General features: G+C 35.9%; 1 protein-coding gene and 1 long non-coding RNA gene across 2 annotated transcripts; both read left to right on the top strand.

Moving 5' to 3' along the window:
- The first annotated feature begins 36,510 nt into the window (after positions 1-36,510).
- LOC129266679 (uncharacterized) lies at positions 36,511-39,322 on the top strand. Its single transcript, XM_054904510.2, has 3 exons — positions 36,511-36,586; positions 37,047-37,309; positions 38,961-39,322. Exons 2-3 carry the CDS (start codon positions 37,066-37,068, stop codon positions 39,068-39,070), a joined length of 354 nt encoding a protein of 117 aa, XP_054760485.2. The 5' UTR covers positions 36,511-36,586; positions 37,047-37,065; the 3' UTR covers positions 39,071-39,322.
- Positions 39,323-41,653: 2,331 nt separating this feature from the next.
- Positions 41,654-50,752, top strand: LOC135154938 (uncharacterized). The gene is made up of 3 exons (XR_010294334.1): positions 41,654-41,941; positions 43,342-43,532; positions 48,312-50,752. It is a non-coding gene; the product is annotated as an uncharacterized LOC135154938 (long non-coding RNA).
- Positions 50,753-72,089: the final 21,337 nt, after the last annotated feature.

The following is a 72,089-nucleotide window of genomic DNA, read 5'->3' as shown; positions in this document are numbered from 1 at the left end:
TCGATCTCGTTTATTACCAATGAGCCATAATATCAGTCATTGTCCGTAAGATAACTCATTCATCAAAAGTCATTAATTTTACCCTATTTTCAACCACAATCACGTCCCGCAAATTCTGTGTGACTTAGGGCCTTTTCACACGTGAATCTTGAATCATCATTGTAATGGTGATTGCTATTGTAATCGTGACTGTGATTAGCGTTCGTGATTCTAATCATGTTCTAGATTGGTTTTACACGTGCTAAATATAATTATAGTCAGTTCTTGTATAGCGCATAACACATTATGAATAACGTCTCTATGCGTTTCCAAAGGACTTGGATATTATTACCCTGGCTGTAGCTCAAGCAGCTTTTACGCGCTCGGAATTTCAAGCAATAAATTCCTACCCATTCACCTCACCTGGGTTGTGTGCAGCACAATGTGGATTATTTTCTTGCTGAAGGAAACTACGCCATGGCTGGGATTTGAACCCACGACCCTCTGTTTCAAAGTCCGGAGACTAATCAACTGGGCCATAAAAGAACCACAAATATTCGCCATTAGCCTTATTTTTTTACAGGAATCATCATAATTCAAATTACGGTTTTTTTTACCATGTGAAAGGGCGGTTACCCACTCGCATCCAAATCATATGGCCTTTATGCCACTGCCAAACCAACGAAATCAACTAAAAAATGGACCAATGGTATGGAATTATAATCGTATGAAAATGGCAAACTCCCCAGGAGGAGTATTTTATTTTAATGATTATATATTCACGAAATCTTTCGAAACGGTTCAAGTTGTCCAAATCAGGGAAAAGATAATGATAAAAATAAACGAATTACCCCCTATTGGTTTACGACTCTCGTCTTTCAGTCAGAGGGACGTGGGTTCGAATCCCAGCCATGGCGTGCTTTCCTTCAGCAAGAAATTTACCCACATTGTGCTGCACTCGACCCAGGTGAGGTGAATGGGTACCCGGCAGGATTTATTCCGAATGCTTTAGCGCCTCTATGGCGGCTGCTTATTTTGCTTATTTCTCAGCAATTACGCATTTTCTTCCAGAGCTATTCTTCACACATTTTTTTTGTATACATACAAACACTTTGATAGTAATTTCATTGAATTCTGTTCGAACTCATTTTGAGATCGTTACCACAACAGGTATTTTTCTTTAACAAACGATTCGCGTTCACAACGGAATTACTAATCAGGACATCAAGATAACTTGTCCATTGGGCCTTGTAATAAATGAACCGATTGGGAACAATTATCTCAAAATAATGAGGAGAGTTTTTACCCATTACAACTAAAGAAACAATACGGGAAAGATTATATCTATAACTCGTGTCTCATCTGCTTTTAATTTTATCATATTCAATATGTTTCATGCATCTTTTTTATCATTTGTTTTCCCCATCTTGTTCCTCGTGTACCACTTGTTAATCTGATTGTACTTCAACTATATGTTTTTATTCTCCGCTATTTATTTATCATCTTTGTTATTCAATGGTTACCGTACATATATGTTTATATATTTATATATATATATTACATATACGTTAATATTATGGAGAGAGAAAATCAGAATGAAAATGACAAAAACAGACAAGAATACTAACTTTTGACAAAGTAAAATTGGATTACAACCCTTCAGTTAAGAATACTGTCCATGATTGTAATTGAAAAAAAAAGCAAATTGTTTACTTCAATTTATCTCTTCCAATTACTTGTCCCCAATTCCTCTATGTATAGTAATACAAGCTTGGGCAAAAAGTCAATGATACGACTTGAGAAAGATATGGATGTTGCCTCAACCCATACCATTCCCTCCCATAAAAAAGAGAGAAAAAAAATACAAAAATAATCTCAGAATAAATTCTGATCCTGAACAAAATGAATCATTCCAGGGTTCTCAATTTATTCCTTCTGTGATTGCTTTTAATCAGGATCAGAATTTATTCTGAGATTATTTTTGGTCTTTCTTTGCTTGTCAAATTCACTAAAAAATCGTTCCCAGGGCCCTATAAAAGGGACTAAATAGAAAAAAGCTTTCCATATTTGTCGTTTTGCTTGAATATGCATATTGATTTTTATTGCAATGTTAGCAATTGTGCTATAGAATAGATTTGTTTGCTGGAGGGATTTTTACAACCAAAGTCGCACCTTTCATTTATGTCTTATTATATCATTATTACGAAGTAATATGAGGAGTAATGATGGACAATTTATATATCGTGAGCAATACCTTGTCTAAGGTGCAAAATGAAAAACAAGTCTATGTTTTGTAAATGTTATGTTAAAAATATTGCTCTTTCTTCATGTTCTTAGAACAAAATATGTCGAAAAGATGTGTTTTACATGCAGAACTGAATTCATGTGAACTTCGTAAATGTTTTACCTAAATTGGAGAATGAATAAGACTTCTTACGTCTACGTGATGGGAAAATTTCCTGTGTAAAAGCCCGGTCGTATCTTAGCGTATGGGCAAATAGTCGACTATATTCGCAAATAGTCAAGTTTGATATGTTCTCAATAGTAAATGAGATCGGCAAAATATTCAAGGCAAGGAAGGTGGGAAATATTGTTTCTGGAGAATGCCTTAATTATAATGTGTTCATCAGAATGGTAAATAAAAATATTGAAAATAATCATGAAAATGATAATAAATAATATTTGTCGTAGTAATATTTTAATAAAGAAAATGCTTATCCTATTTTGATCATGCTGCTACCATGATACAAGTTTACTTGTTTTTGTTTTAATAGTGGCAGTACAAGGGGTAGATCTAGTAGTAGTAGTAGTAGAAGTAGTAGTAGTAGTAGTAGTAGTAGTAGTAGTAGTAGTAGTAGTAGTAGTAATAGTATTATTAGAAGTGGTAGCTGTAGTTACTGTATAGTAGTATTACTATTGGTAGTTTAGTAGTAGCAGCAGCAGTATTAGCATCAGTAGTAGTAGTAGTAGTAGTAGTAGTAGTAGTAATACTGGACATAGAGGATCTTTTTTCTGTTAAAACATATATGGGCAAGCTTCAGAAGGATATGTACTTTACCAGAAGTCACCTTCGTGCAAAAATATAAAACAGTTTCGAATCGTAACTATGATCAGATGAAATCCCTACTATCATGGTTGTATGGAACGTAAATATAGCCCTGAGACTACTACATTTAAAATGAAAGCAAGTTTTTAACAAATTGAAGAAGAGCTGCAGTTTGTAATTTAAGAGAAGCCTAAATTGATTCAGTCACACTGCCGAAACGGACGCCTGATCGACCGAAGCCTTTTACGTTGTTTCCAACGACACATCTTCTGTCGGCCTGGGGTGGTTTCTGTTGGTGTAACTAGACCATTAAATGCCTCCCACTGGCACTCGACGACGAATCAATCTAAATCCTTCCCGTATTTTTATGGAACGGGATTTAATCTAATGAGGGTAATACATAAGAGAGGCTTCTTGGATGCACAGGGATTTAATCAGGACAAACCCCAAAAACAAGAAAAAATAATTTTGTCTGAATAATTTGGACAATTACCAGAGTCCCGTGTCCCGGGGCCAGGTTTGATCGGGATAAGATGTGTTTCTTGGGAGAATACCTTTAGCTTGGGGAGTCATGATGGTTCGTGTATTTGACACTTCAAAATGATTATGGATTATTTTTTTTAAAGAAGAATAGGAAAGGAATTATCGGCGGAGGGAAGAGTAAAGTAAGTAATAGAAACAAAGTATCTATCATTTTTTTTAGTTATCTGGGTTATGGAATCAGATAGAGCGTACATGTAGGTCAAAGGATGTCCCATTTAAAAAAAAGTCCCACATGAATCAAAGATAGAAATAAGATGGAACAGGTAGAAAGTAAGCCAAAGATACATACATATGAATAGATAGATGAATACAAAAAGATAACTAAGACTGAGAGAGAGAGGGGGGCAAACAGAGCGAGGCATGAACAATTGGATCAATATTTGAAGAGCTCACTTGCAAAAGGTATTTAGTAGCTCTATAAGATGATACCAAAGAAAAGTTGAAATTCCTATTAAAAAGTGAATTAAAATGGCACAGAAAAATCCTTTTTTTTTTCAAAAGGGGTTAGGTCTATTTCAGTTCAGTTGCAAAAGGGGTTAGGTCCACACGGATTTTTTTTTGGAAAAGAATATCTAAAAAAATATGAAGACAGGTAGATTTCTCTTATAAATACCCAATTTTATGTTCTCATGGTAGGGTATCATGAAAATTCAGTTTCGCATGAGAATATTGCAATATGGGAGAATTAAAAAAATGATTTTCTTGGTGTGGACCTAACCCCTTTTGCAACTAAACTCTTCTGAAGAACTCATTTGTCAAAAGGGGTTAGGTCCATTTTTCATGAAATTTTATTGTTTTCTGTTGCTAAACCTCTAAGTTTTTAGTCACTCTGATGATACCAAAGATAATTTGAAATTCAAGTGAAAACGTGAATGAAAGTGGCAGAAAAAGTGAAAGTGAAAGAAAAATCACTTTTTTAATCAAAAGAGATTGTATTCATTTCAGTTTACTTGCCAAAGGGGTATGTTCCACAATGATATATTTTTTTAAATATATAGAAAAATTGAAGACAGGTAGATTTGTTTTATACCCAATTTTATGTTCATCATGACAATGGAGTTTCTCATGAGAATATTGCAATAAGTGAGAATAAAAAACATTTTTTTCTCGAAATGGTCCAAAGTAGACCTAACTCCTTTTGCAACTAAACTCTTCATTTGTGGATAGCTTGGGAAAGACAACTGGAGATGGAAGAGTAAAGTAGGTACTGGAAGCAGAATTCCTGTCAATTTATTTTAACCCACAAAAGTAGGGATCTTTCGTATTTTATCCTACACCATTTCCTAAAATACCAATGCTAATTTGCTTCGTGTTTTCCAGGGTTTTTAAGCCAGATAACACAGGGCAGCCAACCAAGACAAAATAAGAATCCAATTCCCCATGGATTAAAGACAGACACAAAGTTAGAGTGGGTGAAGAACATGAGAGGGGAGGAATGAATTGTACATAATAATGATAATAAGGCAACATTTATATCGCGCTTAATACAATTTTACTATTATGCATACTCTTATTCCGGCTTTCATCTAGCACGGCTACCCTGATCAGGCGCAACGAGAATTCAAGGAAATATCTTCCTAACGGGTACCCATTTACTACACCTGGGTGGAGAGTGACAAATGTAGATAATAGCGTGAAAGTGACAGGTGCCATAACTATGCAGTCGTTTCCTCGGATAGGCTCCATATTCTTACATGATATTTGCAGATGAGAATGATAGCCAGGTAACATCAGGTGATACATGCAACTGCTCAATCAGCTTTACAAGCATTGTGACGTCAACTTATCAATACAATTCCGCAATAGGGTGATTCCATACGTGCCGTAAGGGACATTTCGGCAACAATATCTTGCCTCTTAGCTGAATGCTTGAGCAATAGAATTGATTTTTTTTTCAATGATAAAGTAATAGTGGGTAGTCATGTGAAAAAAATGATAACCAATTGAAAATGATCGGTTATGGGTGAATTAAAGGTAAAAATGTTGTGTGTCGTACGGGACTCGGAATGTCCCGTTCGACTACACAACACTTTTACCTCTAATTCACCCATGGACGAAATATTTTTTGTTGGTTTTATTTTTATTACATTACTACCCAGTAGTACTCTATTATTTTTGCAAAACAAATTTAAGTTCCTCATTTGTTTTGACAGCAAGTGATGTTGCGAAAATGGCTGATTTTTTTTCCCGCATGGAATCGCCCAATATCGTAGTGTTCTGAACATACACAACACGGACTTGCGTCCTTCTTGCAATAATCGGCTCATGAAATTCCCCTTTACCCCAAACACACCCTCACACTCTCTCACCCACACCCTTCAATGAAGTAAACATAAGCACCATTATTTATTCACAAGCTCTATCTATCAACCAAACACAAACCTGAATTTAAAAGATATCTTGATTCCTCACATTATCCACCCCCCCCCCCATCCATCACAGATCAACACTAATTACATAGGCTACGTCTTTGGGCTTTGACATAATTGAGAAACATGACTTTGCATTGAATCTGAAGAAAATGTGGAGATACATCGAAAAACAATGAAAACGAAGAACTGTTATAGAGAAAGAAATTGATAAACATGATAAAAGAGAGAGAGAGAGAGAACAGACGACAAAGTATTTGGAGATTGAGAAAGACTTGTAAAGATGGAGAATAGAGAAACGAGTAATAAAACAGTAGAACAAAGCACATTGAGAGAGAAACGTTTAGGTGTGTTATTGAAAATAAATAATATGACTCTACACATACCCATGTTCCCACATACATAACCACATCAGCCCACCCCAGGCCTCCCATGAACACACTCCTTCATCCAAACACAGTTTATTTACCCTTGGTGCAACATTTTGATTTTTCAGTTGAAAATAATGATGATGATGATAATGATAATAATAATAATATTAATGATAATGATTATAATAATAATAATGATAATAATAATAATAATACTGATAATAATAATACTGATAATAATAATACTTATAATAATAATATTTGAATGCACACACATTCCTAAGAGGCTCATGTTGCCCTTTTACTTCTGAATATTTAAGATATTTTGAAATATAAAATCAAATATTCGCAATATGCATTAAACAATTCGTGAGTTTTTAATAATGTTCGAATTTTATACTAATTAGGAAATTTTAACCAATATCTACAAAATTTCTGATAAATTGTACTAGTATCAAGAATATATGATTATAAAAAAATATGATTACATTTTAAAAGGGGATTTATAAGAACAATAATACGGAAATTGTAATACAAGACAATAAAAACCAGTTGACATAATGTGAACCGGTACATATCATAAACTGAAGTGATATATATAAAGAAAAATATAATTTCTCATTAAAAAAAAACATGTAGGGGGTGTTCTTTTTCAAACATAAACAGGAGGAGGATATTTTTGGAAAGCTTTGGGGGTACTGTGACCGGCAATTTCATATATATGTTACATAAATTATTTACCATTATCCTTATTGTTTTCAATTATAATTTTTTTTTTTAATTATGAACAGCAATTTTTTTAATAAAAAATCAACATCATTTAAAAACAATGATGCGGCACTAAACAATTTTATTGTTTCTTCTTCAACATTCTTATATCAATACCATGAAATGTAAGGTCAATTTCCCAAACACGACGATTAATATTCTGAAATACATTAATTATTTCAGTTGCGTTTTTTCATCGTTGATTTTATCTTACACTGCAAAACTTCAAGTCATGAGAGTACGGCTTGAAAAACAAACGAGAATATACATGTAAACCACGGTAAAAGAGCGCAAGGCAGTTACCGAAAGTTTCATAGGTTTGATACAATTTTGGTGTTCACAAGCGCCTCTAAGTTGCATTGATTTTATAGCACAATGGTATAAAAACAATAGCTAAAATATGTATCACACTAAACTGCTAAAAGAAGATTTAAAAAAAAAGCATACTCACCTAAGGTTTTACGAAAAATATCCCCTGTTTATTCACTATAAGATGCGATATCAAGAAATTGCTTCGGTTAGATGCCCATCTACATCCACTTGTTCAACCGGCTCGTGGAATCACTGAAAGTGAACTTCCGAAGCATCCATCAGGCGGGACACGCCTTCTTTTGGCGGGTTAACGTAGTTGCGATTTTAGGATACGCCACGAGATGGAGTACGAGAGAATTTTCCGCCCCCGGCGCTAGTGATGTACTTGTCAATGAATGGGTGTTGAGGAAAACGGAAACGGAAATGAATTATTGAGATGGAGAAAGTGAGAGCCTAAATTGAATGTGAACCGTGACTCGTGTCAAGTCATGTCGATCATGTCGATGAATGCGCATGAAACAAGTATCGATATTAAACAGAGCGAGAGAACGGATGGAGACAGAAGAGTTGAGAAGAAGATAAAGATATAGATCATCATATTAATCAATACAGGTTTTTATATGAATAGAACATATACAAACGCCTACACATAGATAGATGGAAATTAAACTTCCATTAATATATTGATTTATTTATTTCATGTACTTTGTTAATGTATACTTTTGTTTGTGTTTTTTATACTCTTAGATACGTTGCATTTTCTATCTTCTATTTCTCTTCCTTTTTTGCATACACTCAATTACTCATGCTTTTAATGTTTAATTCTAATTGTTTAGGTAATAATGATATGAGTCTGATGTATTTCATTTATATTAATATTACCCATTGACAGCTCACTCTTTTTGTTGATTTTTGATGATATTTGCTTTGTGTTTATGTATTTCTGATTTGTATGTTGCAAATTGATTAAGAAATTAAATAAACTAATACATTAAAACTCATGTGTTCTAAAACCTTGGAATTTCTTTGTAATCCTTCCTTCATGGATTAACAAAATAATCTTCAATATTGTATGAGAGACAAGATAGATAAATAAAGACAAATAGTTAAAGAGAAAGGGGCATAATTATTGTTGATATGTGTGATTCGATAAAACGGGAAGACAGAGGAGACGGGGTGAGCAACAATTTGACGTTACCAAGAATTCCAATCAACTAGACTAGACTGTTTCGGAAGATGTACATTTCCCATAATAAAAACGCCCACACCTATCGCCCACACTCACACCCACACCCCAGGCAAGATCCCATAGCCAGGGGCGAATCAAAGGGGGAGCGAAGGAGCCTTGCCTCCCCCAACCCATTTTATTTTGGTATCAAATTTCTCTTGTACAGACGTTATCTTTGACTGACTCTTTGAGGGATTATAAAAGAAAATCTTTTGAATATGTTGCTGCCTTCTTATTAAATTCTCTCCTTTTGATATACAAAAATGCACGTCCCTCCATGCATAGAAAAAACACTGTAAATCAGTAAATTCTGACTCTCATGCATGTTATAACACTGAATAACTTGATGTTGATGTTATGATTCCATGATAATTGTTGATTTGACTCTATATGTATAATGTATTCTGTTTTTACTTTATGGTTTTTGTCACATATATTGAATTGCTATTGATGTAGAGTTGTTTGTTAAACTGCAGGGCGCCTTTAGAAAGCAGTTTTGCATAACCGAACAGGCCTACCCTGCAGTATAAAATAAAGGAAACCAATAAATAAATAAAAAAATAATTTGGCATAAAATGTTTGTACAACACTGCTCGGACAATCCTGGGTCCGCCCTTGCACATACGTACAAACATAACCGTATACTCACATTTACAGACTCATCCTAACACACACTAACACGAACCTTTGGACAACATCAACATTGCACGCACATATACACCCTCACACGTCCCGTCACGCACAACCTACACACGCTCACACCAGTGGCGTACCTAGTGTTTTTCACAGGGGGGGGGGGGGCAAAACCGTCCGCCAAAAAAATTGACAAGCAAAAAAAAAAGAAGGTCTTCAATCACAAATAAAGGATTTCGTAGCAGAAAAAAATTTTACAAGCAAAAAAAAATAAAAAGCTTCAAGCTCGTCAGGGGGGCAATAAAGGTCTTCAAGCTCGTCAGGGGGGGAGGGGGCAAATAAGGTCTTTCAAGCTCGTCAGGGGGCAGGGATACGTCCTTTGCATGGGTTGTGGCTCGTCAGGGGGGGCAGACTGCCCCCTCTGCCCCCCCCCCCCCCCCGTAGGTACGCTAGTGGCTCACACACACGCACACAGTCTGAATAATCATGATAATAGAAACTAGAAAGCTCAGGCATCAATATTTATTATAATAAACACCCTGACGCATTGAAATATTTGCAAACTTCGCATATTGTTCCCTCGGCGACAAAATGGCACGGTGGTTGTATTGTGTTTGGGTGGATTAATTCATTTCATTGTAATCTACATCTATAATGAAATAAAGGAGATTGAATTGAGAGAAAAAAGGAATTCATAATGGATATCTCACAGAACGTGCTCGCCATCACCGACAATTTTTCATTTCGCGATTGCATTATTGGTATCTATTGCAAGGACCCATGATTTGTATTCATAAATCGCACAATTCATATTTCTTTGAATATTCCCATCCCGATTAGTTACAATAACAATAACGTTTTATTTACCTAGGGTAGCCACTTCAATCAAAATACTGCTCTTCCAGCGGGCCCAGCATAACATGATATGTTATTATTTCCCGTTTCCAATCTAAATGCTGTGCGCCAAGCGAGAAGGCAGAAGGTCCCATTTTTTAAGTCTTGGGTATGACTCAGCCGGGGATCGAACTCACGACCTCCCGATAATGAGGCGGGCGCTTTCCACTGAGCCATCATGCCGGTAATCTATCGTACCGTATGTATTCACTTGTCTCTTATACGAGCTCTCTCATCAACTCCTTCTCCGTCTCCACCCCCCCCCTTCATTCCTCTATTTCCCCTCATTTTCTTTCATTAATTCTGCCTCTTTCTGACACTGCTTTTCTCTATCTCTCTCCCCATCTCTCTCTCTCTCTCTCTCTTTCTCTTCCCCTTTCTCTCTCAAGTAATATATATATATATATATTTCTATTTCTCTCCTTCTTTGTCATTCCTGTTCTTCAATTTTTTTCTACGTTTTCTCTTTAGCTATTTCAGTTTTCCTATAGTTGCCGTCGCTTATATGTTTGTGGCAATTAACTCCTTTTTTTTCTGATGAATTTGAATACATCATTTATTTGATATACGAATTTGAATTTGAAGTTGGATTTGGATTTAGAGTTGAAAGTCGAATTTGAAATGTAATTTGTATTCAGTTAGAATTTGTAATGAACTTGAATGTGACTTTGATTAGATTTAAATTTTAAAATTAATTTCATTTAATAATAATAATAATAATATAGGATTTGTATAGCGCACGTATCCACCTTGCTAGGTGCTCAAGGCGCTCCTATAAATCATTACCCCGGCTAAGCTAGTCTACCTATTCTGCCGCGCACAGCTATTTGAGGAATTACTTCTTGAAATTAAAAATTAAATTTGAAATTAAACGAGTTTGGATTGTCGATATGTTTGAATTTGGATATGAGTTTAAAATGAATTTCAATTTCTGAATTTTGAATAATCATTATCACGGTCAAGAAGACTGAATGAAACATCAGAATGTTTTGATCAGATCACAACGATGGTGTGGGCGACCACCTCTATTTGTAAATGCCGAAAACACCTTGTACAAGCGTATTACTTTATCATTCAATTACCTTAATGACTGTTCTAAAAATATAGGTGTTTGTGTGACACAATTTCAATTGTATAACTATGACATTTTCTTGCACTCCACCTTTCTCTCTCTCTCTCTCTCTCACTCGCTCATATTTTTCAGTCTAAATTCGACCTTTGGTGATCTTGTAGTATTAGGTACCGCTATCCATTTCAGTCATGACGTCACAAATAATAACGCGAATGACGCACAATTGTTATCCCCTAAATTTTGTTTTTTTGGAATGAATCTGATATTGAAAGCTAACTGAATCAAAGCCCCTTGTTTATAACCTCTACGTGTGGCTTACATGCCGCAACACAAATAACTGAAAAGAAAGACATAATGCAATGAATGTGTGAAATTTAAATCTAATCGAATTATTTGTGATCGGAACGCTGCTTACGTGAACCGCGTGAAGGATGAGTTCATCACCAGACGTCAATTCCAGCTCACATAATCGGTGAACATTTTTTTTATTAATTGACGCGATAAAGCATCCATTTCAGATTATTCAATTAATTTAATTTCCATTATAGTTGCTAAAGGCTAATGCTACACTATCTCATGGAATTCCAAAATAGGACAAAAATATTAATTGCTTGAATATTTAAAAGTTATTGGATTCATATTGGATGGTTAATCAAACTAAACTCGATTCTGGGATTAGAGTATCCATATAATATGTCAAGACCAAAAAAAGGTATACTCACGATTCAATTACATTTACAACAGTTAAATCGATTTTATGTTTGATCCAGCCTAATCAGACTAATTCATTAAAGTTCAATTTTGTAAGCAATAACTAAAGAATAGTTATATCCACATGTACGAATTCATTATAAAATAATGAAAATCTATGTATAAAATATCTGGGTATCGGAACGCAACATACAACTCATTAACGCAATTGCATTGACTCAAAAATATTTATCAATTAAAGTGGATTGGCTGTTTACAAAAATATATATATCAACCATATGTGCGATACATATTGAATCCCACAAAAAATATGAATACAATACCTGGGTTGCAGAAAGTAATATACAGTTCAGTAACTTAGAACTCCGTAACAGTAACTCAAAAGTATTTTCTTACATTGACTCATTTCTTTTTCAAAAATATCTTCCCTTCGATTATTTTTTGCCATATTTATTCTCGTTTGATAATGATTTTAATAATAATTTTATCAATAATAACAATCATTGCGTTTGAGGACCTGCCCATAGTCCAATAAGATCTGAGCAGTACAAAAATAAACTGTTCAACAGCTTGTTTCTTGTATTACTGAGAATCTGATGCAAACACCATTCTGATATGAATATCAATATAGTAGAACGAAGCACCACTGGGCAATTTCAAACTACTAATTTTAGTATGTCAAAAGTAGTCATATAATTTCGCTATACACCTCTGCTTGTTACCCATACCACTCCCCAATCTTTTTTAATCGCCCTATTTCTTTTTTTTTCTCTCTTTTTCTTTATTTCTCTCTCACTTTCTTCTTTCTTTAAATTCTTTCTATCTCTCTCTTCCAGTGCCCAACAGTCTAGCAAATGCCCGTTACTCTGTTATCGGTTGATATACTATCTATATACTTAATTACCCAAACCAGTCAGCTTGGAAATACCTGCTAAAACAATAATTTGATTAAGATCAGGATGCAAGAATTCTATTCATATAACATGCAAGGAGTATTTTTTGCTAATTGATGTACTTTCGATTGAAATATATTACTTACGTTTAATTACGTAATTTGCTAATTGCACAATATCAGATAAGACAATGTGTTGAAACAAGGAAAGCGCAGCTGCAGACAAGAATAGCGATAAATGGGTAGATAAGGCAGTATATAAACAAACAGGGGTCCCGACCTTGATAATTTAAGCAATCGACATTGGAAGAGTTCAGGGTTGGATTCACAACAGTCCTTGGAAGTATAAATATATTTTTTTATATTGGATCATACGAGAGATATTTCAAGGTATAGTTTTTTTTCCGTTATTGCTTATGCTACGGTCACATCGGCGAATTTGCCTTTAAACGATCACGTTATTACCTGTGAAAAAAATCAGTTTGTCGTAGGTTTCGTAGGTGTTACTGTAGCCATTCTTTTTTTCTTTGTGTTGTATTTTTGTACTGTATCTTTTTTTTCTACAGGCGTATCCCGCCACGAGCTTTTGCTTTCCTGCACTCTAAAAAATGAAGAGCTAACTTATCACTTACACTAGATTGTATTTGGTATAGTCTCCCTCTTAATATCCGTTCATGTTCTTCATTACGAGTATTCAAAAATAAGCTAAAGACATATCTGTTTTCACAATAATACACCTTTATAATATTTGTAAGCACTTGGAGAGCAGAATTTTGCTATTTTTGTCATATTGTTGTAAAAAGCACATTGAGCATGATAATGGAATGCGCTATATAAATATATAATGTATTTATGTATATATACTGTATATATAACGATATACTGTATATATATATATATATATATTTATATATATATATATATATATATATATATATATATATATATATAATGTGTGTATGTATGTATGTATGTAGGTATGAATAGTGACTACACCTCGGAGTGCTGATTTTCTACTTCAAATTTGAATTACTAAATCAGCGCTCCGAGGTGTTGTCACTATACAATATTCTTACATGTAGGTGCTAAATTAGCATTAGAGTGTGAGACTTACGCCATTTTCCATAAACATAACTTGTAAGTATTTATATTCTTTATGAAAAAGTTTTATTGTATAAATCTATGTTTACACAAATGAGGAAATTTGTGACATATTTTGAACAAAATAAATGTTTATATTATTAAGGAATTCATCTTAATGATATAAAAATAAAGTGTTCATTAAACTGTCAGGAATGAAATTAATCCGAGCTCAATTGAAATTGAAATTTAATCCGTTTTCATTGTGCAATTATTTTTAAAGGAAAAGAAAATCGAAATATGGAACGCGGATTTTAGAAAAAAAGTTTATACGTGACAACGTAATTTATAATTTTCGAAATATAGAAAATTAATTCCAATAATAAAAGTAGAAAATCTAACAATCATAACATAAAAAGCCATATTTCGGATATGACTCGGAATCTGTATAATCTTGAAATTCACTTCACCTTTCTTGTTCTCGCGTATTTTTTTTAAAGAATAATATAAAGATAAATATAAAAAGAAGTAATAAAATAATGGTTTGAATCTTCAGCATATTAAGGGAACGTCATAAATTATTATTGTAACTTATTGGTGATCCTTTGATCCCCTGAGATACTAAATCTATTGAAAAATATTTGAATTTTCAGGTAATAAAATACTAAAACAAAAAAGGTGTCAAAATTTTCCCCTTCATTAAGCTACGGTAGCATACCGTTTATCAGTGCATGTGTTCTGTGATTAACTGTTTTTGAAGCTGTACTACGACACGTCAACATCCGATCAGTTTGCAAAGGGAATAGATACTATAGTTGTTGTTCTATCTCAAATATATATAGCGCCCATGAAAGAGGCAACTTTAAATTGCCTTTTGATATTTTTGATTGAAACCAAAATAGTCCGTTTTCTGAACCAAAATAAATATTTGGCTAAGTCTGCTCATTCAAAAATGATTTTTTTTCTGTTATCATGGTTGTTTTATTAGTAAATTTTGTCATGATTAGATACAAAAGTAAAAAGCAATTAAAAACAAATGACCCAGGAGGTAATAATGTTAATTTGTTCTGCACTGTAAAAAACAAATATTGGGTAAAATTTTAACCAGCACAAGGGAGGGTAATTATGTGTCCAACCAACTTTGGGCAGTATTTTACCCGATGTGGGAAGCATATTGTCCAGTATGGTTAAAAAATAAGCAGCAATTACCTTAGAATGGGCATGATTTTCATCACACTCGAAAAATGCCCAAAAGAAACGCCCAATGTTGGTTGGACACATAATTACCCTCATGGAGCATTTTTACCACACATTTCTTTAGAGTGTATGAATCGATTCGGCTTTTGTTTCATATATGGCAATTAGATTGCTTTTTGTTTGTTTCTGGATTATACCGTAGGCTACGGTGTTCATTTCATGTTGTACTAATCTGGACTTATTTTTATAATCGTATCACTTTATATAAATGCAGGTGTTTTCCATTTAACAAAATGAAAAAAATAAAAAAAAGTGCATGAGAAATAATAAATAGAAATCAGTAAATGTGACACGAATCTCGAAAGAAGATATGTTATCTAACACTATTAGACTTAGAACTTCCGGCGGAGTTATCAATCATATTACCTGTCATGGGGGAGGATGGCAGCTAGTAGGATATGATGTCTGCTACAATTTTTTGTCTGTGATTTCATTATTTGTTTCTTGTTTATAATTATATGTTATTTATTTATGTATGTATTTATGTATTCATTAATTCATTCATTCATTCATTTAGTTTTAATTCAGCAGGGTATCCCCATCAGGGGCCCTGCATGACATAAAACACATAGAAGCACAAACATTTATATATACAAAATAAACAGATAATAGCAATAGTAAACTGAACAAAATCAATTGCAATCTCTGCTAGTCAAACCTACTAAGAAAATCATATATGAACAAAATTTTGAAAAACAAATCATTGCATCTAGAAAAGAACGTGTTAACACAAAGGATATGTCTGTGGTTGTGCTTTATACAAAAGCGAATAAAGAAGTCTAAGGCACAGTCTGAGTAAACCAGCTAGTCGTGCAAAATGTCCGGGGTAACTAAGCAACAACAAAAAACGGCCCACCAGGAAACGATGTACCCCTTCCGGCCAAAGCGGTAATTACACCGTCTTTGAGGGATCACTTTTCACCCTTTTCTACCCCCCCCCCCCCCATCCTATCTTCCCTCATCGTCACCAATGAATTCAAACCTTTATCTTGTTGCATCCCTTTTGGTGAAGTTATGCTCTTGGCATTTGATTGTTATATGGTATTAAACAAGATACAGGAGTTTTCATGCTCGCCGATTTCTAATAACTCAGTGTCGGCAAAGAGGTTGTTTTGGGCTGCTTAAAGACGTCGTCCTTCTGTCTCTCTATTTCTTTATCACTCCGTTTATCTGTGCCTTTCTCTCATATCTCTCTCTCTCTCTCTCTCTTTATCAATATAGTTATATATTTGTCTGTCCATACATCCCTCCATCCATCTATCTATCTGTCTATATATCCATTCATCCATCGATGTATCCATCTATTTATCTAGCTATCTATCCATTAATCCATCACTCTATCTATCTATCTATCTATATCTATATATCTATCTATATATAGGCCTATATGTATTTATGTATGTATGTATCTATCTTTCTATCTATCTATCCATCCATCCATCCATTAATCTATATACCACTATCTATCTATCTATCCATCTCTCTCTCTCTCTCTCTCTCTCTCTCTCTCTCTCCCTACATCTCTCTCCATCTATCTATTTATCGATCTCTCTCTATTTCTCTCCTTTTTCTCTCACCATAGATGGCGTCTAAGGTGGTGTGCTTACTGCTCACATTCAGTCTCTTCATCGCTGCCGTGGCTGCAGTTGGCTTTGACTACACCAAAGAAGATTTGGACGCTGTGCTCGCTTTTGCCGAAGAGGGCGACAATATTGAGATGGAGGAAGGACGTGTGAAGAGAGCTGGTCGAAGGAGGATCATCCGTGAGTATTTTTTTCCCCTGAAAAATGAGTTGGTTTTAATTTCATAAAAGGTAAAAATAAAGGCATATATGTTCAAACAGTAAAGTAGATGTATCTGAAATTAAACTGAAAAAAGTCAACTAATTCTGACCACCCCCGCAAATTATTATTTTTTTATTATTTCTAACATTATGCCAAACTTATTTTATTATAAAAAAAATAGATTTTCTTGGAATTTTCATTTTATGCAAAATAAGATTTATTACCCCCCCCCCCAAAAAAAGCATCATATCGGATCGAGTAATGCGCGCTGGGCCTTAGCGACCCATCCATATCCAACTTGCGCGTGGTATAAAATTTGCATCACCGTAATGGTCAAGTCATAATAAGAGGACACCCGCTACTGAGTATCAATTAATAAGATTGTGTGTTACATATAGTGCATAATATAATCAGCATTTAAGCATGGCTCTTAGGGGGTGTTGCAAGAAAACATTTGCAATCAATTTCAAATTTCTGCTGCTAATCTATGATTGATATTAATTGTAACTATCTACTTTACCACTAGTTTCAAGAAGTAGACCTGAAATCAATTTGCCTGTAATTGCCAGACTTGTGACTGATTTTGTGACCTAAATATGACTTTTAAGTTTCTTGCAACGCCCCATTAGTCACACTTTTGTCACTCTTTGTGAAACACCCTCTGTTCTTTTCCGTGCATGCAGGTTGCACCCACCATGAAAATGGAGCAGTTTGTGTATGTGACAGGCGGTTCAAGAGAAACTACAACAAATATTATCTCATGTGTGTTGGTAAGTTAATCGGACTGGTTACCATTTTTACAGATTAAAGCTAAATGAACGTAGCAGGGCCGTAGCTAGAGGGGGGGTATGGGGGGGGTGTGACACCCCCCCAACATTCATGGCAGTCGGCAAAATCATGTACCAGTTGGCAAAATGGAGGATAGGGGAGAAAAAGAAAGAGGGAAAGAAAGAAAAGAAAGAAGGAAGGAAGGAAGGAAGGAAGGAAGGAAGGAAGGAAAGAAAGAAAGATAGAAAGAAAGAAAGAAAGAAAGAAAGAGAGAAAGAAAGAAAGAAAGAAAAAAAAAGGAAAGAAAAATAGGGGTACTAACTTCGAAGAAGGTTACGACGTATAGAGTAAGGGCAACCAGTTAATTGGCAAATTCAAGTCCATGTAGCCAGGCTTAGAGCCCTACTAGTCAGCAAAATACAAAGGACAAAATAAATGGAGCTATAAACCTACAATAACACATAAAGTAAGCCCCTGGCCAGTGGCGTACCTAGGATTTTTCACAGGGGGGGGGGCAAAACCGTCCGCCAAAAAAATTGACAAGCAAAAAAAAAAAAAAAAAGGTCTTCAATCACAAATGAAGGATTTCGTACCAGAAAAAAATTTGACAAGCAAAAAAAAAAAAAAAGGTCTTTCAAGCTCGTCAGGGGGGCAGGGATACGTCCTTTGCATGGGTTGTGGCTCGTCAGGGGGGCAGACTGCCCCCTCTGCCCCCCGTAGGTACGCTAGTGCCCCTGGCCCTCCCCAAATATAAACAAGCTTGTGAGTTTGCAAATTATACCACAATTATTGACGATTTAACAAACATATTAGTTTTGTAAAATTAGAGGCAAGACTAGGTAAAGAAATATGGGGTGGGATGAATTTCCAAGGTTTAAGTTGAATAATCAAAGCCAAAGTATAGTTGGCAAATTATAAAGTGGGCCTATTAAAGTGGCAGAACACTAAACGCTCTACCAGCATGACCAGTCAGCAAAGTGATGTACAAGTACTGCGCCGTTTCAGATCTGAAAAGAACAGAACACAAGACTTAACTGGTAACTCTGCAGTTGGCAAATTCATGAAGAATTCATGAAGTCTACAACTTGTAGACTTGTTCCAAGTTATTTTTACTAAATTCTGTCACCGAAGATTTGACAATTCAAGAAGTCTATTCTTCCTCTCACTTGGAATGCTTGCAAGCTTCTCATGACAGCACCAATAAGTGTTTCAAAGGATGAACGCACCTTCAGCCATATGAAGTTTATGAAGAACTTTTATAGATCAACCAATGTAGTGACTGCCCCCTTTTAAGGCCTTAATATAAAACATTTCCAGTCTGTGCTTACGTTAGCATTAGTGTGGACCGATATAGATACCGGGCTGGTGTTAAATCAACACCAGCGTCTTTGCAGTGCACAAATTCCTAAAGACAGTCCTTAAAATTTTCTGATCTAATTATAACAAATTTTCAGCTCGCGCTTTGGGCTTGCATCACTTGATTAATGAAATAGTAAATTCCTACAAACAAGCCATAGAATGCCCCTCTTCAGGTCTGAATTTCAAAAATTGTCAACTCGCGCTTCTGGGCTGCAATATTTCATTAGTGAAATACGTATCATGTTTATGATTTCAATGACCACAAAAAGTGCTTCATGTGCTTAGGTGTAATTCTAACAAAATAAGCAAGCGCTTGGCGCTCGCATTAGATGACTATGATGAGATACGTACGCACTTCATGAATTCCAAAAGATAGTCCTTAAAATGTCCCTTTTTAGGGTCAAGTTATACAAAAAAATTCAGCTCGCGCTTCGCGCTCGCATTGTTTGTATTGTGAGACAGGTGTGTATCATGATTACAAAACTTTGCTTATGATGTCCCTTTTTAGGACTGAATATCAAACATTTTCAGCTCGCGCTTCGCGCTCGAATTATTTGATCACTAAGATACATATCCGTTTAATGGCACAGTCCTTAAAATGTCTCTATTAGGTCAGTATACCTGGCAATTGAGCGCGCTTCGCGCGCCCACAATGACTCAAAATGTTTGCTGGTGCCCCCCACCATTACTGTGACCCACGGTACGCCTCTGTTAGCACTAGCACTCTTGAAATTTTAGTTGAGACATCTTGCACAGAAGGTCAATTAAAAATTAACAAATCTTTGATTTTGATGTTATTAATGCATAGGGTATATCATTATACTGCAAGTTAGCAACTACGGCACACTAGCCTTTCTATTTTGATCCAAAATGTTTATTTTTACAGTGCAAATATCTTTGTATATCTTTGTATAATTTACCTTAAAGGAGAATGAAACCCTTGAAACTAGCTGAATCCATATCAAAGAGAAAAATCAAAGAAACATATTGTTGAAAGTTTGAGGAAGATTGAATGAATAATAAGAAAGTTATGAGCATTTGAATATTGAGATCACTAGTGCCATGTAGATCCTCCCATCGGCAATGCGACCAAGATCTGTGATATCACACACGTACAACTCCCTCATTACTTTAGTACTTATTTCACTTATATTCTCACTTTTATAGAGTCTATCACAAGGTTAGGTGTTTTCTTTATGAGATGACAAGTACAGAGGTTTCACAACATTATATCATTGATGAATCGTTTGTCATATGATTAGAATGAGCAAAAAGAGATGTTTTGGGGTATATTTTCAGTGTCCGAATGGGAGAGTTGTACGTGTGTGACATCACAGATCTTGGTCGCATTGCCAATGGGAGGATCTCCATAGCATTAGTGATCTCGACATTCAAATGCTCATTACTCTTTTATTGCTAGTCCTATTTTACTCAAAGTTTTGTTGATCTTATTCTTTGATTTTTCTGCTTTCACAAAAGCTAACTTGCTCCAAGAGTTTCATTCTCCTTTAAAGTATTCACCAAATGCCATTAATTCAATTCTAAAAATTCAAAATCTTTTAGCATGTGATTATTGGGGGGGGGGGGTCAAATCCCCCATCAGACTCCCCCTGTGCTCACGTTGGTGCGATCACGCCAAATTTAGTTGGCAAATTCAGCTGGTACACCCCCCCCCCCCCAACAAAATGCTTCTGGCTACGGCCCTGGAACGTAGTTGCAGTAAAAGACTGATTTCGTGAGAAAGTCTGTAAAACCAATGTAACGTATTTATATATCATCGTGGATCTAGATCTGGTACAGTTACATAAATTGAACTTTGTGAAATCATAATATCTAGCTAAAAAACTATCACACTGAAGATCGCCAACACAGATAGGCACACGTGGGACAGTTTATCACACACGTACAACTCCCTCATTACTTTAGTACTTATTTCACTTATATTCTCACTTTTATAGAGTCTATCACAAGGTTAGGTGTTTTCTTTATGAGATGACAAGTACAGAGGTTTCACAACATTATAACATTGATGAATCGTTTGTCATATGATTAGAATGAGCAAAAAGAGATGTTTTGGGGTATATTTTCAGTGTCCGAATGGGAGAGTTGTACGTGTGTGACATCACAGATCTTGGTCGCATTGCCAATAGGAGGATCTCCATAGCATTAGTGATCTCGACATTCAAATGCTCGTTACTCTTTTATTGCTAGTCCTATTTTACTCAAAGTTTTGTTGATCTTATTCTTTGATTTTTCTGCTTTCACAAAAGCTAACTTGCTCCAAGAGTTTCATTCTCCTTTAAAGTATTCACCAAATGCCATTAATTCAATTCTAAAAATTCAAAATCTTTTAGCATGTGATTATTGGGGGGGGGGGGTCAAATCCCCCATCAGACTCCCCCTGTGCTCACGTTGGTGCGATCACGCCAAATTTAGTTGGCAAATTCAGCTGGTACACCCCCCCCCAAAAAAAAAAAAAATGCTTCTGGCTACGGCCCTGGAACGTAGTTGCAGTAAAAGACTGATTTCGTGAGAAAGTCTGTAAAACCAATGTAACGTATTTATATATCATCGTGGATCTAGATCTGGTACAGTTACATAAATTGAACTTTGTGAAATCATAATATCTAGCTAAAAAACTATCACACTGAAGATCGCCAACACAGATAGGCACACGTGGGACAGTTTATTAGTATTGCTGGAATAAAGACCCGACGGAAGTGCCCGAATCCGTGCTTATTTTGCTTATTTCTCAGCAATTACACAATTTCTTCCTGAATCCTTTGGCACATATTTTTTATTCATACAAACAGACACTTGGGTGGTCATTATATTGGATTCTGTAAAAAGTCATTTTGAGATCGTTACCAAAACTGGCATTTACCTTTAAATGAAAATTTGTTCAGGGTCCCGCAACACGAAGGTTGGCGATTCATCGTACGCTTGATTTTCATGATTGTACACTGTAGTCTATGCAGTCAATCATATAAGAATGTTCTACGATCGTTGCTATTAGCTTTGTGTCACGGGCCCCAGTTATTCGAAAAGTATACATAACAACAGGGCTCCGTCTTACAAAGAGTTACGATTGATTCGATCGACCTCAAGTATAATATATGGAAATCCGTCATAATTCTTTTATTTCTACAGCAAATTTTCAAAATGTCCTTTGTAAAGAAAAAAGAAACACACGGATTTTTCATGAATTCGAACGTATGAGTCGACTAAACATCACATCTAGAAAATATTCTTAACATGCAGTATAGATGTTGACGTAGCTGGCTTTCCATAGTTGGGTTGTTCGGTTTATCGCAACTCTTTGTAAGAAGGGGCCCAGGAGTTGTGATTTCATCCAATTAAACATGTAGATCGACATAGCCGGTTACAGCCGGTTACATAAAATCGATCATATGTCCAAAATGGACGCTTCTGATTGGCCTGTTGCAGGAAGAGTTGCAATCGAGCAGGAGTACAGAAGTTAAGCATAGCTGGATATACAATTTTATCAGAAAGCGTGGATTTAAAATTTGTGCTTATGTTTTTCAAAGTCATGATACTTGTGTTCAAATGCACTTCTTTTTGCAACGAGCTCCAGATCTGTCCTGATGAAATATTGTAATAACCTTCTGATGTTTTAAATTCATGTATACTAGTCAATATATGAAAACGATATCATATATTTTTCTCGTTTTTTAATATTTGAATGTATGCAAGGAAGATTGAGTTACGTAATACGTTTTCGGGGGTTAATGAGAATCTTTTACCCTCCTTTTCCTTCACCAAAAAAAAGAAATAAGGAAAGTGCATAAATCCCTTGTATAAATTTGAAAATGATATCATATTTAGCTTACGGTCATTGAAAAGGCTTTCCATCCTTTGAAGGCTTTGAATGTATGGTAATGATAATGGTAGTAATGATAATAATGATAGCAATAACAATAATTGATAAATAAATAACTCACAGGACCTACATAATATAACATGTTATTATTACCCTTCTCCATTCTCATACATAGAGCGCCTGACAAGAAGGCAGAAGGTCCCATTTTAAGAGTCTTTGGCATGACTCGGCCGGGGTTCGTACCCACGACCTCCCGTTAATCATGAGGCGGATGCTCTACCACTGAGCCACTACGTCCACCATTAAAAAAAGAAGATAGAACTACTATACGGTTTCAGGTTTGGAGAGAGAATTTCTGAAACATTTTAACGTACCCGCCTTTTCCTTCTCAAAAGTTTGTGGGAAAGTACATCGATTAATTCCCTATATCTTCCTTCCATAATGAAATCTTGTGTCCACTCCTGTCGTTAGGTTAAGGGTATTCAGACAGAGATAACTGTCACTAATACACTGTTATCTTTATAGATTTGATTTTGTTTCCTTATTTTCATTTCGTGCACAGGCCAGGGAGCTGGAAATATCTAAACACCGACGCAGTCAGAATAATACCATGACGTCACCAAAGCGTAAACCAATCAGTGGGTTCGGTTTCAGATGCCAGTCTCGAATGGGCGGAAACATGACTTACATCAACACTTTACCCGTCTACATCACATGCGATGATAACATCACGTAGGAGGGGGGAGTTATCAAACACGTTTCGGTTTATATTCACATTTCTTGTGCCTTATATTTTTATTGTTTGGGGGGGGGGTAGCGCTAGTACAAAATAAAATTTTACCACAATTTGTGTATAATTATTTTTTATAAAATTATGTACTTCTTAAATTAGTATCATTATTTATGATTGTAAAGAAAGAATGTCAGTTCATTATATTAAAGACGATATGGTTCTACGGAAATATCTTGTGTGGCTTTGCTTTTTCTATTGTTACGGAGACCCTTTCTACTACTGTTCGCGTCGGCTTTAGGCCGATTGTTATCCTTATGATCATATTTATTTTATGTCATAATTAGTATTGCCATTTAATTTTGTTTTATCATTATTATTGTGATGGCTTTGATCAGTAAAGATATCCTTGTTAACGTAATTACCTTATCGAGCTTGTTATCATTAAAATCAACTCTACATTCATTGTCATTTCCCCCTATTTTTTTATATTAATATTCCGCATTTCATTCATAAGTACATCTCTGAACACTTTACTACACATTATCACCCCAGTCATAGGTTCCCTGCTCACCCACATACAATGTACATACTCTCTCCAGGTAAATTGCCAATTCGTCAACTGCCAACTCGTCCACTCACCACATGGTGTATATTCATTTAGTTTAATGCCATTCTGTCCAACAACATTTCGTCTATCAACCATTTGGTCCAATCATCAATTCGTCTAATCACCATTTCGTCTATTACCATTTCATCTCACAACCAAATGGTCTAATATCCATTTTATTTTCATTCTGCCCGATTAACACTTAATCAAATTAGACCAAATTGGGCTAAATGGCTTTTGGACCAAATGGTTATTAGACGAAATGGTGAGTGGACGAAATGGCAAGTAGACCATATGGATATTGGACGCACTGATGGTAGACCAGTTGGCAATTGGACGAATTTGCATAGGACCAAATGAAATAAACGCTTTCTCTACTCCATCGGAAGCATTCCAGTCCGAGTTATCAACATCAGCTGCTAGGATTATTAGGTCATGTACGTAGGCTTTCTCATCATTTTCAAAGTGGACCATGGTGGGATTCGAACACACGACCCTCTGATTAGATGGTGACAGTAGGAACCACTTCACCACGACCTACTACATATAATCGTCTCTTACAATATTATCTAAACTTGGTTTAAGAAATACAATTGAGTTTTATATCTCCATTGTTGTCGTCTCGAACACCACCCCGTATTTTCATTTTAATCTGCATTCTGTTATCACAATCTAGTTCTGGTTTTGTCATATCTACGCCGGAAATGTCTACCACAATGACTGAATTGTACTATTGGCAATTACTGTCATAAGACGATGATTGAGCGCATAGTACTCACTTTTTCCTATTTTCCTTATGGTTCCATCAACTAAATGGTCGTCCAACTCTCCCTTGGAGCTCATATCATTCTCGTCACGGCTTGTTATCGTCTTCCCGCATGAACGAGTCCGATGATGAGTGTTACGACAAAGACCACGCACGACCTCCAGACTCTCTCCTTCGATATCAATAACAACCACCCCGCGCAGAATCAGATACGGTCCACAGGCCACGCCCCCTCCTTGCACACGACACGGTGAACGCCTCACTGGCTACCGTTCACCGCACGGATCCATTACGACACGCCCTCCAGCGGCGTGTATCGAAGGATACGCTTCGTAAGACACGCCTATGAGGACAGGGGTATTATTGTTTACGGTTGGTGAATGACGCCTACAATAACGTTTCGAGATATATTTCCTTAAGAAAATCCATGTAGCAACCAACATTGCCTGAAGAATCGGAGCCATGACACTGCTCCCGGTGGTTCTATGTAGGTTACAAAGTTTAACAGGAAGTTAAAGATTTGTTTTAATTGCTAAAACGTATCATTCAATGTAAATGGTATTTCACGATTAACAGTCTGGCAGTGCAAAAGCCAAAGATAATACGATTCGCGTCAAAAAGAATAGCAAATAACTACCCATAAACACACACACAAAATACAATTTAAATGCAACACTGAGAGCTAGCTATGTGGTATATCGTGACACTGAGAAAAGCCTTCTGCACCTTTAAATGTGCATTAAACTACACTATGGTGCTAAGTTGAAGGAGTACCCTTTACAGACAGCGCTAATTTGCATCGTCTTGGAACACGAATTTATGAACCCTAGAGGCCATTGGTGCAAAGTTTGCACCGTTCAAGGTTAGAATCGGTATTTCCGGGTCAAACAGTATACGTAACTTTTTACCAATCGTACACGATTTCAACCCAAAATGGGTCTACCAGTGTTGACACATATTCTATTTTTTTTCTTTTCTTCTTAATGAAAAAATACACACACACACACACATATATATATTTATTTATATAGATATACCAACTCAAAAATCACATTGATCACATTTTTTTATTATATGTGACGGTCACCGATGAGCAGCTGCCCATATATCATGCGATATTGATAACATAATTGTCTAAATAATGAATTTAATGTTTTTCAATACAAGTCATGTCCATTTTCCCAATCATAAATGACAAAGAAAAGCAAACACACTCTGTAATAACGCATAAAAGCTGGAGCAACAATCACATGTGTGTAACATGAATCTGGAGACGTCTGTGTGTACGTTTGACAATCTACCGGCAATCGTGGACGTTAAAAATTGAAAAGACGTTAGGAGTGCAATCAAATATTACAGCTCAATCTAACATTCTATTTTCAGTCCTTTGAAATGTAAAAAAAGAGGAACGTTCACGTTTTACCTAACGTTTCGCTTGTCAGTCAAAGAGTACCGAAGCGATGCCGTCAGTTACCATTGTGTCATAGTGTCATGGCGGCCTGGTTCTAAACAAATGAACCCGGAGCGTATATTCCTCATAGGAGAAAATGGCTGCTGTCGGAATTTCATCGCTCGCAACCTCAGAATGATGGTAAATTTTGCAAATACAAATATAGACGATCATCAGCTGCGACTCTGTTTAGAACCAGCCGGTTCGTTGTCATGACAGTGACGTCACACTTCGGTACTCTATAGTATAGAGTTTTTGCACTGCGACGCAGAACGGATTAAAGGACATAGATTACGAATTGTCAAATGCCCTTCTTATAGACAGAGTAACCCATAAGTCTTTGTCGCGAATTGTTGATTCAAAACAGCACTTTCCTCATGGACTATGGACAAACAGTGTTTTTAGAGTGTACCCACCCCGAACACACACTGTATTATACACTTTTTTTTTTCTTTTCATTTAACCTCTTCGGGCTTCAGTTTACCATAATATACACAGTAAAAATGTTGTTTACACAACGCTATTTACTATATGAACCTTAAAGGAGTCGTTAAACAGTATTAAAATAATGTTCAATTTATTCGAAAAAAAAAAATTATTTTAAACATTTGTCTTAAGTGTTTAAATACTACTGGAAGGTTAAAATTGTTTTATTTTTAAAAATAGGAGTGTTTTACTGTGTAACCTTCCGACCTCTTAACATCCACTCCAAGGAAATCTGATAATAAACTCTGTCTAATTGAATTAAAAGGATTTATCAACTGCACATCGTTACATAAGATGATCAATTATCTATTTCAAAGATGACCAGACTTTTTTATCATAGTGAGAGAAACTCATAGGTATACTTTTTTACTAGTTGAATTTTACTGGCACCACTGGCTAGATATCGTATGCTTTGAGTTGATTGAACATAAATGACTTCATGAAAACTCGTTTTGAATCTTAAGAAGTAAAATTTGAACTTTCGTGTCATTTGCGAGAAACCCCTTTTTTTTGCTTCGTGTCAACATGAACATTCAATGAAATGGCAGAGTTTTTTATTTAATAATGGTATTTGTTTCAGGATTGTGTTGCACTATTTGCTGAATTGTACAAATGTTTTACAGTTAAAAAGTAGAAACACAACAAAACGTCATGTTGGTAAATTATGTTATAAAAATAACGAGCATGAGAACCAACATTAAATCGTTACAATTCACATGAAAACCATCGCCCATGAACACAGCACTTCAAACGATCATCGTGAATTTGGGCGGATTCTATGTAGACCTAATACATATTTTAAAAGAAGTAGGGATATTATATGATATAAACGATTTTGACTGGGATATAATGCAGCTATAGGTAATGATGTCACCCCCTCACATGTTTATTTTAGTATAAGAATTGTAATAATTATAACGGCTCGGTGTAAAAATGGCAGAGGTAAAAATAGCAAAGGTAAAAATGGCAGAGGTAAAAATGGCAAAGGTAAAAATGGCAGAGGTAAAAATGGCAATGGTAAAAATGGCAGAGGTAAACATGGCAGAGGTAAGAATGGCAGAGGTAAAAATGGCAATGGTAAAAATGGCAGAGGTAAAAATGGCAAAGGTAAAGATGGCAGAGGTAATAATGGCAGAGGTAAAAATGGCTGAGGTAAAAATGAATAACACTTAAGTTGGTATTTTTTTTTTTCCTGGACTTACATGCACGGCCTTCTCATGTCAAATCGCTCTTCTAATATTCAAATTTGAAGCACACTTTTGATCCCAAGTATTGGACAGGGGAAATTCACACTGACATAAAGTTTATTGTAGAAATAGCAGAAAATAATTAAAATGATATTGGTGAGGGTCTTAGGGAATCCATCAAAGATTTTAAAAGCTATTAGAATTTTAAATTTTAATGGGGACGTCATTTGCGAGCAGTTTTCCCCCATATATGGTGTAATAAAAAGTATCAATGAAATGTCATTAAAAAAAAAATGAAAATGGTTTTTATTGTACCTTAAGTATATCAACATACGAATAATTTAATATCCGCTCCTAAAAGATTTTTTTAGCATTCATGAACCACTGATTAAAAAATGAAAAGTATACATTTTGGTGCATAAAATACGGGGCAGTTGTTAGTATATGACGTTACAGATCAAAGACTCAAACTTGTAATTACTTTCTTAATCTTTGATAGGTTTTCCGCAAACCTTCACCAATATATTTTCTGCTATTTTTATTTGTCGGGGTGAATTTCCCCTTCAAAACAGGTCGATAGAATGGTACCTAAGAAACACCTATAAATTTAAATCCCTGATTCGCTACACATTTCAGAATTCATGCGGTAACCGTTACCATAGATACCAGTTTAGGAACCCGACATCCACTTGGACTAGCTGCAATTATGAGGTATTGCTCTGAAAAAATGAACACTGGTTGCTATTATTATATCATTTACATTAAACTTTATATCCTACATAGAGTAAATCCTGTATAGTGATTGGTTCAAGTAGCATCATGTGACCTAACATATTTCAACTATAATGTTGCGTGACGTCAGACCTCGATATATTTTTGGATATATCGGGGTCTGACGTCATTATTTCGCAAAACTGGATATCTAGCTAAACTCTCGGGCGCACCGGCCAGCGCGCTCTCTCTCCCGGCCAAGTCCAGCGATGCGTCGGCGCAGGCACTAATCTGCATTCCGCTGAGCGCGGTGGCTCGGAGAAAAGTAGGTATTTCAACTCAAGTAACCGGACTTTGCAAGCTCAACATATAGATTTTGGTTGTAAATTATCAAAAGTAGGATATAAAACAAATATACCAGGCGTTTCATTCGAAAGCATATTGGGAATTATTAATCCTCGGTGGACTGGCAAAACTACTATATTTCCCTCGGGGCTTCGCCCCTCGGGAAAAATGGTAATTGCCAGACCAACCTCGGATAAATAATTCCACTATACTTTCTCAAAGCCTGAAATATTTGTTCAATATATAGTTCACCGGCCAAACGTCAAAAAGGGCTCCTGGTAAGGATTCGACGGCAAAATTTGTTAATGCTTGGCATCCCAGCTAAAAGTCTTGCTAAAATACCAAGGAATAGCGTACGGCCGGATGCCAAGCGCAATTTTGCGTGAAAGTGTCATTTTAGCGTGAAAACTGAAAGAATGTCGAAAATCACGCATTTTTATATTTTGACGGAATAGGTTAAAATTTTGGATTACCTTTGATATGCGATCCTTTTTATTTGAATTTTCAAATTATAAGTCAGATAAATATACATTTCAAATTTGAATATTACACACACGTTTATGGCGCAGTGAAACATAAAAACGCGATTTCCTCAAAACAAAAGTTTGTGAAAACTATCAATAGTTTGACGTTTTTTACACAACTTAAATTCTTCGATTTAAATGCGTTTACCCATTGAATGTATAGTAAATGTCCTAATGTTACAAATATTACAAGAATTTTCAATTAAGATGGAACATATCCCATTTTATGTTATCCGAAAAGGGTTAATGTATATTTTACCAGGTGCGCATTTTGAATAAAAAATTAAACATACCGTTCATTATGTACATAATTACATGTATAAAGTACATACTAAAAGTTTGTATACTTTGGAAGTTTGGATAGCAAAATTTGTCATATCTTGGCATCCCAGCCTAAAGTCTTGCGGAAATACTGAGGAATAACGTACGGAGGGATGCTAAGTGCACTTTTGTGTGAAAGTATCATTTTCGCGTAAAATCTGAAAGAATGTCGAAAATCACGTATTTTGATATTTTGACGAAATATGTTAAAGTTTTTTATTACATTTTTTTTTTTTATATGCGATCCTTTTTATTTGAATTTTCAAATTAAAAGTCTAATAAATATACATTTCAAATGGGAATATTACACACACATATATATATGGAACACAAAATCGTGATTTACTCAAAATATAAATTTGTGAAAACTATTAATACTATAGAATGTTTGTGTTCCGCATCTCAAATTCGTCCATTTTAACGCGTTCATCGAATAAACACATAATAATTGTTGTCGTGTCACATATAGCGAAAAAAATGAAATAAGATGTAAGATATATCATTTTATGTGATCCAAAAGAAAACAATGTACATTTACCGGAAGCGCATGTTTTATAAAAACAAACGGCGCATAATACATCTATATTGCACATTATTATATACTATTTATATATACAGTATATAGATCAGTGCGATACCCGTCATGATTTGAGGGTTATGTTTACGTTTGTAGAGTTATGCTGCTATGTTTATTGAAGAAATAATATCTTTTTGTGAAAATATGAATAAGTATAATCAAAAATGTTTCTTGGTCTCTTGCATTGCAAATTTTTACTCAGTTCATTTTACATGTGTTACTTGATTATAACAAATCTATGTTTACCTTCAATTTTCGCATTTGCTGTTATCATAGGTCCATGCTCATATATCGTAGTCTGAGACAGATAATACTGTACGTGCACAGGTAAAATTATACATTCAATCTATATTACAATATCTGCGCTGGACTCTAGTTATTAGCCTTTAGATTTGTTTGTCATGATGTTCATACGACTGCATTTCGCAACATGACAATGCATGTGATGAAATGAGATTTGAAAAAAAAATGAGAATTTAAATGTGAACTCTAAGAGCCTACTCTTTGGGTATTTCAAACATCTTTCTCCACATTATGAAAACGTTTAGCTCATTCAAATGGTTATAGACCGATCTATTTATTATTTCTGGTCTAATGAACTCACTCTAAAAAAATATTGGGTACAAGTGCCACATGAGGGTAATTATGTGTCCAACCAACATTTAGATTTGTTTGTCATGATGTTCATACGACTGCATTTCGCAACATGACAATGCATGTGATGAAATGAGATTTGAAAAAAAAAGGAGAATTTAAATTTGAACTCTAAGAGCCTACTCTTTGGGTATTTCAAACATCTTTCTCCACATTATGAAAACGTTTAGCTCATTCAAATGGTTATAGACCGATCTATTTATTATTTCTGGTCTAATGAACTCACTCTAAAAAAATATTGGGTACAAGTGCCACATGAGGGTAATTATGTGTCCAACCAACATTGGGCATTGCTTTGGGGCATTTTTATTTATCCAGTGTAATGAAAATTGTGCCCATTCTAAAGTAATTGCAATATTTCCGTATTGGGTAAAATACTGCCCCAAATTGGTTGGACACATAATTATCCTCGTGGTTAAAATTTTACCCAATATTTTTTACAGTGCTGATCAATTAAAAGAGACCGTAGTTGCATGAAACAATGCCTTCTAGATTCTAAAATCAGAAAATTGGGCTATGGACACTGACGTAGGCCTTTTGATAAAGATGCATGGAAGTTAGGGGGAGGGGGGAAACTTGCCCCAAAAAGTTTCAAGAAAAAGCATAGAATAACAGAAGGAAAAGAATGGAGAGAGTTGGGGAGGGGGTCAGCGGATTGTCTCGCTTGTCGATTTTGCTTCTCCAGCCCTCTGTTGTTTATTTCGCTTAATGTCGACGACTCGCGTATTTTCTAAAATTTTCTATTGTATTTGAAACATTGATTTCTTATTGAACACAAATTCTGCCCTAAATTAATGCTTTTGTTTAAAAGACTCGGTCACTTAGTACGCTCACCAGCAGTGCAGCTAGGATTTTGTCAGCAGAGGAGTTTGATATTTTGCAGGGGGTACCAAAATAGATTTATTCATCAAGTATTTATTATCAAGTACGTATTAGCTTTATTCTCACAAACATGATTAGGTATCTGACAAGGCCTAATTAAATAATGAGAGCGCAAAGCGCAAGCAGATTTTTGTTGTATATGCCATGAAATTTGGAGCTGAAAATTAAACAATACGTAGGTGTAATTATGAACATGATTCGTTTCTTATTATCATATTGAAAACATTCAGAAATGTGTAATATTTTGACATGAAAACGGGGCATTTGATACATATTTTTTCAATAAGCGCAATCTGTTTTTTTTTTATTCCAATCTGTAAACTGAACAATTTAATGACGTTTTGAAATAAAGAACACTATGTATCTATTAAAAAAAAACAGTTCAAGCGCGAGCTGCTTTGTTTTGTTTTAATCAGAAAGGAAACATTCTAAGGCGCGATAGCTCAATCGGTAGAGAGGGGATTCCGGTGACCTGGCTTCGATTCCCACTTGGTGCGCTTGTGCCCTTTGGTAAGGCATTTCAATCCACATTAAAGAACACTCGGAGAGGACCTTAAGCCGTCGGTCCTCTGGTTGCTTGCTTACAAGCATTCATGCTTAAATGAGGTAAAAAATATCACCACCAAATCATGAACATTATCAGTATCTAATTAAACGATTGATGCGGGTCCGAACCGTGAGTTGAAAATTTCGAATTAAAAACGGAGCATTTTAAACATGTCTTTCATGGCAGAAAATGATATATATCTCACTAAACAAAAATGTCAGCGTGAAGCGCGAGCTAAAATTGGGAGAGACTGAGAGCTAAAAATTGGATATGCTATCACATTTGTTTAATAATTAACTTGATGCGTATTTACCTAAACAATGCGAGCGCGAGGGGCAAGCAAAAACTTTGCATTTTGTAACCTGACAATAGCATGTCTTTTAACAGATAGCAAGCTGTTTATCTCATTTGTAAAAGAAAAAATGCCAGAGTGAAGCTCAGGTTGAATATTTATTCGGCATCTTTTGTAATCCTGAGTAGGGTGCCTATCTCGCTAAACTAAAATAGAAAAAAACTCTAATATAGTACAGAATATCTTTGGAACATATTATTTTGAAAACGGGATATTTTCAGCCCCATGTAATCCTTTCGGGCACTACACATGACCTTAGTCAGCGAAGGGGGGGGGGACATGGTCCTGGGAAGCGGGGGTGCTGAAGCACCCCCGCGATTTTACTGGGGGTGCTGCGTGTATTATTCTTCATTTGCAGCACCCCCTGGGATTCTAATATAAATTAATAAATGCTAAACAAAAGTGCCCCCCTTTCTCGGGACCAAAGTGACCTTCATTTTTTTAGTGAATTTTTTTTTTTTGCTTGTCAAATTTACATCAGCACCCCCAGTTAAAATATCGTTCACAGGGCCCTGCCCAACCCCCGTCTATTTTTGTTTCTCTTGTTCTCTAATCCTATATAGGGGCTCTGAGGGCACAATCAGCACAATAGGCACCATCAGCTTAATGAAAGATTCTGAGCTCAATAACCAGAGACTTAATAGATATTACTATAAAAAAGCACACAAACAAATAATTCTTGTATGCTCATGATTGACAACACTCAAAATCTGAAGATCAGAAAGTGGTTGTAAACAAAGTCCTAGATCACGTTTTATAAATATTAAAAGTACAATGCACCCAAATTTCAAAAGATCATAGCGAAACATTATATCGTCACTATTTTCATTTATCTTCTGTACATCTGTTATTTTAATCTGCTTTTATTGTGTCTAACTTATATGTTAATGTTAAATGTTTTGGACCCAACGGAAGACCAGCGTGACTGTGCCAGTCACGCTGAATGTGGGCTATCCTCCGTATTTTATTGTATATAATTGTGCTTTTAATACAGAAATAAATACTACTACTACTACATATCATCATTGGTGTCTGAGCTTACAATCAGAGCAAAGAGTCCTGCAATTGTTCAGTTTTCCCTAGATTGATAATTGCAATTAAGTAATTTCAGTATACACGGTAGAGCAAGGCATTGATATTCCAACAAGTAAAGTCCAAGAAGCAATTCGGTAGTGTGCCTGTGACAAGATAAATTTTTGATGTTTGAGTTGAATCATATCAACGATAAAGTATAGACCAAATATGATGAAAAATTCAAATAATATTTAATCAGTTCATAATACTCATTTCGTCGATAGGAGTCCATTCAAGGTCAATAATTATGACTGATATTAACCGGAAAGGCTCTGTCTTTTCCTTGTTGATGTAGCATGTCATGATCTTTACCTCTGTCATTTTTGCCTCTGCCGTAATTACCTATGCCATTTTTACCTCTGCCATTTTTACCTCTGCCATTTTACCTCTGCCATTTTTACCACTGCCATTTTACCTCTGCCATTTTCACCTCTGCCATTATTACCTCTGCCATTTTTACCTCTGCCATTTTTACCTCTGCCATTTTTACCTCTGCCATTTTTACCACTGCCATTTTCACCTCTGCCATTATTACCTCTGCCATTTTTACCTCTGCCATTTTTACCTCTGCCATTTTTACCTCTGCCATTTTTACCTCTGCCATTTTTGCCTCTGCCGTAATTACCTATGCCATATTTACCTCCGCCATTTTTACCTCTGCCATTATTACCTCTGCCATTTTTACCTCTGCCATATTTACCTCCGCCATTTTTACCTCTGCCATTATTACCTCTGCCATTTTTACCTCTGCCATTTTTACCTCTGCCATTTTTACCTCTGCCATTTTTACCTCTGCCATTTTCACCTCTGCCATTATTACCTCTGCCATTTTTACCTCTGCCATTTTTACCTCTGCCATTTTTACCTCTGCCATTTTTTACCACTGCCATTTTTGCCTCTGCCATTATTACCTCTGCCATTTTTACCCGGCACCAATTATAACAATGCCTCCAAAATGTCAAACAAAATTGCCTTCTATATTGTTATTTACTCCTTAATAGAATTTTGAACATGGTGAATGTGGGAAAGAGGCAGTCAAGTTCCGTTTTGCAAAAATAAACTGTATAGAAATTATCATTTTTTTAATTCTCAGGTGGATCCTCGCCGTATATACTTTCATTAATATTTACGCATACGTCTCTGAACAAACTTGATGGAGTGGTAAATCTTCCTATTGCATTACATAGGTTACAATAATAATGATCTTACGTATTCCATGAGGAATTAGATTGATTTTGAGACATGTCAGATGAAAAAGAAAGAGATCTTTCACTTAACTAGAACAAATTTGAAATGAAAAGGTTCACCCGAGGCATCGCCTGCTGAGTGTTTTTTTTTATAAAGTTTAAGTCAATATAATATCTACACTGTAAAAACTGCGTTGATAAAACTGACACCAGTTGGTGTTAATAGAGGACCACACCCCGAGGTGTTAAAATAACACCCTAGAGATTAAAAATAACACCAAAGCGTGTAAATGTAACAACCAAAGATGTTGTAATGACACCTATAGGTGTAAAACTAGCACCACCAATTCAACACCGGTGTAAAATAACTTGTGTGGTCCTCTATGTATACCGGTTAACACCACAATTTTTGCTGTGTATCCATAAAATAAAACTCCTCTTTTACTTCAGATAAAGACTCCCTTTTCCGGTAACAAAGGGAACAAATAAATAAAATCGGCACATGTACTGATTATTGGGTTTAATAATTCAAAAAACTTCTAGGACAAATCATGACCAAATCAATTGATTAATAAACAAACTGCAAATTACTAAGTGCATTGATAAAATGACGGTTTAATTCAGTAGAAGGAAATCAGATTATCAAGCAATGAAAAAATGTTAAAGAAAGTAAAAATATTTTTTGATTTAATTGATGAGAAAAAATTGCTTAGCGATTTCTAACAATTTTTATTACATTCTCTTAGTCAATTGACAAATAATTCATATGATAATTGATTAATAAAATTTATATCAATAGAAATATTTATACTTCTATCAATTACTGAAAAAATATAGAATTGTTAATAAATCTAAACGAATAATTAAAACGAACTGAAAGTGCGGATATATTATTAAAGAGCATCCAAGCATTAAAAAATGATTATATCCGGAAGAATTATATTTATCTAAATTAATGAAATCAAGGTCTTACCTGACAAGATAGCACCTGTTCTAAAACACAATTAATTGTAATGTCCAGAAATATGACACAATTTCGAACTGACCATTAATCATTCAGAAACTTTATATCAAAATACTTCAGATCTTTGGCTTCACCACTCCATCATTATCACGATTATGGCAAAAGATGGATTAGGCGTGAAGTTGCCTGGTATGTATTTCTCAAATTGGAGAACGGTATATAAATCTTGGTAGAATTTGAATCCCTGACATTCAATAAGTGAATTGTAGCTGAGATCTTTTGGTTTTCTCCATCGATTTGATTAGGACTCTGGTGAGTTTCTATACTGAATATTTATTTTATCATGTTTATCTCATAAATATTCTAGATTTTTAAACAATGTGGTAAATGCCGTGGTCTCGTGGTTCCTGCTCTCGTCTCTCAATCAGAGGGTCGTGTGTTCGAATCCTAGGCATGGTGAGTTTTCCTTCATCAAAACAAAATTATCCACACTGTGCAAGCACTCAACCCAGACCAGGTGAGTAGATAGTATTTCCATGAAAGAATTTTATGATTGATTTATTAATCAGAAATTTAATAATCAATTAAAGAAACGAAAATTATACGTCAAGTGGATTTGATAGCATTTTCCAATATTTTTTAACATGTTGATGCGAAAATGATATTGCGATGTTTTTTCCTTAAAATAAAATATTTCTGATAACTGAACATTTATATCTAGGTTGCTTTCTTTTGTTTTGTTTACTACAATCAAATGAATACGCGGTTACAGAAACCTCCAACAGTTGAACATGGCGTCTAAACTTTTCTGGACCATCACGGTGTTCGCCTTTGTCGCGGCTCTCGCCGCCGCGTTGCCACTCGACGACGAGACAGATGACGAGGAGTTCGAAATGGCGCTAAATCTCCTTGAAAAACGGACTAACGAACTCGACTTCGAAGCAGATGACGATTTCCTGAACGAGGCGGGAGACGTGGAGAAAAGGGGTAGAGGGAAGGGAAAAGGAAAGGGACAGGGAAGAGGGCGTTTCGTGCGTGAGTATGCCTTTCTCAAATTTGGAGTCCGTTTCATTGACCTTGTTGTGATGATAAACAATTATAAGCTACTGAAATTAATTGATTTAATTGCCCAATAGTATACTTGCTTATAGAAATGTACTGTTGTCATTATTTCAAGTTTTTATGAATCAGTGCCCTGGTATATTAATTTGCATAGGCTATATAATACATATCCCCTTTCAACCACCACCTATCTCTCTCTCTCACTCTACCCCCCCCCCCCTCTCTCTCTCTCTAATCGATTGTATATTTATGTTTATGTTCTTTACACTTTATACAACATATTTTATACTTATCTGTACATACGGGGTTTTTTCGTATGATAATGGGGTATTGTAGATGGTTGTTGTGTCTTAATTGTTTATTTAAGTAATCTACCAATATCTTGCTATTTGGATGTCGTGCGGAAGCACCATTATTCCCTCAGACTTTTAAACATAAATCGCGCCGAATTCGTACAGATATCTACTTTTCCCGAAGTTTGAACACATTTTTTGAGTAATGGAAGAGGTATACCGTTGAAATATTTCATCCGTCGGCTAGAATTTAAAACAAAACAGAATTGTCTATTTTGGACAAAATTGATTCCGAAATGGCTAAAATTTGTTGATTACCAAAAATCGAGTCTTGGCCGCCTGTCTTTCAAAGCCACTTAATGAAAGGACGAGATTCATTTTCCTGCTCATGCGTATTATTATTATGCGAGAAAGTCTTACATGTTTGTAGCATTCCTTAGCTGTGTAAGTGGCAGAATGAAATTTGATTTATTGATTTTTTTTTGCCGGAAAGACATTGGAACCCCGTCTTACAAAGAGTTACGATCGATCCAATCAATGGTAACTCTATGGAAATCCATCCGTATCATATTTTTTTCTACAGCAAATTTGCAAAATGTCCTTTGTAAACCAAATTGTCAAGATATCAATAAATTTATGGATATGCATTTATATCTAGAAAAGTTTTTGAACAAACATGCATTCTATAATTATGTTGACTTTGCTGGCTTTCCATATTTGCGATTGATCGCATCAATCGCAACTCTTTGTAAGACGGGCCCCGGATCTCGAGAGTGGAATGTCAGACGTTTCTCATATAGATGTTTCACAGAATGAAAACAATATGAGACAACCTTTGATCAGTTGTATAATGCTTATTTGTATATACCTTTCCAGTGGAATAATGAGTGAGAATTATCGAGGTGGCCAGACCTGGCGTATGGGGTGAAATGTCCTAACAACTGCGAGCGAGCGAAACGAGTGAGCAAAAGCGTTGTCATATCGCTATACTGCATATATTTGTATATTCATTTATATCTTTGTAATGATTTATTTTACTGTTGAATTGACTTGAGTTGAAATGAAAATAAACCAAACTGAACCTGAAGCGGTAACCTTTTTAATATACAAAAACCTCATTTTGTGATATATTTTGATCTAACATTAAGAAATTATTATCAGATGTCACCCTTTTCCTTTCCATTTCTTTTTTTTTTTTTTTCCTTTTTGGTTCATGTTGGTACAATTTTTTATGAGGGGGGTCCATGGCCCCGAGCCCCCCCCCCCATCATCTGTATACCAGTGTACATTCCCCCATTCTTTTTTTTCATTCTGTCTATCATACCTTGCAGGTTGCATCCACCGGGTATCCGGCCATAGCTGCATCTGTGACATGAGAAAGAATAGGAATAATCCGAAGTTCTACAGGGTCTGTGGCGGGCAAAATCTAAATCAGATATAATCATCATTTGTAATTTTCTATATATATCTACAACGGGACGATGCCTTGAAGTATACCCAGGTGATGCTGCACCGAGAGCCTGGTTGTCATGGAAACACATTAATGAGTTTTCTTCTAATGAAATATTTCTAACAACTGAAATTCAATTTTAAGGAATGTCTGTTCAACACTTTTTGTTTGTAATAATTAAAATGTATCTGTCGATCGCCAGTCATGAAAGAAGAAAACATTAAAGTTCAATTTCATGGAAAAGGTGACCATTTGTGTTGTCTTTTGTCAAACAATTTATGTTAAGCTGAATAAAGGGTTCGTCAGACAGAGAGGAACTGGTCTGGAATGAATGCACCCTAAATACATTGCTCAGGTTCGTATTTTGTTTCGACATTGGCCGGTATTTTGGACTCTTGGTTTGACTTAAAAAGAATTGGGTATGATTCTGGTTAACAAAATTCTGCAAAAAAAAAACATTCTGATTTTGAAGCTAATTAAGAATTATTCAATATTTATCTTTAAAATTGTTGGGTGACATATTCACAAAAAAAAATTAATTGAAGCTCCAGGTGATATTTGAAATTGCACAGAGAGCCCCCCCCCCCCCCCCACACACACACCCTCGCCAAAAATAGAAGATGGAAAAGATAGGGAAGGAGAGAGGAAATGAGACGGGAATAGAGAAAGGGGGAGGAAGAAGACGAAGAAGAAGAGAGAGAGAGAGAGTGAGTGGGAAAAAGTTAAGAAACCGATGAACATGATGAACGTGAAGATTAAAAAATATAACATTGAAGAAGGTTTGCGAGTATACTCCCTCCACTTGATATTCCATGGGTCAAACCCCTGGTCAAACCAATACCATAGACAAAGAAAGTGTTGTTATGCGCTTATAATAATGAATGGGTCTTTATTTAAAATGTAATTACGACATCGCGCTCATCCAGTCTGACACGCCCTGATTGTATAATGAACAAAGTATCGAATGTCATGGGAAAGATGCTACACTTTATCCAGCAAAAATATCATTTCGAATTCAGCCTCCATTAATAATGTCCAGAGGCGGCACCGAGGTAATTTCATCGGGGGGGGGGGGGATAAAATGTAACGCCATTCTGTTTCTCTAGGGCAATTCCATAAAATATGTACGTCCGACCAAGGAGTTACCAGTGCTGGTAACTTGTTGGTCCGACCCCATATTTTTGAGACCTTCATGTAATTCTCTGTCTCTGATTTCTAGTTCTTATAACAGTTTCTGATTTTGTCAAGTGACCATGACTTGGTCAGTTTATGAAGTGAAGTGAAAATTTAGAAATATGGGGGTCGGACGTACAAAATAGTTGAATATTTTATGAAATTGCTCTCTATTTATGTTTATGAGGATAATTCTTTCTTCTCCTTTTTCCTCCTTTATCCTGTTATCACCGATCACTCTTAAATTTATCAGCTTGAAAACAATAAAGGCGGCAGACCCTGCCCCTTTGGAACCCCCCTCTGTTAATACGAATCATAATTACCCCGTGCGACGAACTAGTATTTTTATTACATTGCTCTTATGTATTTGGAATTAGCTCTGTATGACAATATTTTGATAGTACCGTCCTGGGGTACTATTTTTTTTATAGTGGCCGCGATACATTGTTTCTTCCTATCATTTTAAGTGGGGGTTGAGTCAAGAGTGGGAGCCTAAAAATCTCGATGAGGTGGTAATTTTCACGGATTTTTACACGTCAGTTATTTAAAAGATAAGGGGGAGATAAATCCCCCACTGCCCCCGTCCAACACAGCCCCTGAAAAACGCGGAATTATGTTTTCGTTCGCTATAAATGAGAGTTTCTTATTCATTCACAAAAATTGCATCATCTTATTTATGATTTTGCCTCTCCATGTATTAGCAATCAAGCGTGTAATAACTCTGATATTAGATTTCTTGACAAGGATAGCATGACGAGCTCGCCCATGAGGAAAACCTTCGTACCGGGATGGGAGTGAGAGGGAAAGAGAGAGAGAGAAAAAAGGAAGAAAGTAATAAGAATAGATAGAAGGGTACAAAGAATAACGAGAAATTGAAGGGGAGAAAGAGGTAGAGAAGGATAGAGAGATATAAAGAGAGAAAGAGGGAGAGAGTGAATATGGGTCCTTGAGTGGAAACATAGATAAGAGAAAAGGAGAGAGAATGTGGGGGTGTGTGCGTGTGTGGGTGAGGGTGTGTACGTATGTGTGTGCCGTGGCCGAGTGGTCTAAGGTGCCCTACAGCGTGAAAGTGCGGGGTAATTCGACTCCCGGCACGGCCCTTGACCAAAGCATTTTAATATTCATTTTCATATACATCTTGCATCAAATGAATGAAAATGCTCTATACATCATTGAAACCAACGTGTACACACACACATATATATATATATATATATATATATATATATATATATAATGTGTGTGGGTGAGAGAGAGAGAGAGGGGGGAGAGATGAAGAGAGAAGGGCAGACAGATAGAAGAACAGACAGAGGCGAGGAGGGGGAGGGGGCAGATATTTTGCAAAATGGAACATTTTGTAGGATAATCGGTTTTGATGTTCATAATTGTTTCGGACGCGCTAGATTGGCTTTGACGTTATAATGGAAGGAGCCCCGTCAGTAGGGATAAGTTTAGAAACCATCCGAGAATAGCTCCCAGTCACACATCATTACTTGTACATGGATGGCCCTTTGTTTGAAACGCAGTTGTAAGATGCTAAAATTAAGGTGCTGACGGATGATGACTATATAAAACGGTTTGAAGATGGTGTAATGTTTTCAGTTGTTAACGATCTTAAGCGGCAGCGCCTACCAGAAAGGATTCTTTATTTTCAAACTATAAGTCACAGGAACTTTAACTAAACGAAAGGTAAGGACACTATATATTTAACCATCTATTTTTCACATGATGGAATGATTTTTGGAAAGATTTTGCTAATTACGTCATAATTACAGTCACATCAACGAACCGACTCTAAATCGGCCGATGTTACGTCATTCTAATTAACATGAAAGCTCAAGGTCCCATAACACTAAGGTTAGCGACTAATTGCATTTGATTTGTAGGATTGATTGAACATTGTAGTCAATGCAATCAATCGTATATATAAACAAAAAATGTTCGACGATGCTTGTTAAGCTTTGTGTTATAATGACCCTGGTCTGTTCCGCGTGTGGCTGTAAGATAATAGAAATGAGTTCATTGCTGGGACGAGTGATCTAAAAGTAGAAATGATTATGTTTATATTCGTTTTACACTATTATTTATCGAGATTCTTAAATAATGGCTAAGTAACGTTGGTAACAAAGGATGCACTTGAATGGATTAGCTATATGTTCATTGGAATCATACCACACTATGATACATCATTATTAATATTATTATTAGTATTATTATTATTATCAGTAGGAGTAGTAGTAGTAGTAGTAGTAGTTGATCGCCATCATCATCATCATCACCACCACCACAATCATCATTATTAATATTATTATTATTAGTATTATTATCATTATCAGTAGGAGTAGCTAGTAGTAGTAGTAGAAGTAGTAGTAGTAGTAGTAGTAGTAGTAGTAACAGCTATAGTAGAGATAGAAGTAGTAGGGTGAGCAAGGGTAGTTGGAGTAGCAGGAGTAGTTGCAATTGTAGTTGTAGTAGTAGAAGTAGTAGTAGTAGTAGTAGTAGTAGTAGTAATAGTAGTAGTAGTAGAAGTAGTAGTAGTAGTAGTAGTAGTAGTAGTAGTAGTAGTAGTAGTAGTAGTAGTAGTAGTAGTGGTAGTAGTAGTGGTGGTATTAGTAGTAGTAGTAGTAGTAGTAGTAGTAGTAGTAGTAGTAACAGCAATAGTAGAGATAGAAGTAGTAGGATGAGCAAGGGTAGTTGCAGTAGCAGGAGTAGTTGCAATTGTAGGCGTAGTAGTAGAAGTAGTAGTAGTAGTAATAGTAGTAGTAGTAGTAGTAGTAGTAGTAGTAGTAGTGGTGGTAGTAGTAGTAGTAGTAGTAGCAGCAGCAGCAGCAGTAGTAGTAGCAGCAACAGCACTGTGATAGATGAAACGTAATGATGGTATTTTTTATTTTTACAAGGCTGAGTAATTTATACGATCTTGCAGTACTGACTGAAAATATACTCACCGTAAAATGGAGCAAATTCGGTCTAGGAATGGCTAAAATATTGGATAAATAATATTGATGTGCTCCCCCCTGAAAAAAACATTGCGTTTTCACTGGCATCGTCATTATCTATCTTGTTCCATTTTGTTCTTATAATGTTTACAGGAAAATGTCACTTAACACCTTCATCCTGGCCCTTTTCCTGACCGTCGTCATTCTCGGTGCGTCGACGACGTCAGCGATCACCGACCCCGAGAGGGACGCTGACTGGGGCTGGTATAATCGCGGAATGGGAGTGAGGTTCATTGACGATCTCGCAAAGCGGGGCAACGGACTAGGCAGTGGACGATACGTTAGTAAGTGTGGATGTCAATATGGGTCATCACGGTGGAAGAGGGGGGGGGGGGGAGGCTAGACACGGTTGGTAGGAGAGACTGTGCAAGCAATCTATCTTTCAGTCTCGGGTGATTGGTCGAAAAAGGACGCCATCTACGATTAGAATTTGGAAGGCATAGATTTCTAAAGCAAGGTTTCCACTTTGGCGAGTTGGAGTTGCGAGTCGTACTCGAGCTGCGCGAGCTCTAACTCGCCTTAACTCGCACAAGCTCGCGTGAAATTTACATTTTTTTCTGGAATTTGCATGAGTGACAAAAGACTCAACATCGAGTTCACTACGCTCGCTGTACGAGTGAACCGAGCACGAAACGAGTCAGACCGAGCTTAGTATGAGTTGCAGTGACCTTTATACGACTTAAAGCGAGCTATGAACAAGTTATCAAGATTATGTTACGAGTGATAAGAGTTTCATACGACCAAGGGGCGGGATATGCACATTTTTGGCACTCAAAGATGGATGCCGGCGGCGGCGTCAACACCAAATCTTAACCGAAGGTTAAGTTTTTTAAATGGCATCATAACTTATAAACTATATGGACCTAGTTCATGAAACTTGACCATAAGGTTTATCAAGCATTATTAAACATCCTTCTTGAGTTTCAGGTCACAAGACAAAGGTCAGAGGTCATTTATGGTCAATGAACTTAGACCATGTTTAGGGAATCAACATAAAAATCTTAACCTACGGTTAAGTTTTTGAAATGTCATCATAACTTAGAAAATATATGAACCTAGTTCATGAAACGTGGACATAATGTTATTAAAGTATATAAACATCCTGCTTGAGTTTCAAGTCACATGACTAAGGTCAAAGGTCAATTAGGGTCAATGGACTTTGGCCAATTGGGGTATTTGTTAAATTAACATTTTAACTTTGAAAGTTTATGAATCTGATTCATGAAACTTGAACATAATAGTAATCAGGTATCACTAAACATCCTGTGCGAATTTCAGGTCACATGTCCAAGGTCAAAGGTCAATGCACTTTACTGATGTTCGGGTGATCTGTTGAATTACCATCATAACTTTGAAAGTTTATAGATCTGATTCATGAAACTTGGATATAAGAGTAATCAAGTATTACTGAACTGCTGAACATCCTGTGCGAGTTTCAGGTCACATGAGGAAGGTCAAAGGTCATTTAAGGTCAATGAACTTTGGTCATGTTATGGGTATTTGTTGAATTACCATCATAACTTTGAAAGCTTATGGATATGAATCATCAACTTGGATATTAGAGTAGTCAAGTATCACCGAAAATCTCATGCCAGTTTCAGGTCACATGACCAAAGTCAAAGGTCATTTAAGGTTATTGAACTTTGGCCATTTTGGAGATTAATACTATATTGCTGTCATAACTTTCAAAGTTTAGATACAGTTTGTAAAATGTGGATATAGGGGTAATCAAGTATCACTGACAAGTCTTAGGTCACATGATCAAGGTCAATGTAATTTATTGTCAATGAATGTAGTATTGTATCATTGTATGAATGGTGTTTTTGTGAATAATTATTTTATAGTAGTTTTCAAAGTCAGCACTGCTACTATATTGGATAGCGTGATGCAGGTTAGACTGCCAGAGGCGCTCCACTTGGACCTTGTCTAGTTTGATGTCTTGTTCTTTTACCTTGGCTCTGCTCGTCATTGACTTCCTCTTCCGTTTCAATTGTCTCTTCCTGCACTTCTTCTACCCTTGTTTGAATGTCATCTTCTTTCGCTGTTTCCCTACCTGAATGGCCACAACTCTTGGATTTTTTGGATCGAGGCATATTTCTCTCCTTATTTATTGAAAGTAATCGTAATAATGCAGTGGCAACAGCCTTCTTTAAAAGTACGTGTACATTGCGTGGGTCAGTTAAAATGTGCTCTCACTTTAAAATAAACTCCTCAAAAAAGTTTGGAAATCCGATTTTAATCAAAACTCCCTCCTCGGTTTTAGTAAATATAAATTGTTATTAATATCAATGAATAGATCATTCAATTTTCTTTAAAATGATACCCTACATGATATGCACTAGCGTACCTACGGGGGGGGGGGGCAGGGGGGCCACTCTGCCCCCCCCCTGACGAGCCACAACCCATACAAAATACATATCCCTGCCCCCCCCCCCCCCCCTGACGAGCTTGAAAGACCTTTTATGCCCCCCCTGACGAGCTTGAAGACCTTTATTGCCCCCCTGACGAGCTTGAAGACCTTTTTTTTTTTTTTTTTTTTTTTTGCTTGTCAAATTTTTTGGCGGCCGATTTTGCCCCCCCCTGTGGAAAATCCTAGGTACGCCACTGATGATATGATTATGGTTCACATGGAGGTGCAGTGCCTTGAAATGTGGGGCAAGGTCAACATTCAAAATTAAGTTGCAAAGTGACACAATATTGAAAGTCACTGTTCCTTTTTCCGTGGTGATGAGTGAGTTTTTTAAGCGGTTTCTTTTGAGTTTGAGGCGGTAATCCCGCCTCGGTTTTAATAAATATCAATGTTGAATTAATATCAATGAATATATCATTTAATTTTCTTTAAAATTATACTTTCCATGATACGATTTTGGCTCACATGGAGGTGCAGTGCCTTGAAATGTGGGGCAAGGTCAAAATTCAAAATTTGCAAAATGACACAATATTGAAAGTCACTGTTCTTTTCTTCCATGATGATGAGTGAGATTCTCAGCAATCGTTTTCATGCACCTTAACATCAACATTCAAATGGAATCAAACACACCTCTGCACAAGCAAACACACAACAAACAAACATAAACCACAACAAAACATTATGAAATGAAAAAGCAGGGGTTTGATTTGAATGGATTTTCATCTTTATTCATTCACCCTTCATGATTATTTCTGCTCGTTTTGCAGCTTTTTACTTCAGACCTCATCCAACACTTTTCAATTTTGCTCTTTTTTTGATGGCATGATCATAACAAGCATGGAATCATTTTAAAGAGAATCAAATGATCTTTTGAAAGATATCAAATATGCATTGTGTAAAATTTGGAGTCGGGAGAAATTAATGGCCAAACTCTGATTTCCAAACTTTTTTGCTCGTTTTGCAGCTTTTCAATTCAGACTTCATCCAACACTTTTGAATCCTGCTTTTTTCGTGATGGCATGATCATAACAAGCATGGTATCATTGTAAAGAGAATTGGATGACCTTTTAAATGATGTCAAATATGCAATGTATAAATTTTGGAGTTGGGAGAAATTAATGGCCAAACTCAGATTTCCAAACTTTTTTGAGGGGTTTATATGTGGGGAAAATATAGATCACTGGACATTTATCATTCAGCTGACATGCCTCTGAGCACTTGCATCGCACTCGGAATAAACTCATACGAAACTCGCTGTAACTCGGGGTGCTCGATCTAAAGTCGCGCTAATCTCGTGGGCACCTCCAGTTGACTCGTAAAACGATCGCAATGCTCGTATCTCGCTCTTGAAAAGTCGGAACGCACTCGCGTATACTCAGATGTGGCGAGTTATTACGAGTTAGTGTGAGTTTATCTCGAGCTTATTACGAGTTATTGCGAGTACTGCGAGTATATAACGAGTTTAGGTGAGTTCAGCACGAGTTACAGCGAGTTAGCAAAATTTTTGAACATGTTCAAAATTTTTGAAACTGCTCACGATTTCAAGGAGAGTTGTCCCGAGCTTGAACGAGCTTCGCCGAGCCATGCCGAGTTGTCGCGAGTTATCCCGAGTTTCATGGTGAGCTTTATGCGAGTTATCGCGAGTGCCTCATTTTGGCAACTCGCTATAACTCGCCATAACTCGCGATGTTAACTCGCCAAAGTGGAAACCTTGCTGCCTAATTTACTTTATTCATTGGCTAAATAAGAAACAAAAATGTCGAAACTACAAGAAGGGTTATACGCTTGTGGGTGAGAAATAATCATGTGTTATTCTTGGGTAGAATAACACCAAGCCCTCTTACTGGATGAATTTTGGTATAAGCAACATTGCATAGGGGTATATTCTTCTGACACATTGTTAAATTGCGCAATTATTCGAACTGCTCAATTGTAAAACAATATATGTATATATTTTTCTTTAAAAATAAAGCGGAGATAAAGTAAAACTGTGTCATTTTAACATCTTTTGGAGGTTTTAGTGTATACATACAAGAACTGGAAAGAAATTTTGATACGCATGAGAGGTGAATTGAACATTCGGAATTCATAGGGACACAGTTATATCACAGTCATTTTAACGAAAAAGACTCCATGCCGGCAAAAGGTAATAATGATTATGATTATGATGATGGTGATGATGATGTTGATGATGATGAAAATAATGATAATAATAATAATAATAATAATAATAATAACAATAATAAGAATAATAATAGTGATGTCTAACTGAGCACAAACACCGTCCACATGGTCCAGAGACGCTCATAGCGCTAGCACAGCAACAGTTCCTTTGGGTATTTATATACAACAAAAAAATATAAAATGTAAATTAAGTCAACAAAGAGATCTTAAATTACTACAAGTACAGTTTTGCATCACCCACTGGACTCCCAGCTACATCCTGGTGGGGCCCGGTGCCCTCCTGCTTGCTGCTCCGTTCATCGCCAATTTAAGGAGCAAAGGAGCATAATACCCTTTTTCGGTTTGAAGTTTATTCTCTTGGTGTATCTGTACCATACATGTAAATTAGCCTGACCAAAATCAAAACTATGAAGCTTTTTATTTCTTACACTTGGTCTTTTTTTTTTCTTGTTATTCTTGTCTTTTTTAGGATGTATCAAGAAGGGCACTGATCAACGTTGTTTTTGTGATATGGTGAGGAGTCCGAGAGATCCGGGATATTACGTTGCCTGCTCTAAATTCTCTCTAGATCCAGAGGAAGAGTGATTCTCAATTTTACCGCAGTAATAAATCGCTAATAAATCCATAAAAACATTGTTTGGATTGTTACGAAATGGTCCGAGATGGACATGAACGTTGGTGGCGCTTTTCATCAAAATTCTCCCACGGAAAAAAAAGAAGTTGCGACACGCCTTGGGACGAATTGACGGTCGAATGGATGATGTTTGGACGAGCAAGAATGCGTTGTATTGTGGTTTGTTTTATATTTGTTTGTCTGTTTTGTTTTTTGTTATTTCTTGTATGGTATTTGTCTTGTGACCAAGCGTTATTTCAGAAAAAAAAAGCTCGAGGTTTCGTTTGATAACGCTGATAATACTTGAGTTTGCGGCTTTTTATAAATTATTGTTGAGTGCGCTTTACAAGATCCCACTTTCCATGGTAAAACAATCACACCACAACTCATATTCATTGGAATTACTTATTTGGTACATTTTTTCTAACTATTTATGAAATGTTCTAGTTCCTCTAAGTGAGTATAAATGACAAATATGTATCTTGGTTGACGGTCGATTGGAGGATGTTTAGACAAGCAAGCATGCGTTGTTTTGTGGTTTGTTTTATAATTTTGTGTTTGCCTGCTTCATGTTTGAAAATTTCTTGTATGGTACTTGTCTTGTGACCAAGCGTTATTTCTGAAAAAAAAGCTCGAGGTTTCTTTTGATAGAACTGATAATACTTGAATTTGCGATTTATTTACATTGTTCGTTTTTTGTGGTCTAACAATAACACCATAACTAAAATTTACTCAAAATATTAGTTAGGCCATTTTGTGATTCCGCTAAGTAAGTGGAAAATGGGCATGTGACTAAAATAACTATTTAATGTATAGACATGATATAGGAAAAGAAAACTTATATACATGCAAAGGTCCGTGATTCGAATCAAGGTCGAACAAGACAGGTGTGATGTTGAATGATTTTGATGATAGTAAAGGTTGATTCTCAAACCATTATTTGTTACATTCTGTTTATAACGTTGCAGATATGACCACTCAGCGTTGAGCCAACAATTAATCGTTGAGCAATATTACTATATATATTCAATCAAAATGTTCATTTCGACTTCAAGGAGCAAAGTGGTTATACAATAGAATGTAGTCAATTGTTGTGTTTTTTTTGCTATTTGGCGTAGATATAAAAGACTTATTTTAATCATCGCTCATTAATTACTGTGTTAAAAAGATTGTTTACATCGCACTTGCTATTCATTGTTTGTGTTTCAATGATCAAACTCATTTAGTTATAATTATTATTTGTCTTCAATTACTTAACGAAACTGTTAAAGTGTGTTTTTATTTCGTCTTTTTTCAAATACTATCATATCATTTTTGTCTTTCATACGTACATGTTTATTGATTTATTTTGTTCTATTTAATATTGTTGCGAGATAATTGTTATTGTTTTTTTTACGTGATGCTATTGATAAGTTTTAGTTTAAAAACTCTACAATCATTATTTTTATTTGATATTGGCGAATATTTTAATGGAAATGTTCAAGCTTATCAGTTTATTGGCCTGTGTATCTGTTAATAATTTTTCATGTTTGTGAACTTTTATTGATTTTGATTTACTTTATTTTACTGCTTTATTTTGTGTATTTTATCTATATATTTATATATTTCCTTAATAGAATTCTTGCTCATTCTACACTAATGGTTTTGATCATTGAGATATAATAAATTCAAGAAATTTTAAGCATTAGTTCAAACAGAATCAATCGAATAACGGTTTGTGGAAAATACGAACTTTTAACTTTGCACTTAATAAAAGGAATTCTTTGTTTTTCAAATATTCTTTAATCCATCAACATTATTGGGATTCATGCAGGGTAGGGGGTCGCGGGGGGGGGGCAGCGGAGAGTAGCAGCCCCATATGATCTTTGTAGTCGTCAAAAAAGGAAAAGGGTTAAATCGGGAAGAAAATATACGAGACAGAAGAGTGTCAAAAAGAGGTGTCCCTCCTGTCATTAAAAAAAAAACTGACTGGCTTCCCCTATTGATAAACCATGATGCCGTTACTGGATCCATTTTAAGGTTTCATGTACTCGCCCTTTATGTGAAAGCTTCGCATTTCATCGTTAGATTATTACTAGTATGAATTGTATTTCAATATCAGGCTTGTTCTTCTTAGCATATTATATATTTATTTAAAACAATACATAATTGTAATGGAATTAAGTGTATAAATTATTTTTGTAACTTTGATAACGATTTCATGATTTTTTTGTTTGTTTGGTGGTATTTCCCCAGGATTTGAGGTGTACGTCTAATGTTATGTTGTTTTTAATATTAAAAATGATGTTCCAAATTGATGTGTGTTTCTAATGAACTTGTCCCCTATTTATCGCACTGTGCCTTGAAATATGTATAAAAAAAAAAAAAAAAAAAAAAAAAACATAATGTAAGGTTATGAGATTTCGTTTGAAAAGATGTGTGGTCTGAAGGTATGCGAGAGTGTATGAATACACTGCGCCCATTTGTGGGTGTGCGTTATCTGTCCTTCATGTATTTTTTAATGAAGACTGAATGAGATTCTTCCTATTTATTAAATGATAAGTTACCCTTAAGGGGATTTTCGTTAATAATGTCAGTATCATTAAATTTTATCCTACTAGAAATGATGACGACCATTTAAAAGAACGATTAATGCATGTATATTAATAGGCCTTATAACGTAACATTATAATAAAAAGGTTATATATATATGGGTACCGGTAGGAAGTAATTCCTTAAAAAGCTGTGTGCGCTATGAACGCCTAGCTTAGCCGGGTAATATAGGGGTGACCCGACAATTGCTCCGCCGACATCTGCTCCGCCGACAATTGCTACGCAAAATACGACAACTGCTCCGCCGACAATTGCTCCGGACAGTTGCTCCGCCGACAGTTGCTCCGTCGACACTTGCTCCGCCGATATTTCCTCCGTCGACACTTGCTCCGCCGATATTTGCTCCACCGATATTTGCTCCGCCGATATTTGCTCCGTCGACACTTGCTCCGCCGAAAATTGCTCCAACGATAATTGCTCCGCCGATAATTGCTCCGCCGACATCTGCTCCGATTATACGACAATTGCTCCGCGACAATATTGCTCCGCCGATATTTGCTCCACCGACATCTGCTCCGATTATACGACAATTGCTCCGCGACAATTGCTCCGCCGATATTTGCTCCACCGACATCTGCACCGATTATACGACAATTGCTCCGCGACAATTGCTCCGCCGATAGTTGCTCCGCCGACATCTGCTCCGCCAAAAATTGCTCCGCCGATATCTGCTCCGCCGACATCTGCTCCGTCAATATTTGCTCCGCCGACAACTGCTCCGCCGAAAATGGCTCCGCCCTAAATTGCTCCGATAATGCGACAATTATTTTGTACTTTCATGCGCATAACAATTGTAGCACAGGCTGAAGGCGTCAATTTACAAATTTGTATATTATAATATATTGCAAAGTAAAATTAAACTATGCTTGCATGATATATTACATGACATACACAGGGGCCGCGGAACGGTTTTCAAAGCGGGGAACTGACCATGCTAAAAATCACAATCATATGGTCATTTTTACGTTTTTGTACACGGTTTTGGAAAAAGGTGATACATGCATAACATATAGAGAAATAGAAAAAAAGGGGTAAGCACAAAGGAGGGATAGATATTGATATTCTTAATTCTTATTCATGGTGAGGGGGGGGGGGGCAGCGGCGTAAAAGGGGTCGGTGGCCAGGGGGGGGGGGAGCAAGAGCCAAAAATTTCCCGGTCATATCATGGTATGAACAGGCGTAATGGTGTCATGAGGCGACGATTTTGAGAGGACCAGATATTGCGTATCGGGTAGAATTTATCTTTAAAAAAAAAAGTTGCGAGCGAGCAAATATTTTGACATTTTTAATAAAAAAAACAAATTTTTTGATGGATTTTGACATGATATCCAGAGAATCATATTTCACTCTTCTCTATTTCCATTCTTTTTTTGTGGTCTGTACGCCACTGTGAACAGGATTCTTTGCGGCAGTAGCGTGAAGAGTAAAAAAAAAAAACGAGGGGCATGGTATGGCGCATGTGCTAAAAAGTTGCTTAATATAAGTCCCGAGGGAGCGAAGCGAGCGAGAAAAAAAAATCACCTTTTCATGAGAATCTAACTCTGGGATATTTTTTGACATTATATTCAGTAAATAAAATCATATCCTACACTTTTTCTTTGCTTTTCTTTCCTCCATTTTTTGTCTTGGTTGTAGAACTTTTTGGGGCCATGGCCTAACCCTTCCATACTCATATACGGCATTGCTATTTCGTTGGGGTCCGGAGCGGAGCCCCCGGAACTTGATACCAAGCCATTTAAACCTCGCACATTGCCGCTATTTTTAATCAAATCACGGGTATAAACAGAATATAGCTTTTACACAACACATTTATTCAACCCATTTGCGTAATGAACCAAACATTTTAGGGGGCAAAACATAGCAATGTGGGAAAATTTGTAAAAAGTCGCCAGCGAGCAAAACGAGCTGGAAAAAAATTGCCTATTGAAATTAAATCCTAATTATGTGATAGGTTTTTACATTATATTGAACAAACAACACATTTCATATAATTTGTTTCCATTTAGTTCATTATACGTTTTCTCCTATAATTTATTTTATTTCCTCTTTGGTGTGGAACCAAGACCCCCGCGCGCCTGTACGCCAGTGATTGAACGTAAAGCTTAATGTAGGAAGGGTCCCTACAGGGGGGCGTTATAGAACCATTTGAAGGTTATAGATGAAGAGCCCCACTGCGTGGGGTCTGGGGCAAAGCCCCGGTAGCTTATTTGCATAAAATTTAGCAAGTTTAGGCCCTATAGCACAATGTTGTATGCAGTCCATCTTTCTTCCCGCTCTTTATTTTCAATCCTCGGCAGCCCGGTCGTGTTAAGTTGTTTTTTTTCTGGTCCCTTTTCTTTGTTTTCCAATTCAGCTTTTGACTAATTCCATTTTACCCTAATTTCTCGCTATTGTTTGCCATTTTGTCATCTTTTAATTTATTTCCCATCATGCTATTGCATTACTTAGGCCTATTTTGGAATGATTTGATCTTTCTCAAATGTTCTTCTTTTGTTCCTTTTTCCGCTTTCCTTCCTTTTCCATTAAAAAAAAATTTTCGTCTTCTTTTCCCTTTCCCTTTCCTTTTCCTCCTCTCCTTTTCCCCTTTCCTTTCCCTTTCCCTTTCTTTCTCCCTCCCTTTTCTATTTTCCCGGTGAAATCCGCCAGGGGGGCAGCCTGCCCCCCGCCTGTTACGCCACTGATATTATTATCGTCATCATTATCAACATCATTATCATCTTCATGACTGTGGATGTGGTAGTGTTGTTGTTGTTTTGTTTTCTTTAAACATCATACATTACCTCTGCCGTTGCACATCTCGGGTTGCCATTGCCAAGGACCAAATGTTTGCCCTTACATCATCCGTTGCACCGAGTAAATGGTTTCCGATCAGCTGCGTGGTAGGGCCAGAGTTTATATCTTGCGCCGCCCTTTTCAGCCCCTGCCTTTATGGACAACACGCCCCTGAGGGTTGCCATAAGCTGGTGGTCCATCTGTTGTTATTGCCCCACTACAATGGGAACTCCGCTGAAATTCGCACTGCTAGCGAATTTGTCCTGTTTGTCAGCTTCTTTTTTTTTACATAAAGAAACCCTTCATGTCCGAGTTTGACCCCCCCCCCCGATGTTTTCGATTATTTCCATGGTGTATGCACTGTACCAACCCCTTGTCTTCACGTAAGACGTACACGCTGTGTAATGAAAATGACCCCCTCCCCGGCAACGCGGTCTAACACGCATGCCTACATCCCCTCATACGTTCCTCGACGCTCCTAGAGAAAAAAATCGCAGTGGGGCGCCCCAAGTTCCATGGAATATCATGGGCGTCCACTGGTGAGATGGGGGCGGCTTGGGGGGCCATGTGCCCCCAAATTTTTCACGACCAAGAAAAAAAGAGAACAAGAAAGAAAATGAAATGGAAAGGGAGAAATGGTATATTATTTTCTGAATAGTATGTCAATTTCTTTAAAAAAAAAAATAGATTTCTGTATTAAAAATGTCAACAATTTTGCTCGCTTGCTTTGCTCGCTCGCATCCTTTTTAGAACTGTTGTTCCATCAGCCATTTTTGGCGCATTATGCCACTGTGATCGTCATACCAGTAGGCCTATAAATGATCCCAGCTCGCATATTGCGCTATTTAGTAAGATACGGAACATCATCATGTTTTTTTTTTTAATATTCCGTTTTCATAACCTATGAAAAAAAGTTTCAGCTTAGCTCCCCCATAATTTAATTGGCGAGATACGTATCCTTTTGATTAATTTCTGGAACGGATATCAAAATATTTTGAAATATTTTTAAAAGATGAAATGAAGGAGAATGAAATATAATACAAATAATACTACTACTACTTATAACAATAATGATAATAGTAATTATGATGAAAATAGTAATAATACTAGATTTTAATTCGTCATGCGGACGAATTAGGTGGTCTGTCGTATAGATAGATAAACAGGAAAAAATATTCAAACATATATTAGATTGAAAAATAGATAGACAAACAGATTTACATAATCAAACAGATACATACAAGAAAGATAATTATATTAGATGGATGGAGTGATGGATGGAGAGATAAATTATAGGTGATTATATTAATAAAACATAGACATATGGATAGAGATAGAGAGACAGACATATAGATAGAGAGACAGACATATATATAGATAGAGAGACAAACTTATAGATAGAGAGATAGATTGATAGATATATAGATAGATAGATAGATAGATAGATGATTGGTGGTTATATTAATAAAACATAGATAAACATATAGATAGAAAGAGAGACAGACAGATAGATAGATAGACAGACATATATATAGATAGAGAGACAGACATATCATGAAGCTATTACGAGCTATCTCGTAATAGCTTCATGCGTGGTCCTATCGCGTTATGTAAGCGGGCTCTAACTTTCGCCTGGCGGCTCGCCAATTGATGTTAGATATCGTTCCTTCGCCCGAAGGAAGCGATAACAAAGGATTAAGAGAGAAATTGGAAGATGGTTCTCCTTCTCGTGATAGCTTCATGGATAGATAGACAGACATATAGATAGACAAACATATAGATAGACAGAGAGACAGAAATATAGATAGATAGAGAGACAGACATATAGATAGATATATAGATAGATAGATAGATAGATAGATAGATAGACATATAGATAGATACAGAGACAGACATATAGATTGATAGAGAGACAGAGATAGATAGAGAGACAGACATATAGATGAATAGAGAGACAGACATATAGATATATAGATAGACAGATAGATAGATAGATAGAGAGACAGACAGACAGATAGATAGATAGATAGATAGATAGATAGAGACAGGCAGATGGATGGATAGATAGATAGACATATCTAAACAGATAGATACATATATATTAGACAGAGAGAGAGAGAGAGAGATAAACAGACAGATAGATATACAATGTAGGTAGATAGACAGACAGACATATGGATAGATAGAGAGAGAGGGACATATTCAAACAGATAGATATATATTAGACAGAGAGATAGATATGTCATGTAGGTAGATAGACAGACAGATAAATAGATATGATATAAAAAAGTAATTATAATCTGTTTTATTTTGCAATATTTTAGCTATTATTTGTTAGAATTCTTATAATTGATCGTGGGCAAGATAGCTATAAAAAAAAAATCATGTTCACCCGCGGACTCGAACCCCTGCCCGCATGATGGAATGAGAAGCAAGTCTGACGCCTAACCGATTGAGCTAGAATATTTCCCATAGACTTTACACGTAAGCAAAACACGAGAATCTCAAATCCAATCTTGCAAGTGAAATACGGGCATGATCCCGGCATCTGATCGAAAAATAAAGGAACACAACCAAAAGCTTAGAATCTCAGCTACTACATACTAAAAGCTCAGGGATAACTGGCAACAAAAATTGGAGATATGGCTTACGAAATAGAAGAATGTAGAATCTAGTTTTGAGAAAAAGTCATGTCCCATAGAGATTACACGCAAAATGAGTAAAAATGACATGCCTTTATTATTTGCAATTTTTGAGGATGATCTGTTTATCAAAATGAAAAAAAGGCAATAATTCAGAAAGAGTAAGACCTAAGCTACAACATATCAAAAATTGGGTGAAAATTGACCAATATTCACGGAGTTAGAGCCAGATTTGCACAATTATAATGACGTCATAATACGCAAAATGGATATTTTGACTTCCGACGCCATTTTGATGACGTCATAATATAATTGAGGGTCAAATGAGACATGAAATTATAACTCTAGTTCATACTCTATCAAAATATGAAAAAAAAATTGGGGGTCCCCATGCGTTCTGAAGGGCTACAGCGGATTTTCTATAGGCATGTTTTTGCCCATATATGGCCTACAGTGAGAGCTCGCGCGCACACGTGCTGCAAACTTTAACGGGTGTTAATTTCCTTATTAATGGTCGTAGAAGGTTGATCAAGGCATCAAATTGCTCAAAATTATATTATCAATGCAATGATATAAAAAAACGGTGTTTCTGAGTTGCATTGAGGCGTTACGCGCGGAAACGCGCGCGCATACGTTTGCGCGCGCAATTTTTTGAAATGCTTAAAATGACCTAAAACGTACTCTGTTTTGGTCAAAAAGTGATTTTGAGCATTTTAAAATTTTGACGCGCGCGTACGTGCGCGTCGTGACCTTCAGGTGACCTTTGATGACATGGCATGATGACCCTTAATCTGAAGTTTATGTCATGTGAATTTGATTGATTTTTGATAATTGATAATGGAGATATGATTGATAATGTGATTTTACAAAATGGCGTCTAGATGACGTCATCATGACTTGATGACCTTGAAAAGCTTATTTTGGCGTTTCCGTGACAGACCCTATAGATGCCTTGAAATTCAATTAAATCGACACATACATATTCGAGATATCTTGGCGACAAATATAGCCATTAAAAATAAATAATAAAAATAAAGAAAAATCTGACGAAATTAAGAGGTGATCTGTCATAGACAGACCACCTAAATAATAATGAAAATAATAATGACAATAACAATCATCTGGTTATCTATAATGCGCATAAGACATTGTAATATGTATCTAAGCGCTTACATATTTATCACCCCGGTCATCATTTTAATCAGCTATTCCCGCACACAACGTATGCACATCCTCCACTCGATCCCTGGGGGAGTGGGGAGTATCCCAGCCTGTCACCTGCGATGAGGCGCACACAATGCAGGACATGCAGGACAAGCTACAGTAACTTTCACATCTTACAATTTAGCACCAGGGTTGAGAATGGCAAAGTGTTGATTAACGACTTGCCAAAGGATGCTACATCAAGGTGGGATTCGAAAACACGACCGTTTAAGTACAAGCCAAGAGTCAGAACTGCTACACCACACCACGACGGTTCAACTTTAAACTTTAGTCTTTAGTTAGGACTAACCCTTAAAAAAAATAATAAAACTCCGCTTTTAGCGGCTGATCGGCGAAAATAAGGATGAAAATGTTTTTTCCACCCCCCCCCCCCCAACCCTAGTGGCGAAAGCTTGGTCCACTCCTTGAATATGTCTCAAGTTCACGATCTCAAAATGTCCCTTTTCTGGTAAATAAACTCAAAAATATTAAATTAGCGCATCGCGCTCTCATTTCTTTTACGAGATATCCCCCCGAGATATATGCTTCATGTTTACAATTGAAAAAAAAACGTATAAATGTCCCCTTTCCAAGTCAATAACAGCTCGCGCTTCGTGCTCGCATTATAAATTCAGTTAGATGCGTATTGGGTTTCATGAATTTGTAACTATATTATTACTGGTATATATATATTATTGTCTTTTAGAAATAACATTATTTGTTTAGACGTAATGAGGGAGATACATATTCAGTTATTAAAATATATTTATATTGTCGCTATTGCACAGAATAGAACAAAAATACAACCGAAGTCTAGTTTTATAGTAATAATAATAATAATGATAATAAACAGTTCTTGTATAGCGCATATCACATTATGAATAATGTCTCTATGCGCTTCCAAAGGACTTGGATATTATTACCCCAGCTGTAGCTTGGCAACCGTAATTACTATTAGAGATTACAGCGCACACGCATTTCAAGGAATCAATTCCTGCCAGGTACCCATTCACCTCACCTGGGTTGAGTGCAGCACAATGTGGATGAATTTCTTGCTGAAGGAAATTACGCCACGGCTGGGATTCGAACCCACGACCCTCTGTTTCAAAGTCAGAAGACTAATCCACTGGGCCCGTATTCCATAAACGAGATAAGCATGCTTAAGTCAAAAATCTAAGCATTTTGTCTTAGTTTTCTGTCTAAGACAAAATTCTTAGCCAAAACGCGTATTCCATAAAGAATTGGCTAAGAATTTTGTCTAGGAATTTGGCTAAGAATTTTTGCGCGACTAAGACAGATTTAGGATGAATGGCTAAGTAACTTTTCTTAAATATGCAGAGTCTGTATTTCATAAATTCTACATGGCTAAGAATTTTGCCCTAACTTTAAGACAGTTGTGAGTTGTCTTAATTGCTTTAAGACAACGTTTAAATCCAACAAATCATGGCCAATTTTTTTAAAGAATTTATACCTATATTGCATTTCGAGCTACTTCCTCAGTTTTTAACCAATTTTCATGAAATTTGGAACACATATTGGTCTTAAGGTAAGGAGGTATAAGAATTTTTTTTTTGCTTTTTCAGAAATTGTGTTGCCATGGTAACAGTATATTATGGCCAAAATTTAAAATTCAAATTACTTCATCGGTTTTCTACCAATTCTCATGAAAGTTGGCTCACACATTGGATTTGAGGAAAAGATGTGCAAGACACAATTTTGCATGTGTCGGAAATTGTGTTGCCATGGTAACAGTATATTATGGCAAAAATTATGTATAAATCTTGCTATTCCAACTACTTCCTCAGTTTTTAACCAATTCTCATGAAATGTGGCACAAACATTAGTCTTGATGTGAAGATGTGCAAAACATATTTTATGCCTATATACAAAAATTGCGTTGCCATGGTAACAACATACTAAATAACGAAAATTAGGTGAAAAATTTGTGGTTTTAACAAGTTTACACTATTTCAACCACTTCTCATGATGTTTGCCACAGACATAAGTCTTGAGGTAAAGATGTGCAAGACACATTTTCGCATGTGTCGGAAATTGTGTTGCCATGGTAACGGTATATTAGGGCAAAAATTATGTAAAAATCTTGCAGTTCCAACGACTTCTTCAGTTTTTAATCAATTCTCATGAAATGTGGCACAAACGTTAGTCTTGATGTGAAGATGTGCAAAGTATATTTTATGCCTTTATAAAAAATTGCGTTGCCATGGCAACAAATAAAATAACAAAAACTAGATGAAAATCTTGTAATTTGAATTACTTTATCAGTTTTCAACTGGTCAATTCTCCTAAAATGTTGGCGCACACAATAGTCTTGAGTTGAAGATGTCTAAGATATACTTTTGCCTGTATCAGAATTCGTGTTGCTATGGTAACAACATATTATATAAAGAAATTAGGTGAAAATCTTGTGGTTTGAATCCCTTTATTAGTTTTACCAATTCTTATAAAAGTTGGCTCACACATTGATTTTGAGGTGTAGATCTGCAAGATATATATTTGAAAATTTGTTGCCATGGTAACAGCATATCAGATCAATAAATGTGTAAACAGCATGATGTGTATTGAACTACTTCTTCATTTTATGACATTGGCCTATATGTCCATGAAATGTAGGTTTTGAGCTAAAATAATCTGCAAGACACATTTTCTCATTCATCAAAATATGTGTTTGTATGATAACTACATGTATACGCCAAAAAAGATTAAGACAATGGTCAATGCTAACTTTTGTTTGGCTACATAGAGAACTACATGTAGCTGAGGGCTTAGTTCTATTTTTTTTTTTTTTTTTTTTGGGGGGGGGGGGCTAGACCTCAAGATTTCGAACTACAGCCCCTAGTTTAGATCTAAACCTAGATCAAGATTCTTTAGTCCTAGAAATAACCCAATGCTAGATCCCTAGCCTACTTCCTTTCTCAGGCCTAACGTTAGATGAGTAGAACTAGACTAGATCTAGCCTACATTTACTATTTTTAGATCTAGAATCTACATTGAGATAGAGTCTACAAGTCTCTAGATCTACACCTATTACTATGACCCTATGTACACCTAGATTGGTATAGTTCTAGATCTAGATAGGGTCTAACTTTTACTAGTCTAAGTGAGTAAGTCATTTAGTCTAGATCTAGGCCTAGGTTAGAGATTTCTAGATCAAACAGTAGACTAGATCAGCCAGTCCTAACGTTAGGGCTACCGGATAGGCTAGAAATAAAATCTAGAATGAATAGAAGAAAGCACAGGCTAGGCCGCCTAGGCCCTAGATCTAAATTCTTATATAAATCTAGGCCCTAGTCTAGACTGAGCTGTTGCCAGTGTTGGTCTAGGTTTAGGCCTGTTTTCTAGTCCTGGAAACCTAGATCTAAACAAGTCCTCAAAATGTATAAAATAAAAACTCCAAACAAACAGATGGACCTAAAGCAGGAGTAGATCTAGATAGATGTCTAGACTACTACTAGGACTAGATCTAACTTTAGGCATAGTTGGCAAGCAATGCATAGCGATATATCTAGCACTGTTGACAATGACAGGAATAACCGTCGTTTCTGGGGATTTATTTAAAAGTTTCTGACATTTACTGTCATATCACATTGGTGAGACTATAGGCCAACGTGACGTTAGACTGTTTAGTGTCGTACTCGTAATACTAAAATAGCGGAACAAAAAGGCAAAATACAGTCGGAGACTGAAGCTTTTGGTCTAAGTCAGATCTATTCTAGACCTACATGTAGATCTAGATAGATCTATCCCTGGCTAAGCCAGGCTAAGTCCTGCATGTTCTAGGCCTAGACCAATACTAATATAGGTCTATCGTTAGATCTAGGCCTAGTATGTAGCTTCAGTCTCAGTTGCTCCACTACGGCACTAGACTAACAAAGTTACGTTTTGCTTCAGCCTTCAGGAAAGTAAAAAGTAAAAACAATGTTCAATTCTCCTCCAAACAGACGGATATTAGTTGTAGATCTTGGGCCTAGGCTAGATCTAGGCCTAATGTTAGACCCAAGACTAGTCTCAAAAGTTACAAATGTTTTCCCTTAGACCTAGGCCTAGGTCTACTTCAACTGAAGTAGAATAAAGATGTCGAGAGGAATCTACCCTATCCCATTTAGATTTTGACAAACAATACATGAAAAGTAATGAATGGGACTGATACATAAAAAACTGTGCAAGTCACTCGGTTTGGGATTGAAATGTTTTGGTAATTAACAAAATATAGAATACTCTGAATAAAGAATTCTTACCATATATGGGTGATGAATGCTCTTCTTTTACTACAATAGTTGTAATTAGTTTCAATAAAATCAAACTTGTTAAGAAAAAACAACTTCAATGACATTTTTGCTATTTTGTTGCAGTCACCCCTGCAGCAGTTTAGAAGGTCAAAGAATTTGACTTTGAGACTTTGGCTTAGCCATATCGTCTGACTTGAGACAAATGTCTTAAAGTTTATAGAATATCGTTAGGGAAGATTTCTTAGACAAGCAAAATGCTAAGACAAATTGCTAAGACTTAAGCAAAAAGCTTATCTCGTTTATGGAATACGGGCCCTGGGCCACAACGCTCCACAACGCTAGTAACTCACCAGTTTCGTAATGAGCCAACAAAAAGAAATGGAGGGGGCCAGACAAGGATGACATTTATTTTCCTTTCCTTTATTCTTTTTTTTTCATTGGTAGGGAGAATGGGGGGGGGGGGATCCGTGGCCCCTAGCACGCCCCTCCCCCATCTGTACGCCAGTGATGATCATACTTTCGTTTGAAACAAATTGAAAGAAAAATGGTGCAAGGGTAATTGGCCCAAGACGTAAATAAAAATTATTGATACAAATATTAATAATTATAATGCTGATAAATATACAATAAATCAAGCAGTCACCAATGAAAATAAACAACGTGAAGGAACAAAACGAGAAAAAGAGAGAGAGAGCCCGCGCGAATGCATGGTGTATAAGTTGCTTGAAAATAGAAGAGATATTGTGTCCAGCACCCCCCCCCCCCCAAATTCTCTCCCCGCTCAAGACCGGAGTGAAACCAATGATAATGATATATGAACAAAAATCCAGATTCACAATTTCAATGAGGAGTGTGTCATTCCCCTTCTCCGTTACAATTTGTCAAGTGGCAGCAGCAGGGAGCTGTGATGATAGGGGGAGAATGAAATTAATAAAACATTAACGAATAACAAGAACAAAACAACAACAAGCAATTTGTATCATTGGAGAAATAAGATGTTCATGCCATTGTCGTATAATCGGAGCAATTTTCGGCGGAGCAATTGTCGCGGAGCAATTGTCGTATAATAGGAGCAATTTTCGGCGGAGAAAATATCGGCGGAGCAATTGTCGTAAAATCGGAGCAATTTTCGGCGGAGCAAATATCGGCGGAGCAATTGTCGTATAATCGGAGCAGATGTCGGCGGAGCAATTATCGGCGGAGCAATTGTCGGCGGAGCAATTTTCGGCGGAGCAGATGTCGACGGAGCAAATATCGGCGGAGCAAATATCGGCGGAGCAAATGTCGGCGGAGCAAGTGTCGACGGAGCAAATATCGGCGGAGCAAGTGTCGACGGAGCAACTGTCGGCGGAGCAACTGTCCGGAGCAATTTTGCGTAGCAATTGTCGGCGGAGCAAATGTCGGCGGAGCAATTGTCATGGAACCAATATAGGAGCGCCTTGAGCACCTAACAAGGTGGATATGTGCGCAATATAAATACCCTATATTATTTGTTATGATGGTAATGATAGTTAGGATTTATAATAATGATGATAATAATATTGATGCATTAATGGACGTGCATTGCGATTATTATGATATTGTTGGTGATGATGATCATCATCATCATCACGATGATTACGATGACGATAATGATGATGAAGAAGATGTGATAAATAATAATGACGATTATTGCTGATTTTGATGACAGAGATGATGAAAATATTGATGATGTTGATGATGATGATGATGATAATGACAGTGGAAATGACAATGATGATGGCATTGGTCAATTCCAATGAAGCTTGAAGTACGCGTACAAACGAGAAACGGAGGGGGATATTAATATTGATAATAAAGAGAGGAAGATATGAGGAAATAACATACACACACACCCTCACCGTCTCTCACACACACACACACACACACATATATATATATATATATATATATATATATATATATATATATATATATATATATATATATATGTAGGCCTATATGCAAATTTTATTTCATTTTCATTTCATTCACACCCTCACACACTCACCCCCCCCCCCACACACACATATATATATGTATATATATGTAGGTCTATATGCACATTTTATTTCGTTTTCATGTCATTTATTTAAGCACTGAGTCCACCTCAGCGAGAAGACTGTTCTTCAGCAGGGTCGTGCAGATAAAAATATACAATTCGAAATGATATATGTCAAGCATAAAAAAGCATTCTATGATAAATGAACATATTAAACTAAAAATGTATGTATAAATATAAACCAAATGGTATATAAATGACATAAAACAAAAAACAAGATGGATACTATATTGACAAATAATGTTTATAGAAACTTAAAGACTACAAACTGAAAATGACATGGTGGACAAAAAATTAATAAAAATAAATGATAGAGGTATAAATAACTAAAATAATATATAACAAGTGGAACACCTCTGGCAGTCTCGCCTGCATTACGCAATTCAACATATATTTTAACATATATTTCCGACCACTTTCCCATCTTCCATTTGTCACATTTCTCAGATATTGTAACATATGAGCAACGAAAAGTACAAACCTACAGGAAGATATCCCCTGACAGCATTAATCATTTATGTGCTGATTTTTCAACCGTGGACTGGTCAGATGTATACCTACAAAGCCACCCGGAGAGGGCGTATGACTCATTTTATAATAACTTTATTACCTTGTATAACAAACATCTGATCAATCAGTGCACAGTATATTGGTAAACGTCATCGGAATAGAAAACCATGGATTACCCTCGATATGATGAAGCTTATAAGAAAGAAAAACAAATGTTATAAATTGTATCTTAACTCTCCTACCAAAGTTAATCACGATAGATATAAAAAGACTCGTAATATTGTTACCCTGAATCTCCGCCGGTTGAAAAGAAAATACTATTTTGACAAGTTTGAATCTATGAAAAAAAAATTATATTAAAACATGGAAACTTATCAATAACATTTTGGGAAAACAGAAAAATAATTTGGATAAAAAAAGTATTTTTTACATAATGATTGTAACATTAGTGATAGTAGTGAAATTGCAAAAAATTTTAACGAATATTTTGTCAATATCGGATCGAGTATAAACAATGATCCTAATGAAGATAATTCTAATTCTTATTCGTTTGATATTCATATGAATGACCCACTCTCTCATACTATGTTTTTTAAACCGATTACAAAAAAAGAAATATTAGATATCGGTAAATCGCTTAAACCTACTAAGAGTAGCGGATTTGATGGCATAGATCCATCTGTTGTGAAGAATGTTTTACCTTTCATTATACCCACTTTTACATATCTTCAATTCCTCACTTGCAATTGGAATTGTGCCTTCAAAACTGAAAAGTTGTTCCCGTTTTTAAGAAGGAGAATCCTAATCTATTTGTCAACTACCGTCCAATATCAATTTTGCCGTGTTTCTCAAAAATCTTGGAGAAATTAGTTTTTATCAGACTATACAAATTTGTATTACGTCACAATGTATTATGGTTATAGTCAATACGGCTTCCGTCAAAATTACTCCACTGAAATGGCAGTTATTGAAATTCATGATAGAATAATTAGTGAGCTCAATGCCGGTAAAGAAGTTATAGGAATTTTCATGGATCTCTCCAAGGCTTTTGATTCTCTTTCTCATGTTATTTTACTTAATAAGTTGCAATATTACGGTATAAGAGGTGTGTAAAGTGTCTCTTAATTGGTTTAAGTCATATTTATTACATAGGAAACAATTTACTGTCTGTAATAATACCCATTCGCCTTAAATGGAAATAAAAACAGGAGTGCCCCAAGGTTCTATTCTTGGGCCTTTATTATTTTTAATATCTAATGACATTGTTAACTCTTACCATGAACCACATTTTATATTTATATTGTATGCCGATGATACGTCACTTCTTGCCTCCCATGATAATATCACTACTTTAGTTGCAATCTTAAATAGAAATCTTGCCCAAATTTCTGCCTGGTTTAAGTGCGATAGACTTTCCTTAAATACAAATAAAACTCATTGTGTTTTATTTAATAAAAAGAGGGGTGTGCAATATAATTAAACTGACATATTTATCCATATGGATACAACTCAATTGCAATTTTATAATTCAGTTAAGTTTTTAGGGGTGATTTTAAGCGATAATTTATGTTGGAATGATCATATAAGTTCTATCTCTGTCAAAATAGCACGTTTTATTGGAATCTTAAATCGTTTAAAATGTAATGTACTTAGTTATATATTATTTATTCTTTACAATGCTTATATTCTGTCTCGTCTTTCATATTGCAATTCAATTTGGGGTAACACTTATTCTAGCCATATACAAAAATTAATCATTCTACAAAAAAAGCAATACGTATATGTAAGAAGACAGATTATAATGCCCCGACTTCCTTGCTATTTAAATCATTACGTACAGCTAAACTTCCAGATATTACCATGATTCAAATTGCTTCAATTATGCAACGATACCACACAAAAAGTATTTCACTCTACTTAATGAATATGGTCTCAATTAATGCAAACATTCACAATTACTTTACTAGAGCATTTAACAAATTCCACAGATGGACCTTTTCAAAATTATAGATCTAAATATTCAATACGACATACTGGCCCCACACTATGGAATAGTTTAGACCTGAACACATATGATATACAATTTAATAATACTTTTAAAAGACAATATAGAAAGAAATTACTGAGCAATTATTGATTTCTCTTAACGTGGTTTTGTACTATATGCTTATTTGATTGTTTATCCGTTTTTTATATTTTTTGTTTTGTTTTGTTTTTATCTTTTGTTCTGTTTTATTTTACCTTGAAGTTTGTTCAATTTTTTTTTTTTTTTTTTTTTTTTTTTTTTAAAGAAATTATTATTCTTATCTCTATTTATTCTTTGGTACTTGCCGCATCCATACCATATACTGAATTTTATTTTTAACGATTGATATTTCTTGGGTATGTGCGTTTTAACAAGCCTTTTTATGGCTTTTTTGTGCATGCCCAATTTCCATTCATTATTTTGTTCATCTTTATTTTTATAATTATGTGCCAACCATGATTTTATCATCACCAATATTTGTTTCAGTTATGTTCTGTTGATACCTTTGCTTTGTTTTGTTATTTTTTTTCTTGGTGTATATATACTTTTGTTCTCATTTTGTTCTTCTTAATGAATTTGGAAATAAATGCTGAATTTGAATATAGCAGCAGTGACTTTGAACAATTATTCACACAAAGAACACTATTCACATTGATAACGCGACCAAAGACTCGCGCAAAATGATCAGTCATACTCACCCTTATGACCACATTTCATGAACTAGATGCATAACCTTTCAAAGTTATGATGTCAATTGAAATAATACCCCCAACATGGCCAATGCTCATTGACCTTAGATGACCTTTGACCTTGGTCATGTGACCTGAACCTCGCGCAGAATGTTCATTGGTACTCAATTACTCTTATGCCTAAGTTTCAAGAACTACATATTCTTTCAAAGTTATGATGGCAATCCAACTAATACCCTTAACATGGCCAAACTTTGTTGACCCTTAATGACATTTGGCCTTGGTCATGTGACCTGAAACTAGCACATGATGTTCAATAATACACGATTATCCTTACGCCTAAAAGCACATTTCAAAACTTAACCTTGGTTATGATTTCAAGGTGGCGCCTATATAGTTTCGCTCTGCTCTCATGGTTATGCAGGCGAAAAAATAAAACAAATGGCTCGTGATTTGAAAAGTATGATTAAGATTCCGTTTGAAATTCTAGTAACATAACTCGCGTTTAAGGTGCTGTGGAATGGAGTTCCAGTAGTTTGCTCTGATATAGCTAAAGCTCCTCTTCTTGAAAAATTGTACTAATTTCGGCAGTAAAAAAATTGATTGAGTTTCCCACGTTGTAATTTAAGTGCTTTAGACTTTTTAGTTCAAATATGTTTAGCAAGTTTATATCTGTCGTTCACTGTAGATACACCATCACTATATGACACCTAGATAGATCCTTGTGATTTGATTGGTTGTTTGACATCGTTCATTCAGCCCATTTTGCAATGACGTCATCAACCGTGCAATTTCGGATCTATTCATCGTGCAATTTTGGATCCATACGATTTTGTCGGCTTATTATATTCACTCGCGTTCATAATCACTCGCGTCGGGTTGGTAATCACACGCGTTTTTTATTTTTGGCGATTTTTTTTTTTTTCGGTGCGATTTTTTTTCTAACGGTGTCTTCAATGGGACAAACGTACTGGAAAAATAAAATGAAATTGAAATTCGAGTTTCGTTTTATTTTAAGCTGGTAAGTGCCTTAAATAAAACGTTCTCGACCACTGTTTTAAGATAACAAGCAAATTTTGACTACTGTTTTAACATAATCACATTCCACATCTTAAATCTTAGAGCCATAGGCGGCGGAAGCGGGGGGGGGCTCCCCCTAAAAAAAGAGAGAGGGGGGGAGAAAGGAAGGGAAAGAGGGAGAAAAGAGAAAGAAAAAAAAGACAGACAGAAAGAAAGAAGCAAGGAAAAAAGGAGAAAGAAAGGAGAAAAGGAATAAAGAAGAAAAAGGAGGAAAGGCTACTCTCGATTTAGCTTTGCCTTTGGAGGATTTTCCTGAAGTCTGTGGTATTCTTTATAAAGCATAGCGAGGTGCTACAATTTCATAATATCACTATTTATTTGCTTCTCCCTTTCTTTGTGAATTATTCTACACTAACGTAAAAATCAGGGAGGAAAAAAGTGCTGAAGAAGAAAAGCAAGAAGGAAGGAGGAGGAGAAGTAGAAGAAGAAAAAAGAAGATGGGGGACATAAGGGGGTAAAAATGAAACTAAAAAGAGAAAATTGAGGGGAGGATGTAGAAGAAGAGAAAGAGAAGATAAAATAAGGGGAAGACTGAGAAGAGAAAAGGAAGAAGTGAGAAGGGAGATGAACGATAAGGAGAAAGGGAAGAAATTGAGAAGTAGAAGAACAGGGAGAAGAATAAGATGACATAATAATGGGAATAAAAAGAAGACTGAGAAGAAAGAGAAGTAGGAGGGGGAGTAAAGTGCACTCTGGTTATAAAGAAGTCCGAGGGACCAACAAAATTGTTCCTTTATACAAATAATCGTGTGTGTGTGTGATATAAGTTTTTTTTATATAATGATGGTGCACTGAACAAAATTTAAAAATGGTAAAATGGATTTTCATTAATCTTGCAGGACGTTGCAGGGTGAAAAATATGAAAAAATTTGGGGGTTATCAAGGACAAGAAATCTACACTGTATTGTAATTTGTATTGTAATGTATTTACAAGTGTATATTTGTTGTTGATCACAATGTTTTATTTATGTATATGTATCCAGCCTACTGTGACTCCCTGAAGCCATGTCTTCTGTTTTCCAATCCATTATTTCTGACTCAATCTGAGTTACCTCGTGCTTGGAGTTGTTTAAGGGGCCTGGATAAATGACGTAGCCGACAACTTCTGTTTTCAGGAAGGCACCGGGACGGTACGGTACCTTGGCTTTGATCGTCGCGCGAATTTTTACCGTGAGAGCGCGCACAGCCACAGGGGCGGATCTTGACCAAAAGCTTCGGTCTTTGTGTCTATTAATTATTATGTTGGTTGTTCCGCTGAACTCCGTTGGCTCCACTCACCAAATACAGAGAAATTTAAAAAAAAATTAAAAATGTTTGAAAAAAAAAATCCTCGAAACAGACTGCTGCCAGCTGTCTGGGGCGGATCAAGCTTGTTTTCTATTCTTTAATTGCCGGCTTAAAACGAAACTCAAATTTCCCTGCATGTCTGTCCCATTGAAGACACCGTTAAAAAAAAATCGCACCGAAATAAAAAAAAATCGCCAAAAATTCAAAACGCGAGTGATTACGAACCAGAACGCGACGCGAGTGATTATAAACTGCCATTTTGTCCATTGCAATCGCGCACCGAGATTGCAGCTGCAGACACCAGTAGTAGTGTGCATGTTGTCATGACGTAACAATCAACAGACCGAACTCGCACTGCATGAGCATGTTTTGCATCGAAATTCATAAATTTCATATGAAAAAAAAAATCAATTTTTTAGGTGTCATATAAACCAAATAATGAATGTTTGTTCATTCGTGCAATGGACAGAATACTTCATTCGGTGAAAGATGAAATAATGATCCATTCAACTCGGCTACGCCTCGTTGAATGGATCATTTCATCTTTTCTGTCCATTCTGTATTCTGTCCATTGCACTCATAAACATTCATTATTTGTATACTATAGCACAAGTGCGTATGTGGGCCAAAGCACAAGTTTAAGTTAATGCTTCTAGTTAACCACTTTTTTATGGGAAAGGGTTTTGTGTTGGAAACTACCATCTTCCCTCTGTAGTGTCTGTCCGCATCTCCGTTTCGCTCCGATGACAGAGAACAACGCATTTTCTACCATCCATCCGCATCCATCTTAAAGTCACGAGGCATCTCCTTTCAGGTGGCTGAACCCGATTTTGCTTTTAATTGACCTCCTACAGTTATTGGAAGTACTGCAAATGTAGAAGTAATATCAAAGTCATGCCTCTCTGCCTTTCCAAGTATTGAAGCAGAAATACCATTCGCTGTCGTTTCGTATATCCTAAGACCCCTTTGTTTCCCCGATTTTGGGGAATGATTTTAATTGACCCCGGCCGCCTTCGTTAGAAACCTGATACTGTTGCGATGGGGGAAGTCTTGGACATCTAATAATTGTGAACCAAAACGGTGGATATATTTTGATAGTAACTGATAACTGTCATGAAAGAAAATGGCGTCATTTCCGCATCATTTGATGTTTTTAAGCGTTTCATCTTGCTCGTTAATCCAAATTCTAATGTGTCAAGCGATTTCCAAATTATGGTCGCTGGACAATGGTAATGATGTTCACGTAAAATTAGTAAATGACCAAACATGCCAAATGTCCTTCGCGGTCTTTTTTTTTTCTTTCTTTTTTTCTTTTGTCGGAAAGAAACAGCATATTCCTTAATTCTTTACCCATTTAATTATTGTATTCTATATTACATAACATTCAACAATAAAGTCATTCCGCACTTGTTTCAATGACGATGGCGTACTTAATTGAACATTTCAAGGGACAGAAGTTTTTGACAGATTTTGAAATCTTACTCAGAAAATTGTTATCATATGTTTTCTTTTTTCTTTCTTTTTTTCATTCCTTTTTTTTCGGAGACAGGTGTCTCCAAGACCCCATCCATATGCCCATGGTGAGTAAAGGCTATTAAAAAGAAATAAAAGGTTTTCATAATAGGAATGTAATAATGTAACAAATTTAAACAGTACAAATAAAATATCAGTGCTTGAATGTGATAATTGAGATGAATGTGGCAAAGAGAAAATAAATGCAATTTAGTGTGGACAAATTAAAATCACTTTACTGGTGTATACATTACAACGTGACTACTCTCGTCAATACATGACGTGAAATAATATTTAAGAGCCAAGGACAATTTTTAAAAAGGAAAAATTAAGTTTTGGAAATTTGAAATGAAAATAAGATACTTTGAATGATTTTACACATTTGTCTGTACACCGTTTAAAGCAAATAGAAATTATTTTACGAAAAAATGTATTGCGTTGTCCTTTAAGAAATAAAAGGATCCACTAAAAATGTATGCTTATCGAGTCTGAATCCCTAAAATAAATTTATCATTGTAAGCAAAACTTTAATCCCGCCTTTTTTGTTCTCTCTCGTTGTTCTTTTGTTTCAAACAAGAATTATACTTAATGAAAGAACATATGAAATGCACATTGAGTTAAATGTATACACTGTTAAAAAGAATTTCAACAACGCTGTTTACTATGTGAATCGTACAGTAGTTGTTTAAACAGTTTAAACAAGTGTTTAAAATCTTCAACAACAAATGCATGCTTAAACTATTGATAATTGAATATTTGAATTTAGACTTTGTAGTTTAAGATTTTAAACAATGTAATATGTTTAAACAACTACTGTGCGATTTTCATAGTAAGACAGCGATGTTTAAATTTGTTTACAGTATAGGTTCTAATTAAACAAGTCTTGAAAGTTGAAAACTCCAATCACATCGCGAAGAAAGTTCGAAGGAACACAACTAGTGAATGACATTGCATGTCGTCAATCTCTTCAATTTGAAAAAAAAAAGATATGAGG

The sequence above is a fragment of the Lytechinus pictus genome, chromosome 8 (genome assembly GCF_037042905.1).
Source record: "Lytechinus pictus isolate F3 Inbred chromosome 8, Lp3.0, whole genome shotgun sequence".
Classification (NCBI taxonomy): domain Eukaryota; kingdom Metazoa; phylum Echinodermata; class Echinoidea; order Temnopleuroida; family Toxopneustidae; genus Lytechinus; species Lytechinus pictus.
The sequence above is the reverse complement of the archived record's forward strand: the minus strand, read 5'-3'. Positions and strand labels throughout refer to the sequence as shown.

Bases quoted from the DNA above. Each gene is read 5' to 3' on its own strand.
- LOC129266679 (XM_054904510.2), top strand. From the start codon at position 37,066: ATGGCGTCTAAACTTTTCTGGACCATCACGGTGTTCGCCTTTGTCGCG. The intron at 37,310-38,960 runs GTGAGTATGCCT...CATACCTTGCAG, and splicing joins GGGAAGAGGGCGTTTCGTGC to GTTGCATCCACCGGGTATCC.